This window comes from Amyelois transitella, chromosome 26 (assembly GCF_032362555.1).
Source record: "Amyelois transitella isolate CPQ chromosome 26, ilAmyTran1.1, whole genome shotgun sequence".
NCBI classification, from domain to species: Eukaryota; Metazoa; Arthropoda; class Insecta; order Lepidoptera; family Pyralidae; genus Amyelois; species Amyelois transitella.
Genome location: NC_083529.1, coordinates 4,840,481 through 4,891,961, shown reverse-complemented (window position 1 = coordinate 4,891,961; position 51,481 = coordinate 4,840,481). Strand labels below are relative to the sequence as shown.

General features: G+C 34.7%; 5 protein-coding genes across 6 annotated transcripts; 3 read left to right on the top strand and 2 right to left on the bottom strand.

The window, feature by feature from the left end:
* Positions 1 to 8,784: 8,784 nt before the first annotated feature.
* LOC106131995 (UDP-glucosyltransferase 2) lies at positions 8,785 to 11,725 on the bottom strand. The gene is made up of 4 exons (XM_060951693.1): positions 10,757 to 11,725; positions 10,230 to 10,452; positions 9,401 to 9,620; positions 8,785 to 9,082 (listed from the first exon to the last, which is right to left on the bottom strand). Exons 1-4 carry the CDS (start codon positions 11,594 to 11,596, stop codon positions 8,800 to 8,802), a joined length of 1,566 nt encoding a protein of 521 aa, XP_060807676.1. The 5' UTR covers positions 11,597 to 11,725; the 3' UTR covers positions 8,785 to 8,799.
* A 1,234-nt stretch (positions 11,726 to 12,959) lies between these two features.
* Positions 12,960 to 16,282, bottom strand: LOC106131944 (UDP-glycosyltransferase UGT5). Its single transcript, XM_060951694.1, has 4 exons — positions 15,400 to 16,282; positions 15,046 to 15,268; positions 14,452 to 14,671; positions 12,960 to 13,387 (listed from the first exon to the last, which is right to left on the bottom strand). The coding sequence occupies exons 1-4, from the start codon at positions 16,210 to 16,212 to the stop codon at positions 13,099 to 13,101; spliced, it is 1,545 nt and encodes a 514-aa protein (XP_060807677.1). The 5' UTR covers positions 16,213 to 16,282; the 3' UTR covers positions 12,960 to 13,098.
* A 16,230-nt stretch (positions 16,283 to 32,512) lies between these two features.
* On the top strand, positions 32,513 to 37,700 carry LOC106132013 (vitellin-degrading protease). Its single transcript, XM_013331310.2, has 5 exons — positions 32,513 to 32,564; positions 34,081 to 34,252; positions 34,913 to 35,165; positions 35,721 to 35,870; positions 37,459 to 37,700. Exons 1-5 carry the CDS (start codon positions 32,525 to 32,527, stop codon positions 37,636 to 37,638), a joined length of 795 nt encoding a protein of 264 aa, XP_013186764.2. The 5' UTR covers positions 32,513 to 32,524; the 3' UTR covers positions 37,639 to 37,700.
* A 400-nt stretch (positions 37,701 to 38,100) lies between these two features.
* LOC106132011 (UDP-glycosyltransferase UGT5) lies at positions 38,101 to 42,739 on the top strand. The gene is made up of 4 exons (XM_013331309.2): positions 38,101 to 39,049; positions 39,584 to 39,806; positions 40,285 to 40,504; positions 40,964 to 42,739. The coding sequence occupies exons 1-4, from the start codon at positions 38,222 to 38,224 to the stop codon at positions 41,262 to 41,264; spliced, it is 1,572 nt and encodes a 523-aa protein (XP_013186763.2). The 5' UTR covers positions 38,101 to 38,221; the 3' UTR covers positions 41,265 to 42,739.
* A 151-nt stretch (positions 42,740 to 42,890) lies between these two features.
* On the top strand, positions 42,891 to 48,454 carry LOC106132014 (UDP-glucosyltransferase 2). Of its 2 annotated transcripts, none has more exons than XM_060951742.1 (4): positions 42,891 to 43,852; positions 46,425 to 46,647; positions 47,100 to 47,319; positions 48,123 to 48,454. In XM_060951742.1, the coding sequence occupies exons 1-4, from the start codon at positions 43,016 to 43,018 to the stop codon at positions 48,406 to 48,408; spliced, it is 1,566 nt and encodes a 521-aa protein (XP_060807725.1). In that variant the 5' UTR covers positions 42,891 to 43,015; the 3' UTR covers positions 48,409 to 48,454. The 2 variants fall into 2 exon arrangements, with proteins under 2 accessions (XP_060807725.1, XP_013186765.2); XM_013331311.2 differs by lacking the exon at positions 42,891 to 43,852 and adding an exon at positions 44,096 to 45,270.
* The last annotated feature ends 3,027 nt before the right edge of the window (positions 48,455 to 51,481 follow it).

The window sequence follows — 51,481 nt, the reverse complement described above, 5'->3', positions numbered from 1 at the left end:
TCTTGTGCAGATTTTGTAATGTTTGCGGAGGTCAGCGCGTGGTTCACGGCACCAATAAAAAAAAGAATAGGACCACTCCGTCTCATTCCCATGGATGTCGTAAAAGGCTACTTAGGGATAGGCTTATAAACTTGGGATTCTTATTTAAGGCGATGGGCTAGCAACCTGTCACTATCTGGATCTCAATTCTATCATAAAGCCAAACAGCATGAACGTGGCCTATCAGTCTTTTCAAGTTGGCTCTGTCTACCCCAGAAGGTAATATAGACGTGATTATATGTCAGACAGGAGTCACTTCGTGTCAAAGCCAGGCATATCCAGGATATAGTCAAAAGGCGCAACATCATACTCTTCTTCAGAGAGCTAAGACTGTAACCAAGATTACCGTTAGGAGGAAGAAGAAGTGATAATTTCTATTAGAAATTTAAATGAAATTCGCCTCGTCAAAATGCCATAAAGATTTTATTACAAGAACGTAGAAGATTACCTCACCTACAGTTTGTAAGACATAAATTGCTATTGAATTATGTATGAGGACGTGATTCGAGCTGTAAAAATCTTTATTATTACTAGCTGTTATCCATTATTTTTCACGTTCACAGCAAAAAGATATGTTAATATTATACAATACATGCTTTTAAATATGGTTCAATATAGTTACCTAATCTAGGATCATGGTCAAAAATGCGCACCGGGCTTCACTCCAAAAAAGGCTAGATTCCAATGAAACTACTTATTTTATATAGCTATTAATAGATTCCAATAAAACTATTTATTTTATATAGCTACTAAACCTTGGCAACACATAGATTTATTTTATAGATGGCATGGAAGCTTTCAGTAGATAAATGAGGCGCCTATACCCTTCATCGCCTTATACGACATACATGGAAAATACTTTTCCTGAAGAGCCAGGAACCATGTTAAGAGTAAAAATCTGCTTTTAAACATAAGTCAGCAAACTGCGCACCGCGGGGCCAATAACTCATGGAGCGCAGTAATTGCTGCCTAAGCGCGATAAAGCACGGCGGCATACGTAGCTCATGTTTGGAGACTTACCAAGACTTGGACGGCATTAAGCAGGATAGCCGCAGCTAAGTAACCAGAGATGAAAGTACTTTGACCGAAGCCCTTTGAGCCATGTTTATTTATTTATGTATGTATAAATAACAAAATAACTGACAGGAGCATTGGGTGATACTTATTTGAATCGAAATCTCTTGCAGTTCAACGTCCATTTCAATGTTTTATACGTGATTTGTAAAAAAAACTACTTACCAAAGATTTGATTTTAATTTAATAACTGGATGAAAGTATTTTGTGAAAATTATCTCAACTGGACTAAGTTCAAATGTGTATATGATTTAATAAAGCCTAAATTATACGTTTTCCCCCGAATTATTGTATATTTACTTAATTAAATATTATAATTACAAAAATTCATAAATTTATTATTAACTCAATAAAATATTTAAGTATATGTACCTAGATATTGTGGCAACAATATTACGCCATTATATATTTACAATATCTTCAAAAGATTTACAAAAAACAAAACTTTACTATAAGTAATTAGTTTTTTAAAATTAATTATACAGGTTATAATAATATTACTAAACTAAACTAGGCAATATAATGATAATTCTAATGACACCATCCATCCAGTTTAAGTTGAAAATAGACAAATAGAAAAGAAAACTTTTCTTTATTGATTCTTTCTATCTAAATATAAATATAAAAATATACAGCCAATACATAATTTTCACAGGAAATTTTCTCACATTAATTAAAATTAATTAGTTTTCAACTTCGTTCACATGTTACATAATACCATCCCGAGACCGTCCGCTGATAACGCCGTGTGCTCGAATTAATTAGCGCACTAAAAACTTGCTTCTCCTTGTGAGACTTCCATACTTTGTCTTACTTAAACATCATGAATTTAAAATTATAATACAGTTGACATAACCTAGAAACTGAGTGCATTGTTAGAAGATCCACTCAACTTATATTATAAATGCGAAAATAAATTTTTTGTTTGTTTGTTATCTCTACTCCAATCTTTTTAATAGCGTAGGTATATTTAATTAAGAGTCAGGATGTTTTGTAGGTGGCGCTAAATTCGCGCGTATAAATGTCGCATATTTGCGTGTGTTTGTGTGATACATCCATGATACATCTCATATTTATTTAATTGGTAGTTCTCTTTTTATAACTTAGTTAAATTTTTGACGGTAAGTATAATTTGGTATTACCATAAATCGATACCCAAAGAACAAGAAGTTATTTTTCTTTCTAAGTTAACGAGAGTTTATCTAAGTATCGGGCATCAGATTATGTCCAGAAGCTTTGAATAAAAATGGAGGTACACGACTTAAACGATTATGTAGTGGATTATGATTGGAATAGGAAGTAACTATTGAAGACAGCCCCTAATCGATATTCTCCTTTTTCGAGGTCGGTGATCAAGACTCTATTCTTGTGAGGTAGGCAGAGACTACATATTTCCGCTTGCCAGAACCTTGTATTTTTGGAACATGGCTTATTTATTTTTTATTGTAACATTTACAATTTGTAAAGTACAATAGATGGACTTAATCTAACATCCATGTCATTTAATTTCGCTAGCATATTATACAACCCGAAAGGAAATCTAATAACTTTAATTCCCATTTTATATACATAAATATAAACTACATGTGAACTCCATTATCTTTTCTTAGCTCCCAATCTCCAGTATAAGCTGGACCGCAAACAATCTGTATATTAAGTAACAAACTTAAGGGACCCACAACTTGAGAACTCGGTTACTTGGCCGTCATGGTCATGGCAAGTAAATTAGGTACATTGTTATAGTAATTCCTGAAAACTTTGGAAGGGGAAGGTCTAGACGAAGGTTTCATTATCAATGACCTTCATTTGTCATGAAACCTTTTCGCGCAAGTTTTAGTGACAGGAGTAGAAAAGGGAATGCGTGGTTTGGTCGTCAGGAGAGAATGATTAAAAGCAAGTTGAATAAGCAAATATACAAGATGAGTGTTGGTGGGAATATTAGAAGGCGGAGGCGTGGACGAACGGTCCTTGATCTAATCAGTTACGTTCTGGAGAAAGGGCTTTAATGAACGAACTTGCATGAGCAAGTGATAAATATGAATAAGTATGCAGGGATTGTAAGCAAGTAAGCATTGGTTATATAATTATAGTGACAAAATATTTACAAGAGTACCCAACACCGTCTAGCTTGTGAGAGTTATGAATATGGATGAACCGAAAGAAGTATGCAAGGATCGTGATAAGTGTAAATATGTTATCTCTGCCTACCCCTCTGGAAAGAATGTAGGTATGTATGTTTTAATTTGTAATTTATGTCAACTTTGTCAAGGAAATTTCCCTCGGCAATAAGTGAGAGAGATGCCAAATTTATGCAACTATTAACAATGCAGTATTCGCGAACCTTTTGTTACACTCTCTCACTCATACATTGGCCAGGCAAAGCTTTGCTGAATACCGGTCTAGTTCTCACAAAATAAAAGCGGACGGTACGCGCTAAAGCGTACACGTGCATAAGGTTTCGGAATACCTGTGATAGTGTTGGGAAACTCTAGTCTCCAGGATAGAATAATCTGTTCCAAGTTACGTGTACGTCAAATCAAAACAGGCTCGGATTCCAACTGCCTTATAAGATTACCTGCCCGTTGAATCACAAATGAACAAATCAATTATTATAATATTGGTATTTTTTGACTTATTTTTACTTCCACTGCACTAAGTGTGTCGACTCGCCACTGCTAGTGAATTCTTCTTCTTACATCTTATACAGCAGATATTGTACTTAAAACTTTTAATGTATAAAAGTGAAATTATTTTAACTATATACCAGTTGTTATTTTAATGCAATCTTTTAAATAAAAAATATCTTTAAACATGTCTTTGTCATTGAGCACCTAGGCGAAAATATTACAAAGTAAAAAAATAATAAAAACTAAGAAAATAAGAAATTTTGAAGGCAGTCGAAAATTAACGATTGGTAATAACACCCTATCTATCAGTCATTTTTTGCCATCTATCCTGGGGACATTTTTATATTTAAACTGAATATTGTTACATTTTAAAATTTACTCTGACTCAGGTAGGAGGAGGCTCAAAATCAATGAGACTCGGGCTTAGGCTCACATCTGAGTCTTTCCCAACACTACATGTGACTGTCACTGAGGCACGTGACATTTCTAGAATAACCCAATTCGGGAGCAGTGGAATCCTGTGTTAGTTGAAACGCTCAGTGTAAGTCCTCTCTTAGCACGGATTTTTGTTGAAATTTATATCCTTTTATGAGTAACTAGACTTCAATCTGAAAGTTCGCTAACTTGAAAAATTCTTGAAAAAAAAAAGAAATCGTATAATAACGTCCTACAAATAAATACTATTGAAAATCTAATTCATTTTAGTTCCCGATTTCTTTAAATACTATTCTTCTTATAATCCTTTCCCATTAATATTCTTTTACCTGGCCTTAGTACCGGTTGGTTGCAACCGGTACTAAGTTACAAATTTAAAACTCATTACAAATTTATACAAATGAAAATGTTTTTTGACTCCAACATACAAGACAAAGAACAGCATAGCAGCTAATTTGTTTTTCATTATAACAGGTACAAAAATAGCAAACAAAAATTACAAAATCATAACAAATAAACAAAAAACAGAGAAAAAAAATGAATTGATGACTTACTTACTCGTAACTCCACCGGCAAGAGTTAGCTCTTGAATTTAAGAAGAAGAATAACAGAAATGTACAAACACGAAATTTTTTTTTTCTTCTGTTATTGTCCTCCTTCCATTCTTTTCGCGCAGATCGTAAAAGTTCAATAACTACTTATTTATAATAATTGTATCTTTCTTCAAATCCTTTACGTTATTAAACTACATTACAGAAAAATAAATGAAAACACGAAAATTTTATCAAAGTTCTTTGAAGACGAAACCTGGATTCATATCCCTGGAGTGGAACGTGACGCGACGGGAGATACCTAATTTAGAACTTAGACAATACCTTGGTTATGAGAACACTAGAATTCTTTACCAAAAATGAATTCAAGCATATGAGGATCTTGTGTTTGTTTGATGAAACGTGTTACTGGTTTTCAAATTACGTATAGGATATAGCATACATACATAAAATCACTTTTTTAAAGGGATATACATATTGTTTTTACACATCCCTCCTTACTTCTTTTTCTTCGTCTACATTCATCAATTATTTCATTGAAGCTCATAGTTTAGTGGTACTCTTGACCTTACCTTTTAAATTCAAAATTTTTATTCATTATTATAGGATACTTTATATTGCTTAATGATTGTCATATCTTTTAGTTACACAACGTTGGTTGACGTCAAATAAGTTACTTAAAACTAAGTTTACTGCCGCTTCCAAAACGTCAGTGCAGAAGAAGCGGTAACAAACTGCACTGCAGCATTTTCTTGAACAACGTCAACCTCACAACTATCCAAACTTACAATAGAAATGTGGACGAGAGAATACATTGTTCTTTTACCAGGATGTGCTTGATTTAATAAGCTACATTCTTCTAAGCATTACCCTTTCAATATTCCCATTCACAATTACTGAAAAGTTCCTATTTTTTTTATTTATTTTAGGCATACATAACACGTAGTTATTACTTATGGGGAAGACAGAGCCAATAGTCACATTACTAAGAAGGCAAAGGTTAACTAGCCTTTCCACGATTGACACTTTCAATCTGAGGCTTTCAAAATAACCCCACGAAACTCACATCCCATATTATAATGATAGATCTATTAAACAACTTATACAAGTAATAAGCATTTAGGTTTAGTTTAGTTTCGAACTTACATCTCTTGGGTAACGCTTAGTGAATAATTGCCCGATAAATCGTCGGTAACCGATAACTAAGTTGCGGACATGTTGCGATGACATGTTGTAAATAACAAATAGTGTTGTTAATATATCGATGTTGTTATTGATCGATAATCTGCATAATCTGTCAAGACTTTTCCTTACCAATTGGAGAAATTTTCTCTTCGATACATACAACTTGGGGATTTTCAAGGCAAGAGTGAATAGGTTCTATTTGATTTTGCATTCAGCGCCTTATGCCTCATCTCGCTTTCGTGGACGAGGTGGTAGAAGGCGGTCACGCTACCACGCTCACCTGCTTCCTCAATAGGACCATAAGTCCTGGGCAGTAAGGGCGACTAGCAATTTACTAGTCGTCCATAAAAAGAAGATTCCCGGTAAAGTCGCGCCGGGAAGCCGGAATTCATCGTGGTAGAATTCATAGTCGATCCCATGATGCCTTCGAAATGGCAGGAAGGTAGTGCAGTTTTTAGCAAGGTAGTCTGGCACACTCGGTGCCAGGAGTCCCGCACACTCTCGGGTGAAGACCAGGGATCGTCCGTAGAAGGATTTCCCCTTGTACCAAAAAAAGGTCTCCTCTTGCTTACCACCAGGAGGATTGTTGAGGTCAAATGGACTCAAATTATTATGTACTTATAAAAATAACAGTGTGTCAATCCCACCTAATATAATTGCGAAAGTAAGTTTGTTTGTTGCATCTTCACGCATTATCTACTGAAATAAAATTATTAAATTTTCTTTTCCATTATAAGGGTTTTGAGAAGGTATAATTCCCGTGGGATTTGCGAAAAACCTGTATTCTTTTGTGGGTGGTGCTAAATTTGCGCGTGTAGGTAGCGCTTAATTCGCGTGGGCGAAGCTTGTACCAGCAGGTAAAAGTATTTTTATGATTATCACGTCTAAACCCCTAACATAGTAGGCAAGTAACAGTATCCAAAAGACTAAAAAGCCATGTTCAGCTGCTCGATAGCATAGACTTAGATGAAATTGAGGTTTAAAAACAATTAAAAAATTAATGTGCCGTGTGGTTCCCGGCACCAATACAAAAAAGAATGGGACCACTCCATCTCTTTCCCATGGATGTCGTAAAAAGCGACTAAGGGAAAGGCTTACATACTTGGGATTCTTTTTTAGGCGATGGGCTAGCAACCTGTCACTATTTTAATCTCAATTCTATCATTAAGCCAAATAGCTGAACGTGGCCTATCAGTCTTTACAAGACTGTTGGCTCTGTCTACCCCGCAAGGGATATAGACGTGATTATATGTATGTAAAAAATTAATTTATAAAAAATGGAGAGAAATGAAGACATAAACATAATTCAAACATAGGTACAATGACATCAAAGTCACACAATTCTGTATGAAACCCATAAAAGACCTAAACAACATAACTATACCTTAACTGGACTCCCCGAAAAACATATGTTGAAAAGGGTTCTTTATGAACAAACATAACATTCACTTATTCAAACGACACTCAGGTCTATTATCAACCTTAAGGGAAATGGAATAAGAGTGTTGAATTATAATCGAAAGGTTAAGCAACAGCAAAATATGAAAGCATGTTGTGACATGTCGTTTGGAACTTTGCTGGAAGTTTCTGTTAATAGATGTTGTTATTTTCGGTGTATGGAGTAATGAACAGTGTGTGATTGTCTGTTTCAACGTCAACTTTAAGTTAGTTAAGTTCAGACAAACATACAGTCACGACTATATCCCTTGCGGGGTACACAGAGCCAACAGTCTTGAAAATACAGAAAGGCCACTTTCAGCTGTATGGCGTTATGACGGAATTGAGATTCAAATAGTGACAGATTGCTAGCCAATCGCCTACAAGAGGAATCCTAAGTTTATATAAACCTATCCCTTAGTCGCCTTTTACGACAAACAGGAAAATATGGAGTGATCCCACTCTAATGTGCCAGAAACCACACGACAGTGAAATATTTTTACATATACGTACTTCATATTTGTAGCAGGCTGATGGAAGTTTCACATTTCAAATTGAAATTTCACCAACTCAAAGATATTTCACACCGTAATTTGGTCGGGCATGTGCCAATTAGCGAAATGTTGTCGTCACGATATTTTGATGATTTTTTTTTACCTTTACTTTACGTTGCACAATGGAGTTTTTTGATGAAATAAAGTAGGTAATAAAATTTGGAACATGAAATAAAGAGTTACAATTTTAAAAAAAGAATTTAAATACTTATAGGCTTCATAATGTAGGCTTCCATGTTGGTCTGGCACCGAAAAAAGGTGTGTGCCACCTGTTTTTCTTCTCATGCTGATTATAAAAGTCAATTAAGCGAAAGGCTTATTACTTGGGAATTCTTATTTAAGGCGATGGGCTAGTAACCTCTTACTTTTTAAATCTCAATTCTATCATTTCTATTCTTAAAACTGTTATTTTTAATTTAATTTTTAATTAATATTATCAACAGCATATTCGAACTAAATAAATATCCAATTTACACTTGTTTAATAGACATTATTTTACAGCAGGATTTTTTATTTTATATTTATGCCATTTGGACATCTCTTACTCGTAGTGGTCGTAAATAGTGACAAAGGAAATGAGCAATTTCAGCTAGTGTAAACTTGTACATATGTTGATTTAGAAGAGAAGTTAAAATCCTGGTTTGTGTAAAGTCATAACCGCGCAGATTGTACAACAAATCGAAAGAAAGTCTTATTAATTTGGGAATCTTATTTTAGGTTATATGCTACCTAACATTTAGTAAGTATATCCACATCTCAATTCTATCATTAAGCCCTCCAGCTATAGGTACTTGTAGCATGGTCATAAATTTAAGAAATTATTGGCTCCCCCGTACAGGATAAAGACGTTAAATTCGTTTAAGAGAAAGAAAAACTAGTTTTTTAATAGTAAGTTTATTAATTTGTCTTTAATTTCCTTTTACTCAGCCAACCTCTAACAAATTTATACAACCTAAACAATAAATATACTAATAAAAAGCGCGCCCCAATCACAAAGAGGAGTAAATAAAACAGTAGTTCTATTTCATAGTATACAGTCCAAGGTAGGTTTGCGGCCGGCGAACGTAGATGGCGCCCTCCGTGTCTTAAAACGTACTCAGTCCACCATACAGCCTTTTCTAATGGCGTTTGAGGTTGGTCATACATTAGTGATTTCAGCTTTCGTATATTGTCGAGGTAACTGTGGATTGAAATGATAATAATTTAAGGTTTAATAAAGTCAGCGATTGCTTATTTCTCTCATCTTTGTGTTTTCCCTCTAACAGTTAAATGCATTCTCCCATTAACAGCAGAAACTCTGAATCATTTTAACGGAGCGGTTACCGTTTATATGACTTGGGGGTGGTAGGTATTAAAAACCATATTTATGTACAACAAGAAAAATAAGCAAAAAAAAACTTAAAATAAAGAGAAATTCAATACAAGGGCACTACTTATTTCTAGAGAAATTTCTTCCAGCAGGCCCACGACAGGAATTTTAATCAATATAGGTACTAACCTTTTATCATTAATGACAGTATCAATGGCGTCCTTAAATTTGTCAGCATCAATAGTTTCAATATCTAGTCTCACACCAATACCATGATGAACATATTTTTCGACGTTATACCATTGATCCCCAAGCATTGGTATTCCGATAAGAGGCACTGCAGCTGCTATAGCCTCATCAGTAGATTGAAGACCACCCTGGGTTATAAATAATTTCACGTTTGGATGCACTAAAAATATACTTTAATTTAAATAAACATAACACGTGTTACTTTACGGAGTAGACAGATTTGATATTTCGAAAAGACTGAAATGCTATGCCATCTTCAGCTTAATAGTTAATGTAGATTTTGTCCGTAGCTTCTACTGCCCGAATTTAGCGCCACTTACAAAAATATACAGGTTTTTCGCAAATCCCACGGGACCAACAATTTGTACTGGGATGAAATACCCCATGTCTTTTTCCAAAGAGTTTGGAAAAAGACATGGGACAAAGACACAATTTTATATATGAGAAATTTCAAAAAGACTGGTTCAGTACTGCCCTGCAGCACCTAAAACGCAGTAAGAGAAAAAATCATCTTATCTCCTAGAGTATCTACTGTAGATACTCTAGGAGATAAGATGAAGAGGTCACAAACAAACAAACTCACTTTCGCATTTATAATATTAGTATGGATGATGGAATTGAGAACAAGATATGACTGACCAACCACCACCATGAAATGCTGAAACCATTTTTTGGAACAATTTGGAATTTGGCGCATAGCTGCTCATTAGTTTTGAACATCTTATGAGTTTTATCTGGATAAAAATTGTTTATTCTATAATAAACTTACTTAAAAGATCTCTTTGGGGGAGCCACTTTGAAATTTTAACATTTTTTGGTAGCCTAGGTACATCTTCAGTATGCCATTTCCACAAAACGTTATAGCGCAACTCAGCGAACACATCGACAAATGACGAAATCACTTGCGGCGGAATCATTGAAGGATCTACATTTGTACCAAAGCTCATATATATTACGCCATTTTTTGAAGAGTCTAAATAAGATTTAAGGTCCTGAAATGAGATATAAAGTGATTACATACATATCATACATATAATCACGTCTATATCCCTTGCGGGGCAGACAGAGCCAACAGTCTTGTAAAGACTGATAGGCCACGCTCAGCTATTTGGCTTTAAGATAGAATTGAGATTCAAATAGTGACAGGTTGCTAGCCCATCGCCTAAGAGAAGAATCCCAAGTTTAGTGATTATTTGCTATATTGTATTTTTAAATAAATAGAAAAAGCATACTGTAGCTGTTAATAAAAAAACTGCAACTTTCTAATGTTAAAAAAAAGATAAATAGTAAAATTACCTTTGGTAACTCTTTCTCTTGCTTTATATGCAAAGCTCCCAAATATAAAACATTTGGTGGCACTGGCCTATTTGATTCCCAAAGAGAATGAACATTTAAAAACAACATATCTACATTCTCAGACAGCTCACTCACTGTAGGCACATCCGAACCTAAGGTCCTTCTAAGCATGTCATTTTCGATTTTTTCATTCCTATACGTCACATATTGGTTTATCAAAAAGTTATAAAGTTCCATATACTTATCATAGAGCGTTAAATTTGAAAGCTTCTTGCTGTATGCAAACGGATAAAGAATTGGATGCATCGGGGCTCCGACTGTTTGCAAATTGTATGGAATGGGACCAGCAGAACTGACTTGGATAACTGGTGCTTTAAAAATATGTGAGAATACTAATGTTGGTCTTAGGCAAGCTTCAACAAGCAATAGATCAAAATGCTGCGTTTTATCATTTATTAACTCTTGAACTAGTTCCGATAGAAGTTGGACTTCTACAACTTTTGTGTTTATAAGTGCGGTTATTTCTAACGTAGATTTAATACTCAATGTATGAATAGACATCAACTTATCTTTGTATTCTTCTGGAAGGTATTCGATCCAAGGTTTATATGCTATGTCATGCATATCTATTTCTGTTAAATTGATAGGCCCACCTCCTTTAGGAAAACTTGGATCTGGAGTAATTAAAACAACATCATGACCGCGTTTAACTAATTCTAGAACTAAAGGTCTAAACACTACTTGGTGACTAATAGACGGCATCGGAAACACTGCTAATATTCTTGCACTATCAACACTTAATATAAAAGCACTTATAATAAAAAATAACAATTCCGCCATTTCGGCGAAAGGTTGATTTGATACTGAGTCAACAATGATAACGCCCAACACATTCCAGTGATGATAGAAAATAGGTACCTATTGTTTTTATCTACATAAAAATAAGTGTCGTGTGGTTCCCGGCACAGATAGAAAAAAGAATAGGACTACTTCATCATACGGATGTCGTAAAAGGAGACTAAGGGATTGGGTTGGGATTCTTTTTTTAGGCGATGGGTTAGCAACCTGTCGCTATTAGAATCTCAATTCTATCATTAAGCAAACAGCTAAACGTGGCCTTTCAGTCATTTCAAGACTGTTGGCTCTGTCTACCCCGCATGGGATATAGATATGATATGTACATACTTGCAAGAGATATAGACGTGATGATATGTACGTATGTATGTAAGTACATATGTAAAAACAACAAATATCGTAGACATTGTATGTGAGCAAAATTTCGTGGTCATAAGTAGATTCTAGGTTCTAGCTAGAAAGTGGCCGAAGGGGAAAAGTGTCCTTTTCAGAGACTGAGACAAAATGCTAATATAGCTATGTATAATATTCATGCCAATATAATTATAATGGAAGGGCATTTGGTTATTGAAATCCTTTTCGTGATAAAAAAAACTAAGGGTAGAAAAAATTATGATCAAGGTTTATTTAAAATACTTCTTTTTATATTAAGAAATAAACAATTGTATATTTTTACAAAATATAACCAAAGAATCAATAACAAATTGTGGAATTACCCAAACAATTTTAATCAGTAAATTATTATTGATATGCGTATCAGTAGCACACGCTAAAAGGGTTCGACATTAGTGTTTGATAAAACAATTCGAATAAATTACAATTATTCTCGAATAACTTTATATTCAATGGGTTTATTACTACGTGGTACGTTTAGTAAACATTATGAGAGCATTTAAAGTTTTGCACTTGTTTTTGTCAATTATTTTTATTGTTCGATATAAATCTTAGAAAAATATACAATTATCTTTAGCCAGTCTTCGGCATTTTTTAACCGCCTTCAAAAAAGGTGGTAATCAGTTTGATTAGGTATGCTGTTATGTGCAGATGTCTGTATGTATGGATGTTCCTACGTTTGTCTGCGATTTTCTCGGGTTACGCTTAACCGATTTTGATGCGGTTTTCAGGAAATTGTTCGTGTATAACAAACACTTATGAAAAGGTTTTAGAAATTTTACCGACTTCAGTTTAGAGTTTCACATTATCATCCAAAGACACTATCCTTTTTCCCGCTGTCTAATGTAAAGGAACTTACTCAAACATTTTTTTGTATTTTGTTGGTTTCTGCTGACCGCATCAGAGATTTTTTTATCTGATATTACAAAAATGAATTCGGAATACTTTATTCTCATTTTTACTGTTTTTTGACTATTTCATTGAAAGCTTACATTGAACAAGCAAAGCTTTTAATGGGTACTTTTATAAAATTCACCATATAGTTATTCAAAACATTCAGAGTTTTTATAAGTAATAAATCTATAATTATCACATTAACTATATTTAAGTTTTATATTAGCATTCATTTTACTAACTATCAGTCTCCTTACTTTCAAAACTAGGTACACGAACACAAATATAGCGCTTGTAACTACTAGAAGTGCATAAGCCACTAGTTCTACTTCATAGTACACAGTCCACGGTAAGTTTGCGGCTGGCGATCGTAGATGGCGCGCGCCGCCGTGGCGCAGAACGTGCTCCGTCCACCACACTGCCCGTTCTAAAGGAGTTTGTGGTTGGTCGTAGATGACAGATCGGAATCTTATTATGTTCTGGCGGTAACTGAAAAATGTTTTTTTTTTTCTATATTAATCAGTTATTAATTAATAGATATGATTATTTATGTCAGCACAGACAATCTGATCAATACCTACAGCGTTAGGCGGAACGTTCAAAGGTACCTGACTAAAAAATAATGATGCACGGCCATGCATTTATATACTCTTTTAAATTGTTAATTAGTTTGATTATTTTATTGATTTTTTTTTTGATTAGTTTGATTTTTAGTGGTCAGAGGCGCTGCTCTAATGACGTAAAAAAGTGTACCACATAGTTCCTAATACTTAGGAATAACTCTTAGGTAATGACTTGGTCATAATCCAAGATCAAAACAGATCCTGACTAACAGGCGTTCTGGAAGCGACTATATCATACTCCTAGCAAAGAGTATGATTAAAAAACAAAGCAGATTTAAATGACCAAATTTGTTTTGAAGACAAAATTCATTTCGGGTCGCTGCGCCACCCTAGTTAATTAGATATCTAAATTAAAAATCTTTATCGTATAACATATAGTTATGAACATTTAATATGATGATGTCAATGTCTTTTATCTTTATTGCCTTACCTCTTAAAGGACATTATAACATGTTTCATAAAAAATACGTTATCACTTTATTTATTTAGCCGAACAATTCAACAATTAAGATACTTAATTTAGAGATATATGCTTTAAGTTGCCTGAGGTATTTTCGAAACAGGACGTCACTCTTGTAACATGGATATCGTAATATAAATTATTATGATTTGTTCTCCAAAAAATCGTGTATTTCTGCTTCTTCTTCCTTTTAGATTTGCCCGTTGCCGTTTTTCGCCAAGATCCAGGATTGGATATATATTTAGCACGAAGCGACATTTGACCTATGCAACCTTTGGACCTATTCTCACGATATTTTCCTCCTTTTGATATTACAAGGGTATTACAAGTACAACTAAAGTATAGAAATCACTTATCTTTAATCCTTGTCTACGCCTATATTACTCTCAGTAGCTTCCTTTTCGGGTATGTCAAACCAATGTCTTTATCTTGTAGAAATTAAATTCTAAGATATATTAAATGAAACTTACGTATCATCCACAGTAAGAACATGTAATGCTTCCTTAAGAGTCCTCTCACTAAGGTTTTCCATTTCAATCTTGACCCCAATCTTATGTCGTTCATACATAGCCGCATTGTACCATTGATCTCCTAAAATTGGAATTGCAAGAAGTGGTACACCCGCTACAATAGCTTCATCAGTTGATTGCAAGCCCGCTTGCGTGATGAATAATTTGAGTTTTGGATGTCCTGTAAGTAAAACATTTCTTAAACAATCGAATCTTTAAAAAAAAATCTATTCGGTTCACCTATTTAAAACCAAAAACTTCCCAATATTTTAAAACTAAGCCAGCAGATGCTCAGCATTTTTATGGAATTTAAAAAATTAAAGATTTGGCAGCATTAATTTTCTTTGAAACCTTGATAATCAAATTTAAAAAAAAAAGTAAAAGTTATATTTCTTTTTTCTTTATCTGGTTTCCAGGGTAATGCACATCTAGAACCCAAGCACAATAATAATAAGTATACATACATAAATACATAAAATCACACACTTATTCCCTGAACTCACAACTACATCGAAAAATATCAAAACTAAAGAATTCAAATAAAGAACAACTTACCCAGTAAGTCAGACTGTGGCAACCATTTCGAAATTTTGATGTTATCACTTTTACCAGGTAGTACATCCTGGTTCCACTTCCATATAACGTCGTAAGGCAATCCAGATAGAACATTCAATAACACTTGTATCTTCTCTGGAGGAAGCGTTGAAGGATCCACATTTGTGCCAAAACTAATATATATTACTCCATGCTTTGAAGAGTCCAGGTATTTTTTTAAGTCCTTAAAAATATATTGGATTAGATTTAATGATAAACATAAATAAATAATCAACAGTCAAGGCTTATCACTATTTATAAGTATGTAATGATGCTCTATGTGTATGAACTTTAAAATTTTAAAGACATACTCACTTCTGGCAATTGTTTAACAGGTTTTACATGTATTCCTCCCAAATATTGGACACTTGGTGGTACTGGGCGATTGGAGTCCCATATTGGAAACGTATTTAGAAATAACATATCTACATTATTATATAACTTAGAGAGAGGAGGTGTATCAGAACCAAATACTCTTTTGATCACCTTGTCCATATCTAATTCAGCATTTTTGACAACATTTTGTATGACAAAATGATCATAGTACAAATTAATTTTTTCAATCGTGCTCAAATTGTCAAGTTTCTGTGTACTCATTACTGGATATAAATGAGGATGGTCTACAGCTCCGATTGTATTAATATTAGAATAAAATGGTAGAAACGAACTGATCTGTATAACAGGCACTTTGTATATATGAGAAAATCCTAAAGCTGGCAACATACAAGCTTCTATTATTAATAAATCAAATGGTTCGGTATTCTTCTTAATAATCTGCTGCACTTCTTCGAAATTCATTTGCATTTCAAATACTTCCATCGACAATTCAAACAAAAACTTTATTTGGTTCTTCATATCACCGTTGATTCCTTGTAAAACTTTTTCTCTCCAAAGATTGTATGAATCATGAACATCTATTTCTGTTAGATTATCAGGCTTTTTATCTTTCGGGAAGGCAGGGTCAGGGGTGACTATTACAACTTCATGACCTCTTTTTGCCAATTCGTGAGTTAATGGTCTAAAAGTTACTTGGTGACTAATTGATGGTGCAGGAAACACAGCCAATATCCTAGCAGCATCTTGTTTGGTTACAAAAATAACGACCAACAACAAAATTACTTTATACATTTTAATTGTTTGGGCTTCATTCACTTTACAACTTATCACTGCTGTGTTACTGGGTTAATGTATGTTTATTAACACGTGTCATATTTATATTATATTTCAGACATGTATTATGTTGTCATGACGGTTCGCTTTTAGTACATTTAATTAATTTTTTTGTCACGTCATACTCATATCTATTGTGAATGAAGCAAGAAATCACATGATGATTACAAGCAAATTCGTGAGTTTTTTACGTATCTACGAGATAAAAGTACGTCCGTATAATAAATATTTTTATCAATAAGTTAAATATTTTTATCAATAAGTAAATAGGATACTATAAAAAATTGGTGGTCATGTCTGTTTAGCTGTTGAATATATATTTTTTTTTATTTGCATATAAAATTCTGACTAATGTGGAAAATTTAAAATTTTGCATGCGAAAACAGAAGGTATCGCTAGTCATCAATTTACGATCGGAAAATATTATTATCAACTTTTTGTAACATATCAATATCAAGACATTATACTTACGTAGTTATTTGTTGACAATGCTTGTTCTGGCATGTTTTAACATGTAAGTAGTTCATTATTTTACTTCAGAAAAAATACTGGGTGTAACTTCTTCAACACGCTAGGTGTTTCCTATTGGCTTCCTAGTTAAGTGACGTTTTGTAAAGAGCTTTATCTTTCAAAACAACAAATAATGTACACAACAAATTTAAAGGGCAAATTAAGGGGCTCACCTAAGTTGGTAGGTGACACTTAAGCAGTAGTGAATACGAATTTTGACTAAGGGACACCCTAAATGCTGGTGATACTTAAAACTTAGGAATTGTTAGTCAAAATGGGCATATTTTTTTATTTATATATATAATTATGTACATCGAGAAAAAATAAAATAGAACTTAAACTATAAAGAAATTCAGTACAATGGCACTTAATTATTTCTAGAGAAATTTCTTCCAGCAGGCCCACAACAGGAAAAATGTAAAGAAGAAGGCATTGGCTTGTGTATATAATTAATAAGATATAAACTTACATAAACTTAATGATATTAATAAACCTAAAACATATTATCATAAAATAACAAATCTATACATATCAAATAAATAAACATACATGTTCATTTCTATTAAATAAATAGTTAAATCTTTACAGTCGAACATTTTGTGTTAAGCCATGCGGTTACCGGAACCAATATGAAAAAGAATAGGACCACTCCATCTCTTTCCCATGGATGTTTTAAAAGACTAAGGGATAGGCTTATAAACTTGGGATTCTTCTTATAAGCGATGGACTATATAGCAACTGTTCGCTATTTGAATATCAATTCTTTCATTAAGCCTAACCGCTGAACGTGGCTTTTCAGTCTTTCAAGACTGATGGCTCTATCCAACCCGTAAGAGATATAGTTGTGATTATATGTAGGTACCTACTCGTATGAATGTTGAGAAGTTGGTTGTCTAGGATTTTCGGGAATGCATTGTTTAAATGGAAAACTTCAAAATATACGCCATTCAGCCAACTTTTTGTTTGGCATATTTATGCGGAGCGATAAGTTTGAAGGTCTTTGTATGCATTTCTAGTTTAGGCGATAAATTATACAGATGCCAATGACAGTTTGTTATCGCTAGCAAAGTTTTCATAAGTTGTATTGGCTGACTGGATTGGAGAGGGTTAAGGATTTATAGGTTTTCAACGTAGGTATTATTTGTTCAGTAAAAAAAAAAATATACAAAAAAGAAATACTAAAGCCCACTTATCTCATATTTACCCCTTACGAAGTTGACAGAGCAGTCAAAACTCTTTAAAAATGGCCGCGTAAGTGTATAATAATTGTTACACTTGCTTTTTCCGGCTTAAAAATATACAAACTGTCTTTCTCCTTACTTCACACTTTATGTACGAAAAATTTATTGCAGGTCAGTAAATTCGTTTCGTCGTGACAAAAAACACACAAACAGACTATCACATTTATGATTTTAGTAGGAATACTTGGCTGGCTACGATAAACTGACGAAAAACACATTATTTGGTAATTCATAAATAACTGTAGGTAAACAGTACATACATTTAGTCACGTCTATATCCCTTGCGGGGGAGACACGGGGAAGACACTTTTCAAGACTCTTGATCTTAAAAAGGCTGACAGTCCACGTACAGCTATATAAATATTTTGCACGTGCAATAATAAATATATACGGAACAGGACCGGCTTGGAACATAGATCTATTCAACTCTATTTCTTACATACATACATACATAAACTCACGCCTCTTTCCCGGAGGAGTAGGCAGAGACTACCTCTTTCCACTTGCCACAATCTCTGCATACTTCCTTCGCTTCATCCACATTCATAACTCTATTCATGCAAGCTCGGCGGTATTACTTAACTATTATTGACTCATCTTCTATTTCTTTATGTTTTAAATTTAAAATCAGCACTTGAAATATTACGTACTTAATTAAAAATACCATAAACAAACAAATAGGCTTGTGTATTTATGTACAGGCCCCTGTTATAGGGCGCTGGGACACATCTTAACAAAATTATCCATCTCATTTTGCAAGTCAATTTCCGCCAGCTTTCAAATGCCATGCGAGGCTAGTAAACCAGCGATAGGCAGGGGTAGACAGAGCCAACAGTTTCGAATAGACAAAAAAGGAGATGTAGTAGGCTGAGTTCAGATGGTTACTATTAATAAAGGTTACTATTAAGTAGACTTACTTCATCTCAATATGATAAAAATTTAATTTCAGATAATGATTCTATTCTAGTTTAGGTATACTTACCCGTAATTGACTTTTACAATCTACGCGGAAAGGGAAGCAGTTGGTAGACGAATGTACTTTCTTAGTTGTCTTTTACGAGCATGAAAAAGAGTGATCCTTTCCTGACATTGTACGGATAAATATATAAATCTTTTTAAATTAAAATATTAGTTACACTTAGTTTTCTTCCTATAGGCGATGGGCTCCCAAACAGTTTGAATTTCAATTCCATCATTAAACCATACAGATGAATCTTTTCAAGACTGTTGGCTCTGTCTATCCCACAAAGGATATAGACGTAATTATGTGTATGTGTATACTCGTATTGAATGCACAATAGCGGCTCATATCTAGAAAAGGAGGTCAATAATTGTCACAGACCACCTTCAAAGCCTAAACGTAAACAAAAAGAGAATTCTTGTGGAACTTATGAGGTAACGCTACGGAGTTTCTATGGCCCAATATCAAAAGTAAATTGTAGGTAAATCTTTGCGCCCCGAGGTAGAAATTAGGGAGTTGTTTGCAATGCAGCGAAGTGTCTCACCGCTTCCTTGTTTTTGTGTTTTGAGTGGGAAACGATGGGTCGAATTAAATAGCTATTTTAATTATGTTTATCATCACAGTTGTTTACTGGATTATTTCGTTGGTCCGCCACCAAGGGGAAGATCTTCCGTCAGGCTAGGTGATGCCTGGGGAACCGCGGCTCTGAAGATGTTAAGTCGGGGGTTGTTTTTATGCTCCAATCCGTGAAATCTTTGTTTGCGCGATTTAGACTCTTCTCTGCTATTGGCTGAGCGGGTCATTTTCATGATTGCCAGTTGGTGTGTGACATTAGTGATGTCGCCATAGTATGGCCGCGTGTTGCTGAATTCTGTAGAGTATCCAGGGAAGAAATGACTGGCTAAGCTGCCTCCGTCTGGTCCAGGTAGAAGGCAGGCCGAAGAAATTCTGGCTTGACGTCGCAAAAATGATATGCGTATCAATCCTTAAAATAAAGACGCCATGAACCGGGCGAAGTGACAAGAAAAGTGTCAGAAGGCAGTACTTGTAATTATAAAATTTTATCGTACTCATAAGAGATCAACAAAGAATAGGACCACTCTATCTCTTTCCCATGGATGTCGTAAAAGGCGACTAAGGGATAGGCTTACAAACTTGGGATTCTTTTTTAGGCGATGGGTTAGCAACCTGTCACTATTTGAATCTCAATTCTATCATTAAGCCAAATAGTTGAACGTGGCCATTCAGTCATTTCAAGACTGTTGGCTCTGTCTACTTCGCAAGGGATATAGACGTGACCATATATATATATGAGATCAACATGCTTTAACGTGAAATCAAATATTCTTTTGTTCAAATGTAAATATTTTCCGCTTTCGCACTTTTGAATAAAACCGTTTTTCAATGGCGTTTAAAATCCCAAAAATCCCTTTAAGTACCTCGAGACAGCTGTATTTTTCAGCCGAGGTATGCGGTCAGCGGTTCCCAAAACATATCCTTGTACGGTTTGCGATACGTTTAGGCTCCGGTTTAGTTTATTCATGTTTAAAGTTTCAAAATTCAGAATTAAATCGAATGGTCACGTCTATATCCCTTGCGGGGTAGACAGAGCCAACAGTCTTAAAAAGACTGAATGGCCACGTTCAGCTATTTGGCCAAATGATAGAATTGAGATTCAAATAGTGACAGGTCGCTAGCCAATCGCCTAAAAAAAATCCCAAGTTTGAAAGCCTATCCCTTAATCGCCTCGACATCCATGGGAAAGAGTTGGAGTGGTCCTATTCTATTTTGTATTGGTGCCGGGAACCACACGGCATATTTCATAAACGTTTATATAAATTCAATTGGCGTTGATACAGCGCCTGCAGAGAGAGAGCCTTGAAATGCGCAAGTATGTATTTATTTCAAATTTCAAATATTGTTGCCTTTTGGAATGGAACCCTTGCGTCCCTGAGGTCAATCAACCCATTAGCTTCCCCGCTACTTTCTGCTTTATTTTCCTTTATTAGTGGTCACTCAAACGGGCTGATCGAGATTTCTCGTGACCTGGAACTTCTTGGGTCAAAGAATTAGCATCTACGTGGCACTGCTACTAGCTTTCTGAGCACGTTGACAGGAACAGGATTATTGACAGGAATAAAAAACATAATTTATGAATTTTATTTCAGCTTTTTTTATTGATAGTCTTAGCTCTAATTCTAACTTCTATAATTAAGTAACTATAAGGTATTTTATGTATAAAATAATTATGCCTGGCAGGGGAAAAAATAGTGTATACCAGCTGATTTTTTTTCCATGTAACTTGGAATTCTTTTTATAGGCGATGGACTAGCAAAATTCGTTTGGTTATTTAGGCTATACCATGATAATGTCTCTTCACATTTTTCCTATACAGATTTTAAAAAATTAATAAAAATAAATTTATATCTGATAGTCAGTGAGACCGCGGCTTTACGGTTAGGATTCCTCTCATTGTTAATCTCTTCGCTACTAAATCGTGTATTTTGTTCACCTAATTTGATTTGTTTAATTTATTTGTTGTTTAAAGGCTTTTTAATTAACAATGAATATAAAGAATCTTTGTCACTTTTCGGAGAAGGTCAAATTTTGATAAAAGATTAAACGCTACGTCAAAAATTGCACTTACAATTTAATTTTATGTATTATATATAGCTTTCACATTTTTTAAATGTAGACAATGGGCATTCGTATATGAATTAGATTTAAGATATCTTTATTCGAAATTGAGATTCAGATATTGCTTGCCCATCGCCTAAAAGAAAAATCCCATTGTTTTTTTTCTTAATCGCCTTTTACGACACCCATGGGAAAGATACGTACAAAGTGTCCTACTCGTACTCTAAAGCACCACACTGCAACTTTTGCTCTTTATACACAATATGTTATCATATTTCTCAAAAACATAGAACCTACCTTATATTCGTTCTAGAAAAATCAAGTGGAAACAATGCTCTGATACACAAACACGGACAAAAGAACAAAACGACGGATAATACGCAAGTTTACACGACCATTTTCATATATACCAATAAATAAAGATTACTGTGAAATATCCTAACCAAAATGGTTCCCGAGGTGGGGCCACGAAAATTTTAACAATCGAATCCAAACATTTATAAAAAAAAGGGATAGGCTTATAAACTTGCGATTCTTCTTTTAGGCGACGGGCTAGCAACCTGTCACTTTATATGAGTGTAGCTAAACGTAGCCTATCAGTATTTTCAAGACTGTTGGTTCTGTCTACCCCGCAAGGGATATAGACGAGATTAAGTGTATGTTTATAAAAAAATATTATCTACCTACTCGCTTTTGTCTGGCCGGATTCGGAATTTTCAGAAAAGAAGTAGGAGAACCCACAAAAATTACCAAACTACTTACACATATGCTTTTGACTGGGCTTCGCTTACATGAGAATTTACAGAAAAACAATAGCGTTTGACGACGACTAAATAATTAAATCCACACCAAATTTTATCGAAATCGGTGAAGCAGTTTAGACTTTTTAGTTTAAACCAAACAAGACAAACTTCAACTAAGTTCCACCGTTTCAAATTGCATTCGTCATACCCTTGCACGGTCTCATTCGCTCCCTCTGTAAATCTCTCGTTTCATGGCCACAGCCATAGAAAGAGATTGCCCTCCGTATTGTTATCATTACGCTGGTAAGTTCAACAGCGCTCGTTTAGGCTTAATAAGGTCCAATAAATATGGCGAAAAAACACCAAACACCCTGTTTATTCGGTCACCGCCATACTATGCCAGTTAAGTAAAAGCCCACTTATGTTTGTATATGGGCAGTTTTAGTGTAGCGTGAAAGCGTGTTTTGTTTTTATTTTCAAAGTGAGCAAAGCAATGATATACTAGTCTATGACATAGCATATTATGACGGCCTCTGTGGCGCAGCGATAGTACGCTTGTCCGTGACACCGGAGGTTCCGGGTTCGATCCAGGTCAGGGCATCATGAGAAACGAACTTCTTCTAATTGGGCTGGGTCCTGGATGTTTATCTGTATAAGTATTTATTATGAAATATAGTATCGTTGAGTTAGTATCTCGTAACACAAGTTTCAAACTTATTCGAGGTTAACTCAATCTGTGTAATTTGTCCCGTATATATTTATTTATTACTATTATATAACTGTGCCGTTTGATTTAATATAAAAAACAGTGTGACCACTTCATCTTTTCACTCCATGGCTGTCAGAAAAGGCGACTTAGAGATAGGCTTATAAACTTGGGATTCGTCTTATAAGCGATGCTAGCAACCTGTTACTATTTGAATCTCAATTCTATCATTAAGCCTAACAGCTGAACGTGGCCTGTCAGTCTTTCAAGACTACTGGTTCTGTCTACCTTGCGAGGGATTTAGACGTGATTATATGGATGGATGGATATATTATATATGACATAGCATATTACTTTATATTACACAGTAATAATGGTTTTACACAGAAAATTTCTCTAGAAATAAGTAGTGCTCTTATACTAAATTTCTTTTTAGTTTAAGTTCTATTTTTAATTTTTCCTTGATAGGCATAAAGATATATAAATAATTAAAATAATATGTTGTGTCTATGTATGCTAGACTAAAGTGGCAATAGGCAGGCCACATTTCTCGAAGGGCTAATGGCTGATGGGACCATAAAGTCCTCGAGTGGAGACCACGTACTGGAATCTAAGTCTTAACAAATAAAGCTACGATCGTCTACGCCGTAGACGCTACGCCGTAGACGCTACGCCGTAGATGCTACGCTGTGATTGCTACGGTATGAAAATCTATACATATTCTAAGCTTGGTTCAGATCTACGAGTAGCTTTTATGTTTCAGAGTTAAGGAAAATGAACAATGGCATATAAGTTGGTTTAGTGTTCTCTACAACCAAGACATTACTGTTATTTATTTTTAGTACTTAGTTATTTTGTTAAATTTTACATTGGTGTTTTCAACACTCATTTTTCTTCATTCCCGGATATATCTTGCAGAAACGCCAAAACGGGATAGGTTATCTTATGTCAGCAGAGTTTTATATTAAAAAGCTGGCAAATTATGTATGTTTACTCCTCCAAGACCAAAAAGGAAAAATTTAATACTTATTCACATAATAAAAATTAAGACTACGCTGCCTTTTGCGAAAAGTCAAAACACCATTTATTTTACACGGAAAGCCCATCTTCAGTATAAGCCTGCTATTGTGTCACCAAGGTTACAGTCCAGCAATAATAACCGCGCCGAAGCCGACCCTCTCATTCACTAACAAAAGACGGCAAGTGGCTGTGTGTTTGTGTACAGAGGTATACGAGTATTACTACTGGAAGTGTCTTTAAGGTTCCGTGTGGTTCCCGGCACCAATATAAAATAGGTCCAAGGCATCTCTTTATCATGGATGTTTTAAAAGGTGAATAAAGTGAAGGCTTATAAACTTGGTATTCGTCTTTTAGGCGATGGGCGAATAACCTTACACTGTTTGAATCTCAATTCTATCATAAATTCAAACAGCTACATACATACATACATATTATCACGTCTATATCCCTTGCGGGGTAGACAGAGCCAAAAGTCTTGGAAAGACTGATAGGACACGTTCAGCTATTGGGCTTTTAGATAGAATTGAGATTCAAATAGTGACAGGTTGCTAGCCCATCGCCTAAAAGAAGAATCCGAAGTTTTTACAAACAGCCTAGCCTTTAGTCGCCTTTTACGACATCCATGGGAGAGAGATGGGAGGAATGGTCCTATGCTTTTTTTCTTTTGGTGCCGGGAATCACACGGCACTAAATTAGACAGATAAATGTAGCCTTTTAGTCTTTACAAGACTGTTGGCTGTGTCTACCCCGCAAGGGATATAGATGTGATTATATGTATGTATCTTTTTCTCACCCACGTCATAGTTATCTGTAACACCTGTATTATTGTATATATCTACGGTTTACAAATAAAATTATTGATTGATAGCATTCTATCATGCTATGATATCATTTTGCAGACGAACTGTTACGTTACGAGTATATTTCTTGGCAGATCTAGAAATAAAACATCTTTGTAACTACTAAGTGACTCACCAAGTACAAACCTTTACTACATTCTAGTATTTCTAGTGCACTGAAGACTGCTTTATGTCTTGAAGGAAAATGGGAAAATAGTATAGAAATCACAAACCAGACAAAATAAACTTACTACTGGTCACACCAAGAACCTCGTTTATAGCTCAAAATGAAGGTTTTATAATTGGAATGTATCTTATGTGATACATGTATAATGGTGTCATTAATAAAATTTTATGAATATTTTTTAAATTGGGACTTATATAAAATCGGATTAGCTTCACAAAAGTTAAGTAATAATAAAAAAAAATCTACTTTAATTGCATCACAAAATAGAATAGAATAGAATAGATTTATTTTCAAAATTGGATACAAGGTATCACTTATTGACGTCACATAACTTAAATCTAATTATAACTACTACAAAAAGCCATACTATGAGCTGAACGTTTCAGCAAACTGTATAAAACAATAAATCTATTTGTGCCACGAGATCGCTTCAACCAATCTCGCCATCTTAGTTACAGTTGCAATGTCCTCAGTTTTGTTTCCTCTTTTGACGGCGGCTACACTTCGATACATACAGCTGTGATGTGCAGCCAATAATAAATAAAGGAAAAATTGCAATAGAATATAGACTTTGAATCAGTTCTGTTGATGTTGTTAGAGATGAACTGAGAATTATGTCGGACATTTTTGGGTACACATTAAAAAAAGAGAGATGGTAAAATGACCTGATCGAGAGCTTGCAAAAACCTGCTTATTCGGGCAACTTCAGGTTTCAGCATTGCAAAGATCCGATAAGAGTCGCTTCATGTGAAAACCTCTATAAATAATACAAACGTAGCGGTGAGAACCAAGACTATAAATAAGATAATATAAAGAAGATAGAGATAAAGTAATAAATAATAACTGCTCAACCCCTACACAGTTCAGGTCCGCTCATGCATGAAATACTGTTCGAACCTGTGCGATAGCTTCGCCCGGTATAACTTGAAGCTCTGAAAGCTATCGACTGACGTGTTAGAAGACTCGTTGATGACGAGCTACTAACGAACGGACGGCCTTAACCCTTGAGCATCGACGATTGGTAGCTAGTCTGTGTGTCTTCTACAGGCTTCACTTCGGAAAGTGGCCACTGGAAATTCATAATTTAATTCCTCCTGCACCATTCAAATATCGAACGACACGGCATGGACAAAGATTCCACCCGTACATGATCGGTATCCTCACCCCTTGGACCTTGCGATGCGGCAAATCTTTCATCATGTGAACGGCTGTCATTTGTAATGCATTCCTCGCGTCTCTCTTCCCCTTCTTTCTTCTTGGGGATTTTCAAAGCAAGAGTGAATAGGCATTATTTGCGTGTACAACCTTAGGCCTCATCTTGCTTACCACCAGACAGATTGAGGTCAAACGCACACAAATTGTTATATATAAAAAAGGTGGTATTATTGTTCAAACTAACAGACCGTGTGTCCGACCTTATCTTCGGATTTCTATTCCAGTCTTGATTTCGCTTGGAGTTAGCTTCCGTTTTAAGAGTTTTTATAACTTGAGATATTGTTTCCAATGTCCCATTTTGTTTTTTCGGCTAATCCCGTAACTTCTTATACTCCCGGGCTTATCCCGCGTTTGCGAACTTGTGTTTTTGTTTAAGTGCCTTTCTTCGTAACGTTGTACGTTTGGTTTTTTGCATTGGTACTGTATTTTCGGCTTTGAAATTTCAATCTCACTTTTGTTGATTTTGAATTTATTCATAATCGAGTCTTTATCCCTTAGTGAGTAGGTAAACATAACATACAGTTTCGATAAGACTAAAAGGGCTAAGATTCAAGTAGTGACAGTTTGCTAAGTTATCGCCTAAAAGAAACTTTAATTTTTTTATGTACTTATCTGTTTTTTTTATTTTCATAATTTTTGTATCATTTTCGATGCATGAGAATATCAATATCAACTAAGCATTTAAATTTACAAAAAACATGTGTTTTAGTGAGGCAAATTTACATGGTTTATAAATTATATTTTTTACTAGAAATGTATCTTTGGATAGTCTTAGGTATACCGCGGGCTCCTCTCCAGAGTGGTGAGGATGCAACCGGGACTAAAAGTCAGAAGAAAGATGTATGTTTGGATATTGTGATCAATGATAATTAAAAATTTTTTTGCCAATTTTTTACATCTAAACTTTAACAGATGGTGATCAAAGTTTATAGCATAGTAGCTTTATTTGGGCAAAACTAGCTTCAGCTCGCGACTTCGTCTACGTGGAATTAAGTTTTAGTGTACCTACTCAAAGTAAGAAAAGCAAAAGTATGTACCTCGTTCAATTTCATATTTAATGTATTATTCAGGTTTCTGTGTCTTACTTAGAACATTTCAACCAATCATAAAAGGTATCGATTAAAACTCTCGATTAATGTAATAAGGTATCATTAATTCATGTCACTGGCTAAACAGTTTTCAAGGCATTTTGATGTAATGTATAAGGGCCGTTCAAATTGAGCCTACTTTTTTAAAGTTATAAATTTCCTCGAAAATAGTTTAATAGATTCTATTTTATATAAATTAATGAGCTTTCGCCTGTGGTTTCGCTCTTTGCGTCTTTATTTATCTAGAGAAGAGTCCGGGGTGGATTGGATAGGTCAGGTTTTCACAAAAAGCGACTCCAGTCTGATGTCCATAACATTTGCAAGGGAACTAAACCATATTGACACATGGTTACACTTCCAATTGACTGAATGTGCAGGTTGTCACGATGTTTACCCTCACCAAGAGAGCATTAAATAGCAATAAAAATAATGTGACAAACTTAGAAAAGACTATTTGTTTTATTGTCTTAGTAGGATTTTTACATACATACATATTATGGTCACGTCTATAACCCTTGCGGGGTAGACAGAGCCATAATCTTGAAAAGACTGAATGGCCACGTTCAGCTATTTGGCTTAATGATAGAATTGAGATTAAAATAGTGACAGGTTGCTAACCCATCGCCTAAAAAGAATCCCAAGTTTGTAAGCCAATCCCTTAGTCGCATTTTACGACATCCATGGGAAAGAGATGGAGTGGTCTTATTCTTTTTTGTATTGGTGCCGGGAACCACACGGCACACTATTAGGATTTTTAAGTTAGTTTTTTAAGTCCCAGTAAAGTCCTAACCTTTACCACTTGCCAACCGACGTTAAACATTGGTACTCAATCAATACGGCCCTTATATTCTACTCTTTTTGCAAGTCATCAATCAATGATGATTAAATTTCTTTGACACTTGAACGAGCGAAGAACCTAATGTCCTTTGTATGTAAAATGGTACGTAGACATACATACATACACTAGCAGTCCCGGCAAACGTTGTTTTATCATATAAATAATATCAATATGTTAAAGGTGGACAACCCTTATCACTAAGGGGTATGCAGAATAGATGTTGGCCGATTCTCAGACCTACTCAGTATGCTCACAAAATTTCATAAGAATCGGCAAAGCCGTTTCGGAGGAGTACGGGAACATTGTGACAAGAGAATTATATACGAGTATATAAGATATACCTCCGATTTTAAAATTTCGCGTTGCATTATAACTATTTATAAATACAACAGGTATTAAACGCGCACATAACGCACCTTTATTTTTATCTCGGACGTTTCGAATCATGTTACAATGATCCGTAGTCACCGAGCGACTGAAAACCAGCTATCCTGCACGATAGAATGTTCGTCTACCGCCATTTTGTTAACACGTTCGTGCGAGTTTTACTCTATCAAACGCGTAGAGCAAGCAAACGGGAACTTTTTTGTGAACAATCAACGCCACCTAGTGGTAACGCAATGGCACTAATCCATACAAATTCGTGATTACTTGCTCGACACTAACCCCTCTAGAGTCCGTATTCCAAAGCGCGGCTGTATTGGTGCCCGTTCATTACTCACGTTCAATTCAGTCTGTCCGAGTCGGTCAGACCTAGATCGGATGAAGTCGGCGGCACGCTGCACAGGCCCTTACGGTGGATATTAACCGATTTCGCAGAATGAGGTTGCGGTTTTCATGTATATCTACCCGAATCTATTTAAAAGCGTCTAATAGATTCGCATTCAGGGAGCAAGTCCATAAAATGTTTTCTGAAATTAATAAAATCAACAAACCACATAGGTTTGATGTATTGATTATTTATTAATTTCTTTTGCGTGTAGACAGAACACTCATGAAAAGACTGAAAGGCCACGTTCAGTCGTATGGCTTAATGATGGAATTGAGATTCAAATACTGATATGTTGCTTGCCCATCGCCTTCAAAATGGATCCCAAGTTCGTTTGCCTATCCCTTAATCGCCTTTTACGATATCGATTGGGAAAATATGGAGTGGTTCCATTCTTACTTCGTTAAAGGTTAGCCATAACTTTATGTAAGAGCGAAGCTTTCTAGCACAAGCACATTTTGCTTAAAAGGAAATTCCTTTTCTAATGTAATTTTAAAGTTACCCAATAAACATTTTTTTTATAACGTAACGGGGTGTCGATCCCGAGACCTTGTGTTTAATAGACAAACAAAGCGTCAAAGACCGATAAACATGCTTTGATCTTGAATAATACTTGATTTAATTACTTTGATACGTTACCACTTATTGAGTTTTGAGTAGCTATCACAATATGACACTCATGTTATATCAGTTTTAGAGTGCCAGACAAACGAACTTGAAGTAGATATGTCATTATTTGATAAGCATTTACTTGTAATGTTAAGATACTACATAGGTTCTTCGCATTATACATATATACATCCTACTACTATTATAAAGGCGAAAGTTTGTATGGATGTTTGTTACTCTTTCACGCAAAAACTACTGAACCGATTACCATGAAATTTGGTATGTAGGTAGCTGAAGACCCAGAATAACACATAGGCTACTTTTTATCCCAGAGTTCCCGCGGGATTGATAGGGTTTCCATGCGGACGAAGTCGCGGGCGGCCTCTAGTACATACATAAATATATGCCGTGTGGTTCCCGGCACCAATACAAAAAAGAATAGGACCACTCCATCTCTTTCCCATGGATGTCGTAAAAGGCGACTAAGGGATAGGCTTACAAACTTGGGATTTTTTTTAGGCGATGGGCTAGCAACCTGTCACTATTTAGATCTCAATTCCATCATTAAGCCAAATAGCTGCACGTGGCCGATCAGTCTTTTCTAGACTGTTGGCTCTGTCTACCCCACAAGGGATATAGACGTGACCATATGTATGTATATATGTATGTACATACATAAAGTCACGTGTACATCCCTTGACAGGGCCAACAGTCTAGAACAGACTGCTATACCACATTCAGCTGTATGTCTTTTTGATGGAATTGAGATTCAAATAACTAACTAAACATACATACATACATATGGTCACGTCTATATCCATTGCGGGGTAGACAGAGCCAATCGTCTTAAAAAGACTGAATGGCCACGTTCAGCTATTTGGCTTAATGATAGAATTGAGATTCAAATAGTGACAGATTGCTAGCCCATCGCCTAAAAAAGAATCCCAAGTTTGTATGCCTATCCGTGCCGTGTGGTTCCCGGCACCAATACAAAAAAGAATAGGACCACTACATAAAAGGCGACTAAGGGATAGGGTTACAAACTAACTAAAAGACTAACGAAAGGAATTTATAAGGCAAAGCTAACTGTAAAAGTGGGGCAGGGCCGGCCTCGATGAACTTTCAAGGACCTCGAATGTCTTGAAAAAGGGAGATGTTAAGAGTACTCGTAATCGTCGAATATGCATGAAAAGAGTAATGAGTGTAGAGGAAGCGGGAGAGGTCTGTAAGGATCGTAGCAAGTGGAAGGAATTCCACTTGCTACGATCCTTATACTACGCCTGTTTCCCGTTGGGGTAGGCAGAGACTATTTCCATAGGCTCTGCCTACCCCAACGGGAAACAGGCGTAATGATTTGTATTGTATGAGATTCAAATAGTTACAGGTTGGTAAACCGTCGCCTGAAAGAGGAATCCCAAGTTTATAAGCCTATCACTTAGTCGCCTTTTTTCTATAGTTCCAGCAACCACACGACTTCGTATTATATACATATAATTACGACTTAGTCCCGGAGGGTAGGCAGATATCTAGATTTTTCCACTTGCTACGGTCTTTGCATACTTCTTTCGTTTTATCCAGATTCATGCAAGCTCGTTGGTTTAGGGTACTCTTGATCTGACCATTCACCAAACTATTCCCGATTTGATCAAAATATGCTGTGAAAATTTTACAAACAATAAAAATTCAGTATATCTAAGTACAGTCATTACTAAAAATCTAAATTGACATTTATGATTACAAGTAGGTACTTTGATCAATTTATGGACCGCAACCGCCGAATTTGCATGAAGAGATTTATGAATGTGGATGAAGCGAAAGAAGTATGCAGAGATCGTGGCAAGTAGAAGGATGGAGTCTCTGCCTACCCCTCCGGGAAAAAGGCGTGATTTTATGTATGTATGTATGTTTATATGATTATGACTATCTGCTTATTGAGTAACATCTAGTAACATTGGCTACCTTGGCATGAATGCTTATCAGATTTCCAAGATATAGATACGCTTAGTTAATTAATTTTAACAAATTTGGTGAATTTGAAGAATTATTTAGGATCCAAACTGTTCGTGATTTATATTATTATATGGCATATCAATTACCGGTTAGACAGAGACAAAATCACTTTAAACCTTGCGTAAATATATGTATATTCAATTAAATTTAATATATAAAGAAATTATAAATATTGAGGTATTTATGAATTACGGCTACAATTTTTGCGATTATTATCCAACGAATATATCAGAAGGAAAAGTTCTGAATCGCTTAAAATCAAATCATAGAAATGGCTTCGTTTAAAACTTGATTTATCCAATTATGGGTTCAATTTTGTATAGCAAAACCAGAACACACATATTGTAATCACGACTTTATCCCTGACGGGGTAGCCAGAACCAACACTCTCGAAAAGACTGAAAGGTAACCTTCAGCCGTATAGCTCAATTATAGAATTGAGATTCAAAAAGTGACAGGTTGGCAGCCAATCACCATAGAATAAGTAAATCCCATCGCGTAAAAGGAGAAGCCCAAATTTATAAGTCTTTACTATGATTGACTTTTACAATTTACAGGGAAAGAACGCAGCTGACAAATACTATTACTACAAGGCTTGCATGAAAACTTTATGATTGAAGCAAATCTTGCATATAATTTTATTACATATATTTAATTAGATAGAGTGATCATATAATATGTTTGACCAAAACATAACTATCTCACGTGCATCATTATCTGCCACTTAAAATAAATAAACATATCTTAATAAATACAGCTATCTTAATAATCTAAGAATTGGTGTGAAGGCCTAGTTTATCAGTTAACTATATTGACCTATTAATCTTTTGTAATAGTCAGGTATAAATGCGGTACAGTAGCAATTAATGATGGCCAGTTGTCACCTGTCAGGTTAAAATGTATACGTTTGCAGTACTGTTACTGGTAGGATGTGTAGGTAAGTATTTTATTTCTTAAGTGTTTTGTTCTAAATTTTGTGCATCATAAAGTTGACTACAGAGTTAATTTAAAATATTTTGCTCCGCCATTATACTTGGAAGTAAACTTAGATTTAATTACAAGGCGTGTTGACGTCATTTTGTATTTTGAAAACAATTTTAATATACTTGATATTAATTTAAAACTTTACAAGTGGTAAGTACTGGCGAATGTGTCATAGCAAGTGATGAGTGGTGGTATTATATACATAGCACGTTTTATATTTATACGATATACTCGTATACGGTCCACAAAAAAATTGGGGTAATATTATTGTTTTTATAAGAGTGTGTAATTTGTTTTTTATTAATTTTAGAGAGATTTTTTTCATACTGATAGTAGTTTGTAATTGTTTGATTTGTACAACATTTTTCTTGCAAGAAGTATAATAAAACTTTTTATCTTTTCTGAGATAAAACTCATTAAGATAAATAGGATTTTAGTACTCTTAACTAGGTATTTAATTTATAAGTGTTTTGAAAAAATCGTCATAAATGACAAGGAAATATTAATAGAAAAAGAGAGGTAGAAGAAGACCAAGAATATATTAATAAATATATTGATCAAAGTAACAAAAAAAAACATTAGAAAAGTATGAGATATAGAGATGAATGGAAAATGATCCACTTAACTCTAACGACAAGAGTTAGCTCTTAAATATAAAAAGAAGATACAGTATGAAGAGGAGGCAAATAAACACACTTTTAGTGTATAAATAGTGAAAATCTATATATATACTATTTTCCTAACAGACGACGGACATAACTTTCCTGTTTCCTGTTCACAATAAAATAACACTATAAAATTTTGCACTGACCGAAAGCTTAACAAAAGATAAACGACCGAATGATCTTTTGTTTCCTTTTTAGAAACAGTCAAAGGCAATCCAACAATAGAATTCATTTGCATTTGAAAACAAACCGAAGTTACCACTGAATGGGTCTTTTTATAAAAAACTTTGAAATTTTTAACCTAAAACTTAGGAAAGAGTTATTTTGACGAGCAAAATTTTAGGAAAAACTCTTGGCTTGGATTAACATTTGATTTGTAGGAATACTTCCTCAGATTGTTTTATCTGTGACTGATGTTCATGTTTTTATGGTTCTAAAAGAGGCTTTCTATTCTCGTACCTACGCCCTCGTGGGTGTTTCCGGGAGAAATTAGCTTGTGTTTGACCCATTTTATTAATAGATAGTATATTAATAGAACTTTTCGTCGATTGTAATAAAATTTGACAATTATAAAATTTGTTAATTATTTTAACCTTCGAAAAATACCAGAAAGACATACCGACATTCGCGTTCATGTTATTAGTAAGGATTTTTCATTTCTCGCACGTGTCAGGTGCATAGGTATACTTAACATATATTTTTTTTTTCTTCAATTCCAATTCATTTATTCCATATACTTATTAAAGTCCTTACCCAATCAAAAAGTGTTTTTTGTTGTATGTTAAATTAATTTTCTTGTTTCAGTTTCATCACCAACGCTAAAAAGCTTAGATAATGTAAGAATAGTGGGTGGTGAAGACATCGACATCTCGTCTGCGCCGTACCAGGTATCAATCGCGTTCAGAGGGCGCCACTCCTGCGGAGGAACTATAGTAGCCAATGACATTGTTGTGACTGCCGCCCATTGTCTTATGGGGTGAGTTGGTTATTGCTTAACTTCATAGAAAGGATCAGTTTTTGGATATTGCTCATTCATAAAATATTGAGAAAGCAATGTTTTATCTTGTATCTCTCTTTTTGTCGTTTCGGGTCAACAAAATTATATAGAAAAAGAAGAAAAACTTGGCCATCACATAGTTCCCCACTATAGTGGCCATTGACATAGTTTGTAAATGTTTGTAGATGCTTACTGACTTAGGGAGTTAGTTATTGCTTAACTTTTTTGAAAGAAGATTACAATAATCTTCTCTTAAACAGGTAAAAGTCAACTTTTACATAAAAGGAGAAGTTTTTAATAGGTTTTGTAATTTTCATTCATAACATCTTGAAAATATCACAATTAAAATCATTTAATTTGTCAAGAAACAAAACGTTACAAGCAATATTGAACTAAAGTCGCTTGAAACGTAACATGGGCAATTCTTGACTTTAATAGCAAGCAAAATTATTGCCCTCCTAGTTTGATTATACTCAACCCTTTTTCTAAATGAAGGAACTATAAGATATTGTCATCATTGATATCTCTTTAGATCAATAACTTTATTCAGCTTTCATATGCAAAAGCATGCAAATGTAGGCTTGTAGGCACCAAATACATTTCATGAAATATATAAACCTATATCCTTCAACTCTTCAGAGCCAACCCCTCAGACTACACCATCCGGGCTGGCTCCTCATCAAGCATCGAAGGTGGTGACATTTACCCTGTTGGGAGTTTCGTTGTAAACCCAGACTTCAGTTATATGAAGATGGATAGCGATATAGCCCTTATTTGGCTTGCCAAGCCTTTGGAGTTTAATGAAAATGTAGCAGCCATAGATATGGTAGATGAAGACGATGAAATTCCTGATGGAGCGGACACTGAAGTCACTGGATGGGGTAATCTAATGGTAAGTTTCTTTGTGTGATTAATATGTTATCTATTGTTTAAACTGATATGAGATCTGTTTCTACTATTTCTTTTTTATCTTATTATAAAGTACATATAATAAGATAAAAAAGAAATAGTAGATTAGTTGTATTCTGTTATGTGTATAATAAATAAAATAAAATAAAATAAACTATATTAAAATAATGCTTTTATTCCTATATCTTTACTTGGTCTCTGTAGATTAGCATTATGACTCTTAAAAATATTTGATGTGAAAATTTGTGAGAGCTGATGGATTGTTGATTATATTTTTGAGCTGACTATTGGAGAATCAACAGTATGACCCAAACTCTGAATATGAACTTGGCCACTCATAATAGATAATGTTTCTTGTTGTCTTCAATTATCAAATTATATATACTTACTCTTGATGTCAAGGGTTTATTGGAAATTCTCACAATAAACTTCAACTTGCCTGGACCATCATTATGTTCTTCTATATTAGTGAGTGCTATCATTCACTTCGTAACTTCACTTCTATTTATTTTTTCACAAACTTCTTCATATTTTACAGGAGGGCGGCGGTTTCCCGAAGACCTTGCAAAAAGTTCTAGTCCCAAAGGTGAATGACCGGCAGTGCTTCAACGCATACGCTCCCAGCTACAGCATCACACCTAATATGGTGTGTGCTGGTACACCTGATGGTGGAAAAGATGCTTGTCAGGTAATAATTTAAATTTTACATTTACCTATTTATACATCAATACTATTCTCTTTCGTGAAGGGCAGGCAAAGACTACATATTCCATTAGCTTTTTTCGATAAATTTACTTCATTTTTTACATACCAAATATTTTGTTATAGTTAAGAGAATTTTTATTACCTGACTTTGTCTTTAAAACGATGTGATATATAACAATGCCTTCTCTCGGAAAGGTAGGGGTAGGTAATATATTTACATAAGCCACGATCCCTACATACTTTGTTCATTCATCCAAATTCATAAATTTTATTTGAATTGGTGTACTCCGAACTGACAGAGTTGAGAGGAATGAATTGTGGTCAGCACTTTCTATGCATGGGGTGAGCAGTCTCTTAATACGAGCACTGAAATCCTTATATGAGGATTCGAGTGCTTGTGTCAGGATAAACGGAGCGCACACTGAGTGGTTTAAGATTGAGAAAGGCGTTAGGCAAGGATGTGTTGCGTCACCGTGGCTGTTCAACCTATTTATGGATAGCTGTTTGACAGATTTGAAAGAGTCTAAAAGTGGATTAAGGATGAATGAGTTACTCGTCAAATGTCTGCTCTATGCCGACGATCAGGTTATACTGGCGTCATCAGCGGAGGAGTTACAGGAGATGGTAAACTGTATGCATGAAGCTTTAAAAGAGAAAGGAATGAAAGTGAACGTAAGTAAAACTAAAACACTGGTTTTTGAAATGGAGAAAGAAATGACAGCATGTAATATTTTGATTGGAGGAGAAAAAGTGGAGCAAGTGAAAGAGTTTGTATATCTAGGATCAAAGTTTACATCAGATGGCAAGTATGATAGTGATATTGAAAGGAGAGTGAACGCGGGGAACATGGTGAATGGAGCTTTGCATGCCTTTATGAGCAGTCAGAAACTATCCAAAAAGGCTCGACTGGCTGTGCACAGGGGCGTGTTGGTCCCGACATTAATGTATGGGAGTGAAAGTTGGGTATGGCAAAAGAAGCATGAAAGCAGAATAAATGCAGTGGAAATGAGAGCGTTAAGGAGTATGATGGGTGTGAAATTGAGTGACAGGATAAGGAACAGCGTGATAAGGGAATGTTGTGATGTGAAAGAAGATGTAGTTACAGGAATAGAAAAGGGTATGTTAAGATGGTTCGGTCATGTGGAGAGGATGAATGAAAGCAGGTTGACTAAGCAGATATACAAGGAGAGTGTGGAGGGAAAGGTCGGAGTGGGAAGACCTAGACGAACGTATCTTGATCAAATTAAGGACGTCCTGGTAAAGGGTCAGGTCAAAAGTACCCGAAACCGCCGAGCTTGTATGAAGAGAGTTATGAATGTGGACGAAGCGAAAGAAGTATGCAGAGATCGTGGCAAGTGGAAAGAGGTAGTCTCTGCCTACCCCTCCGGGAAAGAGGCGTGATTTTATGTATGTATGTATGTATGTACTCCGAACTTTTTACCAGAACCTTCCCCATTTCATCAAACACTATTATTTTACGCGATCCTTCTAATGGTGTCAATTACCCTGATCTTGTCTCTTTTAAATTTGTTCATCACCTAAAATTATATATTTTATTGTTTTCATTTCAGGGTGACAGCGGCGGCCCCATGGTATATGATGGCAAGCTGGCCGGCGTCGTCTCTTGGGGTCTTGGGTGTGCGAGACCTGACTACCCAGGAGTTTACGCCAGGGTATCAGCATTAAGAAGGTGGCTCGATGAGCACATAGCATATCTGAGGCTCAAATACGTGCTAAGAGCCTTCCCTTAGGATTAGAAAAGAATATTTTGTACTTTTATACATTTCAATAAAGAAAATTGTGATTTATTTTTCATTATGGCTTTCATTTGATCCCGGAAATTTGCAGTCGATTACTTAAGAGAAAGGAAATTAGTTCTTTAAGCAAACGCACCATCTGATCCCCGCAACGCAAAAAGTATATCAGAGTCAATTATAAATATTAAAGTTATTTAATCCATATTTATACCACTTATAACATACAAAGTGGTTACAGAAAAATATATTTAACTAGGCCAAAGAATTTAAAAACACGTTCAGCGATGACTTCATCCAATATCGTGGTATTTTTATCCATATAAACTGAAATCTAAATAATTGGTTAAGTATTTATCGCGATGACAAAGCATTAACATGCAATTATTGTGCCAGAAATCTTAAATTTTATTACTGATATCACTGTGATAAGTCCACAGATAGTATTAATAATAACTCATTAATTGTATTGCTACTCGCCCTACTACAGCACATTACGAGCATTATACGTACGTACGAAAATTAACATGACCTTGACAATTAGTTATTATTTAAAAGACTTTACGAGTAGACGTTTGAGATGTACAATTTAGTTCTGCTCGTATTTATTATTTGTGTGACTCAATATGAAGCAGCGAGGATTTTCGGCGTTTTCCCAACACCATCTATAAGTCATCAAGTGACATTTAGACCATTAATTCAAGAATTGGTGAAAAAAGGGCATGAAGTTGTCGTACTTACAACAGATCCAGCCTTCACGGAAGAAGAAAGACCCAAAAATTTAACTGAAATTGATGTTCATGATGTGTCTTACCACGTCTGGGTAGAAAATTTCAAGTCTAATATGGATACCAGCAAGAAGAGTAGTCTGAAGAATCAAATAAGGCTTATTTATGAAATGATGACACAAGTGTTTGAAATGCAAATGAATTTAGATGTAATGCAAGAAATTATAAAGAAGAAGATAAAACCATTTGATCTGATATTGGTCGAAGCATATATGTTACCAGCTTTAGGCTTTTCTCATGTATTTAAAGTGCCTGTTATTCAAATGAGTTCATTCCTACCCGTTTATTCGGATATACGAAATATTGGAGCACATGATCATCCATTGTTGTATCCAGCGCTTGGTCGACAGAAACTAGATAATTTAAGTTTATTAGATAAAGTAAAAGAATTATACAATCATTATAGTATGGATAGTGATACAAGAAAAGCTGAAACATTTTTTGATGAATCAGTTAAAAGAATATTTGGTCCTGATGTACCTGATCTCAGTGAATTATACAATAATATTGATATGTTATTTTTGAACACATTTCCAATCTGGGACTCCAATCGTCCTGTGCCTCCAAGTGTCCAATATTTAGGAGGCATACACATGAAACCAGTTAAAGAATTACCAGAGGTATGTTTCGAATTGTTTTATAATAAAATTTTTATGTATGTGGCTAGTTCTACAATCGACAGTCTGCAGTCAAATGGCAAATTTTATTAATATTTTAAGTAAATGCGACTTTTGCAAGATTTAAGATATCTCAAATAATGATAATATATTAATTCTATCATTACATACATACATACAAAAGGTCACGTCTATATCCCTTGCGGGGCAGACAGAGCCAACGGTCTTGAAAAGACTAAATGGCCACGTTCCACTATTTTGCTTAATGATAGAATTGAGATTCAGATAGTGACAGGTTGCTAGCCCATCGCCTAAAAAAGAATCCCAAGTTTGTAAGCCTATCCCTTAGTAGCCTTTTACGACATCCATGGGAAAGAGATGGAGTGGTCCTATTCTTTTTGTATTGGTGCCGGGAACCTCACGGCACCTATCTATCATCAGAACGGTGTTTTCCTTTTTTAATGAGACTATTGGCTCTGTCTTCTCCGTAAGGCCGGATATTAAAAAATCGAAAATAACTTTTTCTCATTATTATAGGATTTGAAATCATATTTGGATTCCTCAAAACACGGAGTGGTATACGTTAGTTTTGGTACAAACGTAAATGCTTCGGCGCTGCCACCTGAAAAAATACAAATGATGATAAATGTTTTGTCTCGTTCACCTTACGACGTTTTATGGAAGTGGGACAAGGACGAACTACCAGGACAGACAAAAAATATCAGAATATCCAAATGGTTACCGCAATCAGACCTGCTTAGTAAGTATTAATATTTTTAAAGAGGTTTTTTTTTACTTTTACTTCATTCATTTATTTAATCACGTCTATATCCCTTGCGGGGTAGGCAGAGCCAGAAGTCTTGAAAGACTGACCGGCCACATTCAGCTGTTCGGCTTCATGATAGAATAGAGATTCAAAAATGTGACAGGTTAGCCCATCACCTAAAGGAAGAATCCCAAGTTTATAAGCTAATCCCTTAGTCGCTTTTTACGACATCCTTGGGAAGGAGATGGAGTAGTCCAATTCTTTTTTTATATTGGTGCGGGGAACCACACGGCACACACACACATACCATATGTATGTATGTATGTATTGATTATATGATGGATGTCTATGTACCTATGTATTATTAATTATAGTATCGTCTATTAAGTATCTCGTTTCAAAAGTCTCCAACTCACTTCGAGACTAACTCAATCTATGTAATTTGACCCTATATATTTATTTTTACTTACAGGACATCCAAAAATCAAATTCTTCATCACCCAAGGAGGGTTGCAGTCAACTGATGAGGCTATAGTAGCAGGTGTACCTCTTCTTGGTATACCCATGTTGGGTGACCAATGGTATAATGTAGCTATGTATGAAAGACACAAGATTGGAGTGAAAATGGAATTGGAAGACCTTGAGGAATCGAATTTCAAGGAAGCTATTCATGCTCTTACAAAAGACGAAAGGTAAGTTGATAGAAATCAAAATTTGTATCGTTCGACGTCATAGTTTGGCATTGGGAGATTGGTCGACAGGGAATTTTATCTTTGAACGACTATTCGACTACAAATTGTTAGTTTTTTAAGGCTAGTATGGTTCGGAGATGACACGTATATTTATATACCTACTTATATTACTCGTAATAATAAAATATACCTATTTAGAATTTTTACTTTTGCACCCACCTATAACTGTATTTTTTTTTTGTTTGGTATAAGATCAATCTATTTTTCCTACTTTGACAACTTCGTTTCGTGCCATGTCGTTTTATTATCAAGTCTATAGAATTATTTTACACCATTTTTCTTATTAATTAGCTAATCTTGCACTATTTTACTGCCCAAAATAATTGATATTGGTAACTACATTTTTCAGTTCTGAAATTTCCTATTGTTAATTCAAGCAACCATGCTTCTCATTTTCAGTTATCGCCAAAACATAATAAGATTGCGATCTATCGTCTACGACCAACCACAAACTCCTTTAGAACGGGCAGTGTGGTGGACGGAGCACGTTCTGCGCCACGGCGGCGCGCGCCATCTACGATCGCCAGCCGCAAACTTACCGTGGACTGTGTACTATGAAGTAGAACTAGTGGCTTATGCACTTCTAGTAGTTACAAGTGCTATATCTGTGTTCGTATTCCTAGCTTGGAAAGTAAGGAGAGTAGTACATTTATTGCTGATGTCAAACCTAAAGTCACGTAATGTGAAATTTGATGAATAATCACAATTTCTGATATTGTAAGCTTCGCTCGCGCGAATTAAGCGCCACCTAGAAAATAATACAGCGTTTTCGTAAATGCCACAGCAATTTTAAACCGATATTAAAAGTACCCCATGTTCTTCTCCATACTCTTAATTATACATATATACGAAAAATTTCAAGAAGATTTGTTTGATAGATAATGCGTGAAGAGACAACAAACATTGAAATCAACTTATTTTTGCATTTACAATATTTATTTATTAATTTTAAACTTTATTGCACAAAAAATTTACAAAATTATAAAAAATTATTACCTCTCCAAACCTTTCTTATTTGGTATCTATTGTATATATATTAGTATACATACATAAAATCACGCCTCTTTCCCGGAGGGGTAGGCAGAGACTACCTCTTTCCACTTGCCACGATCTCTGCATACTTCCTGCGCTTCATCCACAAGTAGGTATTAGTATTATTATACTTTATTTATATATTTGTTTATGTATGTCTATAAATAGTTGTGTGAGTGGAGTACACGCCTGTCACCCTTTCCATCATGTTTCCTATCTCGGACCTGCTGGAAGAGATTTCTTTTGAAATAAGAAGAATTTACATATATGTATAATTTTGTTTCTTGTGTTTATCATTCTCGATGTTTTCTATGTACATAAATTCGTAAATAAATAAAAGATAAATGAAAGGCGGACTTAATGCCGTTTGGCATTCCCTACCAGTCTACCAGCTGACCAAACAGAAATACTTTAAGTTGGTGGTGCGATAAATTCATACCTATGTTTACTGCAAAATATGTACATACATTACAAATAGAATACATAAATACAATATTATAAGTAGTTGGGATAAAACATTTTTCCCATCATAAGAGCTTTGAAATTTAAAAATGTAAGTACGGTCTACCGCAGAACGACCCCGTACCACGGCACGCGCCACATCGTTTATCGTTTGAAATACTGTCGCTGTTTCGTTTCACGTTATAATAAGAAGCGAAACAGCAATAGTTACCACTGTACATTAAAAAGTAGAACTGGTAGCTTGTGCACTTTCAGTTTCTATATCTGCTATAACTTTGTTAACACTTCTTATTTATGCATTAAGAAAATTTAGTCTTAGTAAAATTATTTCTAGTATAAAACTTAAACTAAGATAATTATGACGGTTTTATTGCAAATTAAAAAAGGAAATGTTGCGAAAAAGCAATGAGACTGCTATCTTTCATGAATGATATAGATGAATTTCATGAAGATCGTGGCCAGTAGAAGAATGTAGCCTCTGCCTGCCCCTTCGGGAAAGGAACATTGTTTTTTGTATTTATATTTTCGATCGAAAAAGAGTGAGTCACAAAAAATATTGATAAAATTATTGGGGCGATTCTTATCACCAATAGAAAATAATGAAGTTTCAAGTTTATGTCTGTATGTATAATAAATTCCACCTTTTCCTTTGAAATTATTGAATAAATTTTATTACTAAGACTTATGTACTTTTTCGAAGATGTCCTGTGTAATAATATACATAAATTTGCCAATTGAATGTTACAAGACTTGCAGCTTATCAAGTCTATTATATTGTTTACATTGAAATACTATGTGATATTAATACAAATGTTATCAAGATAATAATAATGATATTGTAAACTTCTCCAATAACAACGATTTAATGCATTTCTTGCTTACTCTTTGATCAGAAAGGCTGTATTTTTAAATTTCCTAAAGCAACGAGTAATAAACAAATTTTCTCTCTTCCCAAACATGATAACTTTTCTAATCGTTATAAGTGCTGTTATAATAAATGTGAATAGTGCGAGAGTTTTAGCCGTGATTCCAACTCCATCGATAAGTCATCAAGTGGCAATTAGACCTTTAATTCTTGAGTTGGTTAATCGTGGTCATCAGGTTGTTTTAATCACAACAGATTCACTCTTCCACAATGGAGAAGGTCCAGTTAATTTAACAGAAATAAATACACATGACCTATCCTACCAATCTATTCTGACCTTCGTCAGAGAAGAATACAAAAGTGATATGGTACCAAACATAGAACACGATGTAATAACAATGACAAAATTGTACGTAAACCTTTTTGCGAAAATGGTTAGAGTACAACTTATTTCCGAGCAAGTTCAAAAATTGATTAATGACAAATCACAACATTTTGATCTCATTATTCTTGAAGCATATCTGAGAACTGCATTAGTTTATTCTTACATTTTTAAAGCACCAGTTATACAAATTAGTTCCTTCGGACCATCTCTATACAATTTGGAGACAGTTGGAACGGTGATGCACCCGGTTCTTCATCCTGACATTTTTTGTAGAAAATCTCTTAATATCACACTTTACGAAAAGTTTAAGGAATATTATAATTTTTTAATTAGACAGTACATCACACATAATTTTGAAAAGGAAGAAAATGAAATGCTGAGAAAAATTGTAGGATCTGATATGCCACCATTGAGTAATTTAGCCGATAATGTAGGTATGCTATTTCTTAACATCCATTCACTTTGGGATTTAAATCGACCTGTACCACCCAATGTTTTATATTTAGGAGGAATGCATATTCAACCACAGAAGGAATTAGTACAGGTACGTTACTTAGAAAGCAAGTATATTAAATGTGTACACTTTTGATCATATACTACTGCAAAATATTCGAGATGCCTTCGATAAAACCTACTAACCTACATAAACTACTACCTAACAGAGAATGACAACGATGAAAATATTGTATTGACTGTTATTTATTATGCGCGTTCCACAATCATGCCTCTCGTGGTTTTTTCGCTTTCTCGCGTGGTTCTCGAGTGAGTGTGGAGCGGGCTTAACGATTCATTCAGTGTATAGTATACGGTCAGTGATGTCATTTGCCACAATTGTACAGCACGTGTTTTAGCGATAATGTGATAATGTTAACGATATATATATATATTTCTTTACGCAATAATGAGTTAGAATTTACCAAAAATGTTAGTGTAGTTATAGTTTTTATTTAAGACTTTTGATCTCAATTTATTTTTCTCAATATATTATTATTACTGTGGTAGAAAAGTTATTTCAATATGTGAATAATCTAATCGTAAGTGATAGTGATGTTATCTTTTATAACCTGTATAAAACACTACATTTAATATTACTTATTTTAGTAAAGATACAAAAAACAACAAAAAATGAAGGTTAATCTATTAGTGATTAGTGTTGTTATAGTTTATGTGGATAGTGCAAAAATTCTGGCGGTGTTTCCAACACCATCGATCAGTCATCAAGTGGTATTTAGACCTTTGATTCTTGAATTAGTGAATCGCGGTCATGAAGTTATTTTAATAACAACAGATCCAATGTTTCCCAAAGGAGGAGGGCCAACTAATTTAACTGAAATTGACATGCATGATATCTCATACAGGCCTTGGGTGGAATACATTCCAGAAGAATATCAAGTAAATATGGAACCATCGGTTGATTATGATACAAAATCAATGGCAAAAATGTTGACAATTCTTTTTACAAATATTATGAAGGAACATCTTGCTTCGGAGCCTATCAAAAAGTTGATGAATGATAAAACGCAACATTTTGATCTTCTGCTTATCGAAGCGTATCAGAGAACAGCATTAGTATATTCTCATGTTTTTAAAGCACCAGTGATACAAGTGAGCTCTTTTGGGTCATCACCGTATAATCTGGAATCAGTTGGAGCGGTGATGCATCCAATTCTGCATCCGAATCTTTACAGTCGAAAAATTGTTAACATGACAATTTATGACAGATTCATGGAACTGTACAATTTTGCTGTGAGACAATATGTTACTTATAGCTATGAGAAAGAGGAGAATGAAATGTTGAGACGAATTGTAGGAGATGATGTACCAGCAGTGAGTGAGTTATGTGATAATGTGGATATGTTATTTTTAAATGTTCATCCAGTGTGGGAGTTCAATAGACCGGTGCCGCCTAATGTTGTATATCTTGGAGCTATGCATATAAAACCGGTCCAAAGTTTGTCTAAGGTACGTTGTTGGTATGCAAAATATTTTCAAAACTATTTGCTTTGTCTTGGCCATACAGAATCACAGATATAATATTATGCAGTTACTAAAAACTGTTACCATGAACATACTCTTGTTGTTGTAATGTTTTATTAAATAAAAAAAAAAATGTATATACATATATAATAAACTGAAACATAACAGCTGAACGTAGTCTATCAGTCTTTTCAAGACTGTTGGCTCTGTCTATCCCGCAAGGGATATTGACATGATTATATATAATGTTTGTTTGTATGTATGTATAAAAATAATTATTTCTAAATTCAAGAAAATGTTTTTATTTCGTAACTTTATTTAGCAAGTTGTGCAATAAAGCGACTGAAAATAAATAACAGTCTTATATTTAATATTGCGTAATAATTTCGCACAGCAACACAAACTTCAAAATGATAAATCAATTTAAGCATTAGTGAATATTATGCTTTGTGTTTGTATGCATAGAGTTCATATAATATACTATAACGTCCATATACTATTTATTGTTTTTTTCAAATTATTTTTTTATGAAAATAATAACGCATCTGAAATGGATCATAATTGTGATGTGGATGTGGGTGTCTGATTTTATTTCCTCTTATATTTTTAACAGTTAACCATAAGTAAAGCAGTGAAAAGTGACCTCCAAAGACAGTTTACAGTGGTTTAAAATAAGAATATAAGCTACACATTTTTATGATTAACTTATTAAAGATGAATATTAAAATTTTAATAAGTTAAAATATGAATACATACATACATACATATGGTTACGTATAGACGTAGTTGTGTCCACCCCGCAAGGAATATAGATTCCTTGCGGGGTGGACAGAGCCAACAGTCCTGAAAAGAATTAAAAAAAAAGTATAAGAAAAGCCAAATAGCTGAGCGTGGCCATTCAGGGCCACGCTCAGCTATTTGGCTTAATGATAAAACTGAGATTCAAATAGTGACAGGTTGCTAGCCCATCGCCTAAAAAAGAATCCCAATCCACTTTTACAACATCCATAGGAAAGTGATGGAGTGGAGTGCCGGGAACTTTTACCGGTTCTATAAAATATGAATAGATACAATTACTTTGTGTCTTAGAACGTAATAGACCTAAACACATAATTTCTCAACTTTTATTTTCCTTTTAGGAACTGAAATCATACTTGGATACGTCCACAAAAGGCGTCATATACATGAGTTTTGGCACAAACGTAGACCCTTCAATGTTTCCAGAAAATTCAATAAGAACATTCGTCAAAGTATTTGCTGAGCTGCCATACAATGTAATATGGAAATGGCACACGGAAGACATTCCAGATTTACCTAAAAATGTGATGATAGCTAAATGGTTGCCTCAGAGAGACCTACTCAGTAAGTTATTCATTTCTATCTTATATAAATCTATCTTTAGTATATTTTGTGTTAAAAATAAACTATACAAACTTTGGCAGATCACGAGCCCTGAAAATTGCGGGTACAACCAAAAAATGCGAATATGATTAATATATTTCAGTAGTTTTGCTTTCATATTTTTGTAAAGAGACTTATATTAAGTCCTACGCGAGTGCAACTCAGTTGAAGAAATTCGTTAGCTTCTAACAAACGGATATTATTTAATGTAATGTGGTACCTGTTCCATAGAAATCGGAAAAAATGGACTGAGTACTAAGCGAAGTAAGTAAGCTAAGTACGGAGCGAAGTAATAATGGAAAATGAAAAAAAAAACGGGGAAAATTATTCATCCTTAAGAGCCTCTATGATACTTATATGAAAAACCATTGCAATGGTAGGTACTCGTATACTTGAATAATTTATATTTTCAGTGCACCCAAACATCAAACTATTCATTACCCAGGGTGGTCTCCAATCCACTGATGAAACAATACTAGCAGGAGTTCCAGCTGTTGGTATACCAATGATCGGTGACCAATGGTACAACGTGGACCGATATGTTGACCTTGGTATCGGAGTTCGAATCGATATCATGACGATGGATGCCAATGTATTTAGGAAAGCTATTGATACCGTGATTAATGATAAAAGGTGCGTGTAAATCAATGTTCGTTTATAAAACATTGATCATTGTTATTGTTATGTCTTTTATAGTAGTATTGTTATTGTTATGTTATTCTTTTGTGTGTACCTGTAACAGTAAAATATGGCTAACGTTTTTGTCAACGTATAACCGAGACTACTGAATGGATTTTGCTGCTAAAATATGTAAGAATTTCCAAAACTATGCCGTGGCAGAAAACAGGATATTTTTTGGAAATATTTGCGATAGTGAAGACTAATGTAAAATAGACTGAAACTGGTCGATATATTTTATTTGATTTGAAGTTAACGGAGGTTGAAGATAGATATTACTTAGCTCTACGATTAATATAATAATTAAGAAAAACGAAAAAAAAACTGTATGGAACTATAGAGATTTAGCCATTTTAAACTAAGTGTGTCGTGTTCCCGGCACTAAAGAATAAAATCACTCCATCTCTTTCCCATAGATATCGTATAAGCCGACTAAGAGATAGGCTAAAAAACTTCGGATTTGTCTTGTAGGCGCTGAGCTACAACCTATCACTATTTTAATATCAATTCCATTATAAAGCCATACGTCTGACCGTGCCATTGATTTTCGACCTTTTCAAGATTGTTGGTTCTGTCTATCCCGTAAGGGATATAGATGTGATATATGCATTTATGTAAACTGATGTTAATGAGTGTATCTTCCAGTTGTCTTTCACATTATCGACTGCATAATATTAGGTAGTTCACTAGGCAATTAAAGTAATCTAATAAATAATAATGAAATAAATAAATTAACTCATTTAAATCTCTTTTTTCAGATACCGACAAAATATAGAAAAACTTCGCTCAATAATGTACGACCAGCCCCAATCATCCTTAGAACGAGCAATATGGTGGGCGGAATACGTCCTTCGACACGGCGGTGCGCGCCATCTACGGGCCGCGGGCGCAAACTTATCTTGGGCCGCGTATTATGAACTAGAATTATTGGCTTACGTCGTGTCGTTTCTAGTATTCGGTTTAATAGTCTGTGTTACGGCGATTTATTTCGTAGTAAAGAATGTGTTACGTTTTAGTAGCAAACAAAAGATTAAATCTAATTAGTTTGGCATGTAGGTAAGTAAAAATTAAATGAAATTAATATAAGTAACTAATTTTTTTTTTAAATTAATACTAAATATACAACTTAAAATCCCTACGAGATAATTTTAATAAAATAAAGATATAAATGATTAAGTGCAAAATGCCGATTTGAACAGTAAGGAAGACGTCTCTTTCTGTCGTTAAATCTTGAGCAATTATGTCAAAATGAGCACACGTCATTTGTTTCATTTAATTCAATTCATTTAATATAAGTCTTGGCCTTGAATTCAGAACAGAGTGACAGGTAGCTAGCCCACCGCTTAAAAGAAAAATCCCAAGTTTAAAAAGCCCTATATTTTGAACTTCAACCTTAATTTGGATAAACATACAAATTTGAGAAGTTTGTGCCTATAAAGCTAAGTAATGGCAGGCAATGGCAATCCCCCTCACTAAGTACGAAATTGCTCTGCAAAATTTCGACGGTACCATTTGGACGCTCGCTCCGCAAAAGTTTTATCTGAGCTCCTATAACTGCGCTGATGGAACTTTGTGTAATTAAAAACTAGCTTACATTATTTGGGTAAGTACATATGCGATTTGTTTATTATAAGTGTGTAGTGCTGTGTGGTTCCCGGCACCAATAAAAAAATTATAGGGCCACTCCATCTCGTTCCCATGGATATCGTAAAAGGCGACTTAGGGATAGGCTTATAAACTTGGGTTTCTTTTTTAGGCAATGGGCTAGCAACCTGTCACTATTTGAATCTCAATTCTATCATCAAGCCAAAAAGCTGAACGTGGTCTATCAGTCTTTTCAAGACTATTGGCTCTGACTACCACGCAAGGGATATAGACGTGACAATATGTATGTAAGTATGCAATAAATGGATTTTCGGTTTACAAACTAGCTGTTGCCTGCGACTTCATCGTCATTCATTCATAATGATCACAGTAGACAAAGCTCAGGGTAAGCATGCGCTCGCTTAAACCGAAATTTCAAAATTATTCCCATTGGAGAGAAACCCTGGAGAGAAGCTAAATAGTATAGCATAAATCCACAATAAAACAACTTCATAAAGATTTCAGTCTCAAGCGTATTCTATAGAACTTATTTCCGACACAGTTTGATTGGAGCGGTTTTTTTTTATCGCCCGGAACTTATAAAAAATGTTGAGGCCCCAGGGATCGCTTGTATATTGTTTTCCGGTATTGAATGTAGCATAGGGTTGTCGTTCGATAAAACATACATACATATAATCACGACTTTATCCCAGACAGAACCAACAGTCTTGTCTAGTCTGAAAAGCCACGTTCAGCTGTATGGCTCAATGTTGGAATCGAGATTTAAATAGTGACAGGTTGCTAGCCCATCGCCTTTAGTCGTTAAAACCATTTTTTTAAGTTGAAACTTCTTCAACGGATTTTTGCACTTTCCGTGATAGGCAACAAGACCTGACCTGACCTGATCGAAGACTCTTGACTGTCATCCTGTGTCGATTTCATTAAATATTCAATATAGTTAGGTACCGGTGCTGTGGGAGTGCCGTTATTTTTAATTGGAATAATAATTCTTCTCTCACAACTAAAGCAAAACTAAAGTTACCAAACCACTATTCGTAGATGAATGGAATTTATCATGTGACACCCATAAAATGCAAAGTATTGCTATACTATAATAGTAGTAGGAATAGATGAAAAAAAAAAACTACACATCAGAGCAAATATCCCAAAATTTTCATTGGAACAAGAATTAAAATATATTTTATTTTGTACATGAAGATGCGGCGTAGTGTATAATATTACGGAACGGACGCGGTACAAACTATAATTTCTGTTTTACGTACTCAAAACCTCTTTAGTCGCTTTTGAAACCAAAGTTCGAAACAAGTTTTTAAATAAAGTTGTTCTGTGGCAACCCTATCTCCGATTAAGTTTTGTAGCGTAGTGTGGAATTGTTAAATGTTGGATTGAGACTCGTAAAATCCTACGGGTGTGGTTATATCGTGCCCGGTGAGAGAACATAGACAAACATATACTATCTACAAGTATATTATTACTGCCTACCAACTTATTTGAAAAATTATTTGAATGTAACTCGAAAATATGACAACTTTTTCTGAAAATGCCAACGGGAATGGATAAGACGTGATTTTCCATTTAAAGCGGGCAAAGCAGCTGCGGACAAAAAAATTATGTCACTGTATAACTACACTGTTCAAAAATGACATCATCTACATAACTAAATGCAAATGCAAAAAACTTGTAAGCTGCCGTGTTAATTTATTCTATGCAAATTGCAAAATTAAAAAGGCAAAATTCATGCATTTCGGCTAATCCTACGCAGCTTAATTAAATTGTTTCAAGAGAGTACTTCGTTCATCGCGCATGCATGAAACCCCATCCATTAAGATTTTACACGTTCATATTATAAAATTAGGCACTTTTAAAAGTTAATTTGCTTTAGGAAACAAAAAGGAAAGAAATTATAGAGTTACAAGCCAAATTTCAAATCTTGTATTTTTTCAAAAAAGTTCAGTTCATGCGTTAATAAACGTTTCGTATTTTTAAGAAACATTATTACGAATGTATTTAGCTCTTAGAGAGAAGACAAACTAAACAATCTCGCAAAGACTCAAAGACCACGTGAACTGAATCGCTTAACGATGGAATTGATATTCTGATACGTTATAAGTTTCTAGCCCATCGCCTACAGTATCTCAAGTTTATGAGCTTCGGAAAACCAAAATGAAAAATCAATTACCGTGCTTATCAATTATTAGTATTGAGTTCTTTATCTTTTTCATTAAATTTTAATGAATTAAATGTAATCAGGCTTTTCTTGTGTGTTTAACTACGTATCTAAGGTTATCTAAGGTTTTTTAGTTAGATTCATTGTCGCGTGTTAAATATATGAGACAAAATGCTGAGAGAAAAAGGATACCAGGAAAACGTGCTACATAATATCAGGCTAGTAAAATATACCAATGGATGTTCGTCTACATCAGTATGCAAATAACATCCGCAAACTCTTGCAACTGATATTAACATAATCGCAAGATGAAATACAAATACATGCATTCTCCCGACTTTTCAC

Coding starts and splice junctions, on each gene's coding strand:
- LOC106131995 (XM_060951693.1), bottom strand. CDS start 11,596: ATGGCGGAATTGTTATTTTTTATTATAAGTGCTTTTATATTAAGTGTT. Junction 10,453..10,756: donor AAGAGAAAGAGTTACCAAAG/GTAATTTTACTA, acceptor ATCTCATTTCAG/GACCTTAAATCTTATTTAGA. Junction 9,083..9,400: donor ACTGTCATTAATGATAAAAG/GTTAGTACCTAT, acceptor TTCAATCCACAG/TTACCTCGACAATATACGAA.
- LOC106131944 (XM_060951694.1), bottom strand. CDS start 16,212: ATGTATAAAGTAATTTTGTTGTTGGTCGTTATTTTTGTAACCAAACAA. Junction 15,269..15,399: donor CTGTTAAACAATTGCCAGAA/GTGAGTATGTCT, acceptor TATATTTTTAAG/GACTTAAAAAAATACCTGGA. Junction 13,388..14,451: donor GTTCTTACTGTGGATGATAC/GTAAGTTTCATT, acceptor AACATTTTTCAG/TTACCGCCAGAACATAATAA.
- LOC106132013 (XM_013331310.2), top strand. CDS start 32,525: ATGTATACGTTTGCAGTACTGTTACTGGTAGGATGTGTAG. Junction 32,565..34,080: donor GTTACTGGTAGGATGTGTAG/GTAAGTATTTTA, acceptor TTCTTGTTTCAG/TTTCATCACCAACGCTAAAA. Junction 35,871..37,458: donor GTGGAAAAGATGCTTGTCAG/GTAATAATTTAA, acceptor TTTTCATTTCAG/GGTGACAGCGGCGGCCCCAT.
- LOC106132011 (XM_013331309.2), top strand. CDS start 38,222: ATGTACAATTTAGTTCTGCTCGTATTTATTATTTGTGTGACTCAATAT. Junction 39,050..39,583: donor CAGTTAAAGAATTACCAGAG/GTATGTTTCGAA, acceptor TCATTATTATAG/GATTTGAAATCATATTTGGA. Junction 39,807..40,284: donor ACCGCAATCAGACCTGCTTA/GTAAGTATTAAT, acceptor TTTTACTTACAG/GACATCCAAAAATCAAATTC.
- LOC106132014 (XM_060951742.1), top strand. CDS start 43,016: ATGATAACTTTTCTAATCGTTATAAGTGCTGTTATAATAAATGTGAAT. Junction 43,853..46,424: donor CACAGAAGGAATTAGTACAG/GTACGTTACTTA, acceptor TTTTCCTTTTAG/GAACTGAAATCATACTTGGA. Junction 46,648..47,099: donor GCCTCAGAGAGACCTACTCA/GTAAGTTATTCA, acceptor TTATATTTTCAG/TGCACCCAAACATCAAACTA.